The sequence below is a fragment of the Phascolarctos cinereus genome, unplaced genomic scaffold (genome assembly GCF_003287225.1).
Source record: "Phascolarctos cinereus isolate Bilbo 61053 unplaced genomic scaffold, phaCin_HiC Scaffold_5;HRSCAF=322, whole genome shotgun sequence".
NCBI lineage: Eukaryota > Metazoa > Chordata > Mammalia > Diprotodontia > Phascolarctidae > Phascolarctos > Phascolarctos cinereus.
The window spans coordinates 382,056,245-382,127,929 of record NW_027555958.1 but is presented as its reverse complement, the minus strand read 5'-3'; the positions used below and the strand labels follow the sequence as shown (position 1 = coordinate 382,127,929).

The 71,685-nt window shown below is 43.4% G+C and overlaps 2 protein-coding genes and 1 long non-coding RNA gene across 5 annotated transcripts in view; all 3 read right to left on the bottom strand.

Moving 5' to 3' along the window:
* Positions 1-19,909, bottom strand: part of LAD1 (ladinin 1) — a 32,135-nt gene extending 12,226 nt beyond the window's left edge. The window contains 6 exon segments of the mRNA XM_021002952.2: positions 548-652; positions 1,683-1,709; positions 1,711-2,348; positions 2,351-2,619; positions 3,887-4,024; positions 19,281-19,909. Coding sequence (XP_020858611.2) covers positions 548-652; positions 1,683-1,709; positions 1,711-2,348; positions 2,351-2,619; positions 3,887-4,024; positions 19,281-19,318 — 1,215 coding nt within the window. The 5' untranslated portion in view covers positions 19,319-19,909.
* A 12,246-nt stretch (positions 19,910-32,155) lies between these two features.
* TNNI1 (troponin I1, slow skeletal type) lies at positions 32,156-40,288 on the bottom strand. Of its 2 annotated transcripts, none has more exons than XM_021003195.2 (6): positions 40,079-40,288; positions 38,697-38,828; positions 37,761-37,850; positions 36,802-36,978; positions 35,929-36,039; positions 32,156-32,678 (listed from the first exon to the last, which is right to left on the bottom strand). In XM_021003195.2, the coding sequence occupies exons 2-5, from the start codon at positions 38,820-38,822 to the stop codon at positions 35,932-35,934; spliced, it is 501 nt and encodes a 166-aa protein (XP_020858854.1). In that variant the 5' UTR covers positions 38,823-38,828; positions 40,079-40,288; the 3' UTR covers positions 32,156-32,678; positions 35,929-35,931. The 2 variants fall into 2 exon arrangements, with proteins under 2 accessions (XP_020858854.1, XP_078012559.1); XM_078156433.1 differs by having other exon boundaries at positions 32,156-32,617; positions 40,079-40,163.
* A 4,084-nt stretch (positions 40,289-44,372) lies between these two features.
* On the bottom strand, positions 44,373-61,735 carry LOC144457815 (uncharacterized). Of its 2 annotated transcripts, none has more exons than XR_013487335.1 (3): positions 61,440-61,735; positions 48,335-48,440; positions 44,373-44,432 (listed from the first exon to the last, which is right to left on the bottom strand). It is a non-coding gene; the product is annotated as an uncharacterized LOC144457815 (long non-coding RNA). The 2 variants fall into 2 exon arrangements; XR_013487334.1 differs by lacking the exon at positions 61,440-61,735 and adding an exon at positions 50,693-50,797.
* Between the last annotated feature and the right edge of the window lie 9,950 nt (positions 61,736-71,685).

Sequence of the window (71,685 nt, the reverse complement as noted above, 5' to 3'; positions counted from 1 at the left end):
TGCCCATTCCACCAGACAAGTCTTCACATGACTATTGATTTAAAAGCCATTTAGTTCAACCCCCTCATTTTATAGATGAGCAACTGAAACCCAGTGGAAGATCTGTGAGGTGGGGAGTTGTGAGACAAAGAGGGGGAGGTGGGGGGGAGGTAGTTGTGTGATAAAGGATGTCAGCCTAGCCCCACATCAACCACCCCCAAACATGTGATCTGCCTAGCCGTTCTGGCCTTCCTCATCAGGTGTAGTTGCCTGTGTTAGAAAACCCTGTACTTATCATCCAAGCACCAAGTTGGTCAGTTAGGACCTCCAGGAGCAACTGATGGCTCATTTCTATTTATCTTATTTTTAAAGGATTCTAGCCCTTCCTGCAGTCATCCATCTATGTCTCAACTCTCTGCCCATCAGGAAGTTCTACTTTGACTCTAACCTAACTCCCTCATGCTATTAAAAGTACCCATTTTACCCAGCTTTATCTGCCATGCGCATGGAGACAAGCGGTCTAAAACTCTCTGGTACAGAGACCTTCCTCTTTCCCCCTGACTCTTACCCGAAAGGAGATGGTCCTGGCGCTGGAGCGTGTGAGGGAGCTGCTGTAGGTGATCTGGCTTGGAGAGGTCAATTCTGGTCCTGCTTCTTTGCTTGGGATCTTTACCTGGAGGAGAAAACAGGGGGTTTGCCTGGTCATGGAGCACTAGTGGGACCCTGTCCCAGCTCCTTGGAGCCTTATGTGTGTGCTAGAGTGGTCCCCTATAAGGACCCTAGAATTGAACTGAATCCCTATCTGGTGAGGAAAAGAAATCATTTGGCTTGAAACTGATTGATTTCCCAGTTACATGGTAAAAGGGAGGAAGTTCTTTACGGAGAATAATGCAGTGGAGGTGGGAGTCCTGTGGTTCAGGGTGCTCCCATTCTTTTTTTTTTGGGGGGGTGAGGCAATCAGGTTAAGTGACTTGCCTAGGGTCACACAGCTAGTAAGTATCATGTATCGAGGCCAGTTTTGAACTCAGGTCCTCCTGACTCTAGGGCCTGTACTCTATCCACTGCACCACCTAGCTGCTCCGGGCTTCCCACTCTCACCCCGAGCCCAATACTCCTCCAGAGGAGCAGTGAGCCACTGTGGGATGACCAGCCTCCAGGGCATGGAAAATTCCAATAGTATCAGGCCATTAGGAAGAACTTTAGGCGAAGGTGCCCTTAGGTCAGAGGGCAGGGAGTCAATGCAAGAAGTTCAAGAAGAGGAGAGGGCAGTAGCAAACTCTGAGGTAGGTCCCACTCTGCAACCAGGCCTCCTCTGAATTGTTCTTGGTCCATAATCATACTGACTTAGCTTAAAATGTAATGTAATCTATGTTTTATTGTATTTTTACTTATTTTATTTAATATTTCCCGATTTACATTTTAATCTAGTCCAAGAACTGAACTCGGTACATTTGATACCTCTGCTCTGAGAAACATGGAGGAGAGAGAGTTCTCTAAGAGCAGACCCAGTCAGTGATGTCTAACGGGCCTTTCAAGGATTCCCAAGGGGTCCGAGGGAGATTGAATGAATGAATGAAAAAGCAGTTACATAGCGCTTACTGTGTGCAAAGTATAGTGACACTGATTGAAGTGGGGGTAGGACAGGAAGCTGTGGGATGAAAGCGGGGGTGGAGAACAGAGGCAAGGACAGAGGCATTACCCACCTGGAGGGTGAAGGGCTGGAAGCGAGAACGCCACTGCCTGAGGCTCTGACTTCCTCTCCTCTCCAGGCCCCTCTGAAGAGGGGGATGTCTCTGAGGCCTCCCTTCTCTTTTGCTCTCTCTTTTCTGGTCTGTCTTTCTGAGAGTCCTTTTGCTCTTGACCCCGAACTGGGGGCTGCTCCAGACTCAGCTTTCTTGAGGCTGTTACTTTCTCCTGAACTGTCCCCTTCTCTGGCGTCAGCGTTTTCTCCTGAGTTGATGTCCTCTCAAACGCCAAGGCCCTCTCCCGAGTCGATAACTTCCTTGGGGTTAAGGATTCCTCAGACACTGATGTTTTTTCTGAAACTAATACCTTCTCCCGGCCTGATGTCTTCATTGAAGTCAATATCTTCTCCCCAGCTAACACCTTCTTTGGGGCCAATGCTTCCTCAGGGACCAACGTCTTTTCTGGGAATATTGCTTTCTCAGAAGCAGATAGCTTCTCTGAAGTTAATTTTTTCTCTGGGGCTGTCTGGTCCTGGGCTGGTGTCTTTTCTGAAGCTACTTTTTTCTCTGGAGCTATCTGGTCCTGGCCTGGTGTCCTTTCTGGGGCTGAGATAGTCATCTGGTCCAATGTCTTCACATCCTTTGTCTCTTCTCCCTCTGAACTCTTCTCATCTCTGGCCCAAGTCCCCTCTGCTTCTGGCTCAATCTTCGTCTGGGTGGAGGAAGCACATCCTTCTGGGGCACTGGGGGCTCTTGGGTGGCTGACCCTGCACTCTCACTATCTTTTTTCTTCTCTACCTCTGACTGCTCCTTGACGGTGGACTGGGAAGTCTCCAGGGCTTGCCGCCGGAGCCGCCGTTCCTGCCTCGTTCTTAGAACTGCCTGGAAATTCTCATCTTCATCTTTGATGGAGGAATGACTCTTGGGGGCCTCGGCTTCCTCCAGGCTTGGGAGCCTATAAGAGAGAAGGTGGGGATATTATAGACAACTGGGCCTACTTCTTGTTCCCTGTACATAAACTTCTATCTCTTGTCTATGTGCCCTGGTTACCTCTGCCTGAAAAGCTCATCCTCTACTTTTCTACTAACCTGGATCCTTCTCTGTATTCAAAGCACAGTTCAGGTGTTCCCTCTTATAGGGAGCCTTCCCTGATCACTCTGATTGTTAGTTTTCCTTTTACCACAACCACTCTGAATTACTTTGTATTGACTTGGTAGATATTTTGTATATTCTTATCTGTGCCCATGTTTCTTCCTAGCAGAATGTAAGACGCTTGAGGGTAGAACTGTTTTTTCCCCTTTGTATTTCAAGAGCCTTGTACAATGGTTGCTGCATAGTAGGCACTCAATAAATTGAATTTAATAAAGTGGTTTGGAATGAGACTTATGCAGGGTGGGAGTTATATGATTCCTATGGGAAACTGACAGTTATAGACCTATCACTGGGAGGGGCCCCAAAGAGCACCCAATTCCTGTTTTTATAGGTGAAATTGTAAAACTAAGGATAGACTGGTAAAGTGACTTGTCCAAAGTCCCTTAGTGACACAGCCAGGCCCAGAGTGCAGGGCTCCTGATCCTTATTCCTGTACTCTTTCCGCTACAGTGAGATTTTTGTTGTTGGATCATTTTTAGTTGTGTCCAACTCTTTGACCCCATTTAGAGTTTTCTTGGCAAAGACACTGGAGTGGTTTGCCATTTTCTTTTCCAGGAAACTGAGGCAAACAGGGTTAAGTGACTTGCCCAGGGTCACACAGCTAGTAAGTGTCTGAGGCTAGATTTGAACTCAGGAAGATAAAGACTTCAGGCCTGGCACTCTATCCACTGTGCCACCTGGCTGCCTCAACACTGAAATACCTTTTGGCTTTACTCTTACATTTCAGTTAAGGAAGAGAAAGCAGTTTGGGCTAGAATGAGTAGGGGGTCTGTGAAGAACCTTGGGGCACATTTTCGTCACATCAGCCTCACCCACTTGCTTCCTTCTCTCCTCCTTCGGCTGGATCATAGATTCTTAGCCTCATAGAGCTAGGGCTGGAGGGGACCTTAAGATGAAGAAATTGAGAAGCAGAGAGGTCAACTGCCTTAGATCACACAAGGCGGCAAATGTCGGAGAGGGGTTTGGACTCCAGAAGCAGTCACCCTTCCACTACCATTCAGAGGGAAACTGACTCCCTGCTTTCTTCTCCTCTCCCAACTCCATCCATGTGAACACAGACACATAGGTACCTCTCTAGTGCTGGCTGATCTCCATTGTGGGTGACCTTGGGGGCCTCATCATCTGTGGTTGAACTCAGATTTCGGTGCCGCCGCCGTCTTTCTCGCTCCTGCTCCTCCTCGTCCTCCAATGTCCTTTGCCTTGCCAAGCTGCAATTGGGAAGAGGGAATAGAGGGAGATGAAAGAGGCCTCAGACTACATGAGATGCTGGGACTGTACGTTTTCGGGGTAGCCCAGTGGGAGACCCAGTAATAAGTAGTCCACATATAGCAATTGAAGGTTTGCAAAAACACTTTAAGCATATTTTCTCTTTTCATCTGGAGCCAGAGGGGAACTTCTAGCCCAACCCCTAATTTGACAAAGCAGGAAACTGAGGCCCAGAAAGGTTAACGGTCTTACCAAGGTAAAAGACATAGTGGCAAAAGCAGAATTTGATCCCAGATTCTTTGACTCCAAAGCCAAGGATTTTTCTACTTGAGCATCCCAGTGATTCTAAAAGGCATTCCATTTTACATATGAGGAAATTGAGGATAGAGAGGTTACATGATGTGCCTGGGGTTGTATAGCTAGTAAGTGTCTAAGGGAGAAATCATATCAACATCTTCCTGGACCCCAAGTCCAGTACCAGGTCCACTGTCCCACCACCTTTCAAATAATCAGTGACTTTATTTTTTTGACTCTAGGGTGGTGAATAAAGATAAAATGTTCTCTAGGCTTCTGTAGGCATTTCTACCCATGAGAGATCAGGATTGTGGCTGCAGTAAAGGGACTTAGGTTAGACTTTACACAGAGAGAACATCATTGTTGAGCATGGTTAAGTAATTGACTTCTCTGCAAACCATGGAATCCCAGAATCCTAGAATGAGAAGAAGCCTAAGAGCTCATTTAGGCCAAACATTATGCAGAGTGGGGGAAGCCCCACATGAACAAGTCTAAAGAAATGATCCTCAAATCTCTGTCGGAAGCCTCCAACAATGAGGAAACCACTAACTCCCAAGATGGCAGTCCATTTGAATTGTGGACAGCTCTCACCATCAGGAGGGTTGTCTTGTATTCTCTCAAAGTCTTCTCTTCCCATAAATTGCATCAATTCTTCTGGATGTTGTGCGCTCCAGGGACAAGCCTAAGCCTTCTTCCTTATGATAATCTTTCAATCCTTATGAAGGCAGCTATCATGTCCCACCCTTACCCTTCCACCATAAGTCTTCTCTTCTCCAGCTTGATATCCCCAGATCCTTGTAAGTGATTAAGAATAATTCAGTAGGGTGTGTGTGTGTGTGTGTGTGTGTGTGTGTGTGTGTGTGTGTGTGTGCGTGTGTGTATGTGTGTGTGTGTGTGTGTGGTGGGGGAGAGGAGGTGGTATAAGAAATAATTTAACATAGTTTATACTCTCTAGTACTTTTCAGATTACAAAGCATTTTCCTTACAATAATGTGCAGCACCCCAAAAGAGTAGTGCAAGTATTATTATCCCCATTTTATAGATGAAGGAAGTAAGTTTCTGAGAAGTTAAATATTGTCCAGCATCACACAACTAGTAAGTAGCTGAGCTGGGGCTCAGCCTGTCAAGGAGCATTTAGTGTTGATCATGTGCCAGGCATTGTGCTAAGAACCAGAGATACAAAGAAAGGAAAGAACTTGGTCACTGCCCTCAAAGGTCTCATGTTATAACATGAGAGACAATTTTTGCTATTGAGTTGTTTCCAACTGTTTGTGACCTCATTTGTGGTTTTCTTGGCAAAGATACTGGAATGGTTTATCATTTCCTCCTCCAGCTTATTTTAAAAATGAGGAAACTGAGGCAAACAGGGTTAAGTGATTTGCCCAGAGTCACACAGCTACTAAGTGTCTCAGGCTGGATGTGAACTCATGAAGAAGAGTCTTCCTGATTCCAAGCCTGGTGTGCCACCTAGCTGCCCCAGGGGAGATAATATGCAAGGCACATACGTAGTTGATGAAAGGTAATCTGAGAGGAAAGGCACTAACAGTTTGTTCTACTGACTCTGACCCCAGGCTCGCTCTTTCTTTCTTTCTTTCTTTCTTTCTTTCTTTCTTTCTTTCTTTCTTTCTTTCTTTCTTTCCCCTTGGTACCTCTCCAATCAACTTTCTTTTTACTCTGTGAGTTTACAACAATCCTCTCTGATGTAGGAGATGATTGTGGGGATAAGTGGGCCTTGATGGTGCATTTGGGAGGAATTTCCTCAGGAGGAAAGCCTCCTCAAGGAGGAAGCTAACAAATTCCCCTGGGAGACTTTTCACTAGAATATTGTCTAGCATCCTGTATTTGTGAGTTTACTTTTTTCTTTTTAAATCAAAGTCTAGAACTTTATATTCATTCAGATTAAACTGAATCTTATTAGAATCACCCTATTGTTAGAGCTTGTCAAGATCTTTTTGTATCCTGACTTGGTCATTCAGCATGTTATCTTTTTGTCATCTAAAAATTGGACAAATGTGCCATCTATACCTTTATCCAAGTTACTGATAGAAAAGTCAAACAGCCCTGGGCCAAGGAAAGAGTCCTGCAACACTCCCCTGGATACTTCAAGCTGACATTGACCCACTGATGATTCCTTGTTGACTCCTGTCACCAAAGATTCACTACAGTTTAACCCAGAACACTACATCTTGTCCATCAGGACACCCTAAGAATTTTTATCAAAGGTTCTGCTGAAATCTAAGTACATTCAACTTAGAAAATTCCCCTCATTTAGCAGTCCAATAACTTGATCCCCAAAAAGGAGAAATTAGATTAGTCTGATGTGGCCTGCTCTTGACTAAATCTATCGGGTTTTAGTGACCACTATTTCCTCTTTCATTTTAAGAATTTTATTTTTATTCTGAACATAAATGCCAAATAAAATGGGCATTTCCAAGTACAAAGCAGAACAGAAAAAAGAGGATTGTATATGAAAACTATAGATGTCTCTTATATACAACTTGCTTTTCTTTTTAAATATCTAAGTTCACTCTCTAATTTTCAAAGCTATCCTTCTTGTCTGTGCTCCTCTTGGGCATTTCTTTTGTTCTCTTCTCTGTATATGTGTGTGTATGTGTGTTTATTTTTTTAAAGATGCCTCATCAACCTTTTTTATTTTTTTCTACCCCTTCCACCTTTTTTTTGCTATCCTTATTACTCCTCACCCTCCCACTCCATCCCACCCTCACTAGAAAAAGAAAAACAAAGTCTTCATAACAGTATGAATAGTCAAGCAAAACAAACCCCCAAATTGGCCCACCTGAAAATGTATATCATATTCTGTATCTTTCTTTAATTTTATTTTTTCTCAATTACATGTAAAAACAATTTTTAACATTTGTCTTTTAAAATTTTAAGTTCCAAATTCTCTCCCTCCCTCTTCTCTCCCCTCCTTGAGAAGGCAAGCAATTTGCTATAGATAATATATGTACAGTCATGCAAAACATATTTCCACATTAGCTATGTTGCAAAAGAAAACAGACCAAAAAAAAGAAAGAAAAATGAAGAATGTTTTTAAAGAGTATGCTTTGATCTGCCATTCAAACTTCGTTATTTTTTTTTCTCCCCTCTGGAGGTAGACAGCACTCTTCACTGTAAGTATTTCAGAACTGTCTTAGATCATTGTATTGCTGAGAATAGCTAAGTTATTCACAGCTGATCATCATACAATATTGCTATTACTGTGTACAATGTTCTCTTGGTTCTGCTCACTTTACATTGCATCATCTCATATGAGTCTCCCCAGCTTTTTTCTGAAAACATCCTGCTCATCATTTCTTATAGCTCAACAGTATTTCATCACAATCATACATCACAACTTGTTCTCATACTCTGTATCTTGAATCTATTATCTCTTGGTCAAGAGATAGGTTCTATCATCTCTGGAATAATAGCTGGTCATTGCAATAATCAGAGTTCTTAAGTCTTTGAAGTTGTTTGTCTTTATAATATTGGTATTATACAAATTCTTCTGATTCAGCTCACTTCACTCTGCATCTGTTGACACAAATTTTCACAGGTTTCTCTATACCTGTCCATTTGATCATTTTCTAAATCACAATAATATTCTATTGCATTCATGTAACAGCATTTTTTTAACCATTCCCCAAATGACAATAACTCCCTTAGTTTCCAGCTCTTTGATAGTACTAAACAAGCTGCTATGAATATTTTTGTACTTAGGGGACCTTTTCCTCTTTTGCTTCCCTGTTCTAAATGCTCACGAATGTCCTGAATTATATGTTCTCAGATTTTGCCAGGAATAAAAGACAAACTCATTGCTTGTACCTCCAGACATCATGGTATTGTAGATTGGACTTGGAGTCAGGAAGACCTGAGTTCAAATCCACTGTGGATATTTTCTAGCTGTATGACCCTGGAAAATGTTTAAATTTCTCCCCACTTCAGGTTTCTTATTCAGGAAATGAGAGAGTTGGATTTCATGGCTTTGAGGTCTCATCTAGCTCCACACATAAGTTATCCAAAGTTACACAAAGTTACATGACAAGTTAAGTGGCAGAAGCAGGACCTGAACTCAGGTCATCTGATTCCAAGTCAAATCAACATCTCTCATGTGCAAAACACTAGGCTAGGTACCCCAAAAGATACAAAATTTCTCCAAGATATGGTGCCTGCTTTCTAGGAACTTACAGCCTAAGAGAAGGAGGTGGGTGGGGAAGGGGGAAGAGGAAAAGGAGGAGGAAGAAGAGGAGGGGAAGGGGTGAGGAAGAAAAGGAAAAAGGAGAGAGAGGTAGGATATGTGACATTTGTACAGCACCTGAAGGTTTACAAAGCATTTTACCTGTATTATTTCATTTCATATGACAATCCTGAAAGGTAGGTACTACAATGCAATATAGTACCTAAGCTCCTGAGGACAGGGACCATTTTCTTTTTATCTTTGTATTCCCAATGCTCAAGACAGAGCCTGAGCAATAGTACATGATTAATAAACACTTATTGAATGAATGAACCACCATTTTTACAAATAAGACAGTGAGATTTAGAGAGGTTTAGTAACTTTTCCAAGGTTCTATAGCTACACACAATAATACCCATTAATTGCACCATAGAGTGACAAAAAAAAAAAAGAGCTATGGGGGTGGGGAGGTCATTACCAAACAGAGAGATAAAGAGTTTTCCTGAATAAGGTGGCCTTTGATTTGGGCTTTAAAGAAGATATAGGAGTTCAACTGGCATAGAGGTAAGGGAGGTCTTCCTAGCCATTGGAAAAAGCCTGAGTAAAGGCATGAAGGTGTATGAATGAAATATGTAATTTCATGGGGACAGAGTTGTCCAGTTTGGCTAGAATAGGATGCGAATTTAATTACATGGGATAACGTTAGAAAGAGAGGGTAGGGGTAGGTCATGAAGGGCTTTGAAAGTCAGGCAAAATAGTCTGAACTTTATTTGGGAATCAACTGAAAGCTACTTATAACATTTTTGAGCAGAAAAGCAACACGACCAGATTTTTTCACAAGAAAGATTATTCTGGCATTAGCAGGAAAAATGGATTGGGAAGAGGGATCAAAATGTATGGGGGGATGGGGAGAAAGATATTGCATTTATCCAGACGGGTAATATTAATGGATTGAACTGGAGGAGAGAGGCTAGAGAGGAGGGGGCAGATATTAAGAAATATTTCTAAGATAGAATTCACGAGACTTGGTATGTGAGGCTGCGTGTGAGAGGAGAGGAAAAGGAGAAGACACTGAAAACCTGAGTATATCCAGAAGAAGGTGACAAGGACACTAACAGGAGATTATGCCATATGATGATTAACTGAAGGAATAGGGAGTGTTAGCCTAGAAAATCCAAGATTTTGGGGTGAGGTGGGGAATGGGGCTTGATAACGATTGATAGCATTTGTTGACAGTTAAGTAGAGAAGTGAATAGAGCACTTGACCTAGAGTCCAGAAGATCTGAATTTAAAACTTTCCTCAGATACTTACCAGATGTGTGACTCTGGGCAAGTCTCCTAACTTCCATCTCCCTCAGTTTCTTTATCTATAAAATGGGAATAATAATAGTACCCACTTCTCAGAGCTGTTGTGAGGACAAAATGAGAAAATATTTGTAAAGTGGTTTGCAAACTTTCAACTGCTATATAAATGTGCTAGCCCAGGGTCACACAGCTATGAAGTGTCTAAGGCAAGATTTGAACCTAGTTCTTCCTGACTTCAAGTCCCACATTCTAGCCACTATACTCCATAACTACCATGGTGATTTATAGGTCTGTCAAATGATGGAAGCAGGATTGACTTTTTCTACTTGTCTCCAGAGGGCAGAACTGGGAACAAGGGCCAGAATTCCAGAGTCAGATTTTTATTTCTATTTAAGAAAAACCTTTCTAAGAATCAGAGTTGCCCAAAATCAAAATAGGCTGCTGCTTTGACAAAGTGGGTCCCACATCTCTTCATGCTATCCACAATGATAGCATTAAAGGCTAAGCCAAAAGTTTTGCTGAAATATAAGTATTTCATATCTATAAGCATTTCCCCAATTATCAACCTAATTCCTGTCCAAAAAAAAAAAAAAGGAAATAAGGTTATTCTAACATGACCAGTCCTTGGTAAAGACAGTTAGGGTCTTAATACTAATAGTTCCCCCTTTTAAATGTTCACAAACCATCCCTTTCATAAGGTACTCTGGAATTGACTTAATGACTACTTATTGGGAATAGGGTAGGAAGGATTCCTCTGCACATTGGCCTAGGTCACATCTGAAGGTCCTTCCAAGTCCAATATCCTGATTTAAGACAATCTAAAGTTTATAAACATGGGACAGTAGATGAAGTATACTCATGTGAATGAAAGCATAGGTTGGAATTGGGATTTCAAAGGAGGAGCAGCTTTGAGGGAGAAATAATAAGCTCATTTGGGGATATGTTGAGTTTGAGGAGCTGATGAGACATTCTAGTAGAGATGTCTTGTAGCCAGTTCAGGACATGGATCTGGAGTTCAGAAAAAGAGGTCAGGACTGGTCATTTAGATTTGGAAGTCATCTGTATTGGGGTTGGTAGTTGAAATTCTGGGAATGAATGACATTACCCAAGGAAGAAAGTAGGAATGGAGAATTGAAGAGGGACAAAGACATAGCTCGGAGAAGTAGAACAATATGATGTTTTTTAAACTGAGAGCAGTGATTACCCAGCAGGGATGGCCAACAGTGTTAAAAGTTGGAGAAAGTTAAGGAGGGTGTGGACCCAGGGTGGGGGGAGAGGCCATTGGAATCGGCAATTAGAAAGTAATTGGTGATTAAAAGAGAGCAGTTTTGGTAGAGAGCAGTAACCGTATTGCTAGGTGGCAGTAGGTAGTGAGATAAAAACAACAAAAGAAAACTTTTTCAAGAAGTGTAGGGAAGAAGGAGATAGAAACAGAACAATAGCTAGAAGGCCTAAAGTGAAGGCCTTTTTTTTTTTAAAGGGCTAGGAAGACCTGAACATGTTTGAAGACAGATAGGAAGGAATCAGTGCAAGGAAGACTTTAAAATACATGGAGGGAAAGGGCAAGATGATAGGAACAAGGTCCTAGAGGCACCAGGAGGGAATGGAATCAAGGAAACAGGCACAGGAATTAACTTGAATAAAAAGTAGTGATAGTTGTACCTTTGTGATTTGACTGAAAGAGGGGAGGACATAGTAATCCCAAGAACATTTAAGGAATGAAGGATCAGAGACTAGCAAACTTATAGGCAGATGGCATAAAACTTTTTTTTAGTTTTATTTTTTTATTATATACTCAACAATCTTCAACACATATGAACATTTCAGTATGCAAAGAACTAAAAAAAAAGTCACAATAACCTCTTTTTGTCTCAATTTTCTTATCTGTAAAATGGGGATAATAATAATAGCATCTACTTCCTAGGGTTATTGTAAGGATAAAATAAGATTATGTATGTAAAGAGTTTTGCAAACCTCAAAGTTCTATATAAATGCTAGCTATTATAATTATTGTAACTACAGTTACATCGGTTTTTTTAATGCACATTAAATTTAACACAATAATAACGAAATTACATTGCTTGTGCCACTTTGATTTTTTTTCTATGTATTTTAAAAATGCTTTCTTCCTTCCTTCTTTTTATTTTTTCTCTTCTCATTTTTATTTTCTCTCCCTTCCCTCTTTTCTTTCTTTTCTTTGTTTCTCTTTCTTTCTCTCTTCCCTCTCTCAATTCCCTCCCACCCTTCCCTACCCACTTTGTTCTTTCTTTTTCTTTTTCTTTCTCTTTCTTTCCTTTTGTTTCTTTCTGGCCTCAGTCTCAATGAAATAAAAGGTCAGGTCACAGGTGGCTGCGCAGTAGGGAGGGGGAGCAGTAAGAAGTGAGAAGAAAAGGTTTGGAAGAGCCCTGTGGGCCATGAGCTAAGGAACTGATAAGGGAATAGTAGAAGGCCTGGCCAGTACCTTCAAGGTCCCAGCTAAGATCATATGCCATGAATTTGTAGTGGGTGAAGGCCAGTGCTTTTCCACTCTCATGCAGCCTCTGATGTAGAGGAAGAGGAGAAAGCCAAGCACAAATAACATTATCTTGTGCTGTGCTCACTGCCAAGAAAGACTGCTGGAGTCCAGAGGAGCAAGAGGTCACTGAGGGCTGAGCAGGCTCAAGGGAGGTTTGGGGGCCATGGCATGGAAGGAGGGCCTGAATGAGGGATTGGACTTTAAGAAGCAGAGATGGGAGCATGGGAGTAAAGAGAGTACTCTTTACTCTCTTTCGGGCAAAGGTAAAGGGACAGGACTTTTCACGGCATATACACACCAGAGTAAGGCTTGCAGAGGTAATGGAGAGCTTTTCCCTGAGCCACTGACCTTAGCTCTCCCAACAACCTCACCCCAATGTGTCCTAAGCCCCTGACTTGGAAGAGGCGAGGAAGACTTTCTTTCCTTTCTGAGGAACCTTCAGTCTGGAGGGATTTGTTCTGTGAAGTTTGGATTCAGTCACAGAGCCGAATTTGAGGACCTAAAGGGCCACGTGTGGCCTCAAGGCCGAAGGTTCACCATCCTTGTGAAAGTATTTATCACCTATTCTATGCCTTACCTCAACCCATGCTCTATCCCATTTCTCTCATCTCCACTCTCCTTAGTTAAGACACCCACATTTCACTAGCCATGTTCCTGAAAAATCTGAGAATAAACCACACCTCTTTAAGCTGAATAACTTACAAAGTGCATTTGAGAAGCTTGTGATTTACTCTAGTGGGCCAGTGACAAAGCCTGCATCCCACCTCCTGGCAGAAGCGTACTCCAGCTGCAGTATGAGACCAACATTGTCAGTCGAGGTCGGTGTGTGGATTTATTTTGTTTGACTCTGCTTATTTGGTACAAGGGAGGGCTTTTTACAAATAAAATTCTAGGTTGGAATTGGTGAGAGAAACAAGTTAGAGATAGTGATACAAAAAAAAAAGAAGAAGAAAGAGTCATTGAAGTTCTGGGGGTTTTTTATTCATAGAAGAGAAAGACAAGCAGGACAGCTTTGAAATAATGTTGAATTTATTATATATTTAAAAACAAGCTCTACATAATAGAGATAGTTTCTTATACAGCCCTTTGTATATAGAAGAACTTACATTTATTGGTCATTTTCAAATTAGAAGAACAAAAATTAAAAACTGTAATACTGCAAAAAACATAAATAAAAGAACCCTGAAGGTGTGTCTTTTGTAAGGTATGGAATTTTTAAATTCAGGCTTCAGCTTGGGGTGGGGAGGGGAGAGAAAGAGAGAGACAGAGACAGGCAGAGAAACAGAGATAGACAGACAGAGACAGAGAAAAAGAGAGAGAGATGCACACCATCCTAGTAATAGAGTTCTAATAGGGGACTATCCCTAACTCACTTCGAGCAGGCAGTCACATTCCCTTTCTCTATCTGGAAGAAGAGAGTTGGACTAGGGGACCACTAAAGACCCTTCCTTAGAAGCAGCTGCATGACTCTGGGGATCAGAGAGCTAGACCTGGAGTCAGGAAGCTGAGTTCAAATCCCGTCTCAGTCACTTAACGTCTCACAGCCTGAGTTTCCTCATCTACAAAAATGAGGATAGTGATAGCACCTAGAAAAAATGAGGTAATGTTTTAAATCACTTTGCAAACTTTAAATTAAGTGCTAGCTATTAATAATAATAATAATAATAGCTTAAACAACTATATAAAGGCTAGCTATTAATAATACAGATGAGGAAACTGAGGCCGAGAAAGGTTAAGTGACTTTCCCAGGTTCCAAAGCTAAGTATCTGAGGCAGGATTTGAAACTCATCTTCCTGACTCCAGGTCCAGCTCTCTGACCAACTGTGCCACCCTGCTGCTGCCATCATCATCATCACCCCTATCATCATTGTCATCATCATCAGGTTCTTACATACTGTGATAAGAATGCTATGCTTTTCTGCAGCAAACATGGATTAAGTTTGCCAGGCGATGGAAGTACAAAGACAAAAATTAAATAGTCCTTGCTCTCCAGAAATTTACATTCTATCTGTACATTCTTTATAACTATAGACACCTCCCCACCATTGCTTGCCTAAGGCAAGGTATACCCAGATAGTAACTCCCTCTCAGCCTAAAATCTCTTCCTAAAAATTGAAAGCATCCAAAAGTGGTGGTAGGCAGTAATAGGTTTCTCATCACTGGAGGGGATTTCTAGTTGAATTTCACTAGGTCTAGATGGCCTCTAAGGTGCCTTTCAACTCAGATTCTGAGAAAAGACTTCCCCTCTAGAATAGAGCTAGCTACATCAATGGAAAACCATACCACTGTCCAGGAAGTCACCTTTCCCAAGACTGAGTTGGATTAGAATCTTCAAGGCTCCTAGGCCCTGAAAAGCCACACTTCCCACAAGCTCTCCTCCCTCATTGAAGTAACTTATTTATCCAGCCTCCCCTGGAGCCTTATATGGTATTAGCTTCTTGTTGATCAGAGCCTAAAAATGAATCACTCTGCCAGGATACTCCTAGTCATCCAGGCCCAGGACATCTGCAACTCCAATCCCCGTGTTCCTAGCCTTTGCTTTCATTGCCCAATACTGTTCTACTCTATAAGAATATGAGTGCCTTGACAAAAAAAGGGGGGGAGGGAGAAGAACCTACATGTACAAAAATATTTATAGCAGCTCTTTTTGTGGTGGTAAAAAGCTGGAAACTGAGGGAGGGAGAGGAGGGTGGGAGAAAAATTTGGAACTCAAAATTTTATAAAAATGAATGCTAAAAATTGTCTTTACAAATAATTGGAAAAATAAAATACTATTAAAATTAATTAATTAATTAGTTTAAAATTATGAGCACCTTGAGGGTAGGAATGGTCTTTGATCTTCTATTCATATTTCCAGCACATGGTAAGTACTTAACACGTAAGTGCTGTTGTCTTTGTTGTTTTTATTTATCTGTTCATCCCTCTTATGTCCAGCTCTGAAATTACTGGTTCCCTTCTTCTTCTCTCTCCTTCCTAGCAAGATGCCAACCCCAAGGAAAAGTATGATTCCAAGGATGTGAATAGCTATAGGTCTCTGAAAAAGAGAAAATGGCTAAAACTCTATGCCTCAGTTCCATCAAGTGGAGATATGGGGCCAGATGATCTCTAAGTTTTATGCATCTGGCTTAGTGGATAGAGTCCTGGGCCCGGAGACACCCTAAGACATAAGTTCAAGTCCCATCTCTGATATTTACTAGATCTGGGACTTTGAGCAAATCACTTAGCCTCCAACTGCCTCAGTTTCCTCACTGTAAAATGGGAATAATAATAGCACCCACGGCCCAGGTTTGTTTTAAGGATCAAATGAGATAATGTTTGTCAGGTGCCTTGCAAATCTTAAAGCACTACATAAATGCTATTGTCATTGTTTGTTATCATTATTATTATATAAGGTCACTTAAGGCTATAACATGCTGTCTATCTCTAATGAGGGTGAAGAAGCAGGAGACCAGATACAGCTGGCTGGCAAATTAAGAGGGCCAGGCAGGGCTCAGTCTGGGAAATAAATCATGGCAAGACTTGAGCTCCCATCACAATATTCAGGCAAATGATTAACTCAGGTCCTGGACTGCTCGTGCCAGCCTCTCTCCATTCTCTTTATTACCCCCCACGGCCCAGCCTTGGCTTCTCCTGCCAAGGTGAGAAAGGAAGGAGGAGCAGAAACAGAGCAATAGGGCAGTAGCCAGAGCAGCAAGCAGGAACAGGGAAAACATGTCCTCTCCATCCACAGCCAGGCCTTGATGGAACATGAGGCTGGGCTATCCTCCTAGGAGCCACTTTTCCAAGAACACTGGATGCTCTCCACCCCCTCCCAGTCCCTTCCTGCTCCATCCAGTTCCAAGGACTCTATCTTCTGAGACCATTCCCACAGGGTCCTGCTTAGGCTCCCCAGGAGCTGGCATAAGATAGTGATAAGACTATTGGGCTGGGTTTAAATCCTGGCTTGTCTACTTACTACCTATGCAAGCTTTGATAAGTCATTTAATATTTATGGGCATCAGTTTCCTCATCTGTAAAAAGAGGGGTCGATCTCTCTAATTCAACTTAAAAAGCATTTATTAAGGTCCCCTCTATCTTTAAACCCATGATCCTGTTAGCAATTAATATCTGAAGATGCAGCTAAGACTTTTGCCCAGCTCCAGGGTGGCTTCCTCCTTGTCTTCTTCCCAAATAGGCTTGGGCTGTGGCTACACCTGCCCCACCCTCAGCCCAGCCCCACCCAGCAAAGAGCTGGGGGCCCTGGAGAACAAGAGGCTCAGGTTACGGTGATGGGTGACTCACAGATGCTTCCCACTGTTTGTTTTTTAATACAAGAAGCTTCTCTCTGCTCTAAGTGTCTCATCAGGGTGACAATGCTCCACCAGCAACTGCCACTGCCCAGAGGGGGCTGGCTCCAGGAGGGGACCTAATTCCTTAGGGCAGGACAAGGCAGAGTCAAGCATAGGGACTGCTAAGCCTGTTATAAGGAAGGGATTCCTGAGTATTAGGCACATTCTGGGGCATGGAACTTTCATTGAAACAAATGGCAGTCTGAGAACAAACCTGAGTCTCACTCCCAACCTTTAAAAGTCTCCATAAGTACATATGCATGGTCTATGTGGTAATGGGAAAATATTGGACTCAAAGTCCAGGTACCCGGATTCTTGTCATGGTTCTGCTACTAACTATGACCTTGGGGCAAGTGACGTAACTTCTCTGGGCCTCAGTTTCCTCATCCATAAAAGTTATACTAAATAACTTTTAAGGCCACTTCCAGCTTCAAATACTAAAAATTAAAGTCATTTTACCTTCCAGATCATCAATTTCCTCAACTATAAAATGGGAGTAATATATACACTGCCTACCTTTGAGTTTTGTTGAGTAGAAAATGGTTTTTAAAAAACTTAAAATGTTATATAAATCAAAATCATTTAAATTCTCTATGCCTCAGGCTTCTCATTTGGAGAATGAAGAGTTTGCACTAAACGATCTCCAGGGACCCTTTCTGACTTCAACCTTCTAGCATTCCTTTTCTATATGTATGTACATTGGGTTACTCCTTTCACACATATAAACATATAGAGGCAGGTACACAGAGGGCCATATGCTGACATACATGCAGAGTCCAAGGCCATAGTTCCACTGGCCACACCCTGAGCACAGCCCTCTCCTGGGGCATCTCCACCAGCCTAGCAGGCAGGGCCCCTTCTCCAGAGAGCTGGCTTCCCTCCTTTTGGGCTCACTGCCAGGATTAGGCTGGGAACTCCTGCTCTCCTACTTTCTGAAGCCCATCAGGCAGCACCTTCTGCATTAGACTTTGGGAATTTCTGTCTGATAAGGTTAATGAGGGTTAGGGGTTGGAATCGACCTCCAGCCCCCTGAGATATTTGGTCACCTTTGAATTAGGGCCCTGAATCTAGTATTATCTATGTTATTTTGGGGGAAGGTCTTGACCCTTTCTGGGCTCAACCACTCCTTCCCTGAGACCTTCTGGTATGGGGATGGAGAGAAAAAGAAGGATGTGATGATAAATTTCTGGAAGAAATGAAAAAGTCAAACTTGACTGGAAAAGGGAGCTGGGAACCAGATAGAACCATCCTGTCATCTTCATTGACTGACCCGGACCTACACTGCCCCCCACACTCCCAACATACACATCAACTTCCATCAGTCTATCTCTGGCTGTAGTCTCAGGATCTGGAGTACCCCAGTTCCACCTCTGATCCTATATCACTGACCTTGGGCAAGTCATTTATGATATGTAGGTCTTAGGTTTCCCAGCCTTAAGTGGGAAAGAACATGTAGATTAGTGATATGACTGAACTGAAGATACTGTATACACCTCAGCAACAGGGTGGGGTATAGACCTAAAGAAGGTTAGGGAATCCATTGTCCATGCTCTTTCTGGTTGGAAATTCATCTGAGCTCACTCTGACCCTGGCATGACTTTCATAATCAAATGGTCAAGGTTCTGAGTCCTCTTGCCCTTTCCCCAGTTAGACTGAAGCCTAACCTGGAGCATGGATAAGCTTCCAATTATGTGCCAAAGCTACTGTCTCTTCAGGAGAGGTTGAGGGACAAAACATCTATCTCCTAATACACACACACACACACACACACACACACACACACACACACACACACGGTGGGTCTTTCCTTTTGGCCATCATGTGTTCTAAACAGTGGCCCTTATCTAGCTCCTGGATTTTTAATTTTCATAGCATCACTGTACTTTGCCCAGGAAATGTGAAAATGAATGGGGTTCCACTCCCTGTAATGAAGGATTACCCTGAAGCAATCCAAGGCTATGAAGTCTTAAGTATCAGGGACATGGCCCTCCAACCTCCCTTCACAGACATCCCCCTTGCTTGCATCCTTATTAGGAAACATTCAGACCACTAGGCAGGAGGATGGGGAGGTTGGCTTAGCCTCCTGCAGCCCCCAGCCCCTAGGACCATAACCATAACGGGAGAGGAGACAGGCTACTTGAAGAAAACCCACAGTGGGTACCACACAAGTATCGGGAGGACCTAAAGTTTAGGGGAATCCCAGTTCTGCTTTCCAGATGTGAGTCTGAAAAGCCTGGGAGAAGGAAGCTATAGGGATGTATTACAGTGCTATGTGTCTTAGGGCAAATTGCTTTACATTTCACCTCTATAAAATCCAATGAAATTGCATTAGATCTTTTAAGATCTTTCCAGCACTGACATGCTAGGATTTTTCTACTGATTGCCCAGGCAGGACAACACAGAGCCCCAGGGAGAAGAGACACCTGATCCAGTCTGCTGGATCCACTAAAGTGTAAGAGGGAATCTTTTGTCCAAATCCTAATTCCCCATCCTGAATTCTGGTCAAGAGAAAGCAGTAAATAAGAAGATATAAAGTGCTGGGGGCCTCTTCTACGCCTTTGAAACTTTTGCCTTTCAGGAAGGCAAGATTCCCTGCCCCAGTCCCCCTTAGATCTCTCCCTCTCCCCAGTTCCACTCACCTTGACAGTGCTGACCAGTTCTTCCTCTTAACAGACATTGTCCCTGGACAGCCGGGGAGCTTCGTCCCGCCACAGCACCCTCCTCCTCCTCCTCTTCCTCCTTCTATTTGGCTCCAACCACCTCCTACAGGTATCCACTCTATGCCTCGCCTCACCTGCCCTTGGGTCCCTCCTCCTTGCACCAGCCCAGTGCCCAGGTGAATCACATGGTCCCTTATCTCACCCCCCGCGCGCTTAGACACCCCCTCTCGCTGGCATTAAGGACTCCAGCCTCCAGGTCACACCTCCTGGGGAGTGGACTCCCCTACGCAGAGTAGCGCTGGGCTCCTTCGGACAGGGGGAGCTGTCCTGGGCCCTTGGCTCTAGTGTTGGGAGATTCCCAGCCCGGAACGGTGCAGATAGACGCAGGGGACCGAGCTGGGACTGGTTGGCTGCCCCGGGCGAGGGAGGGCGACTTCCTGCTCAGAACCAGTCCAACCAGCTGGGGTTCAGAGCTGCCTCCCCCTGCAGGTGGCGCGGGTTACTGGGGGGGTGGGGGTGCCAGAGGAGCCGGACTGGGGGACGAGTCACCTGAGGATCGGGGTCAAGCTGATCTCACCCGCTCAGCTCGGCTGCCGGTAAACCGACTTATCCCAGAGAAACCCAAGAGCAGGAAGCGAAGCGGAAAAGGTAGAGTGGGTACCGTAATGTCATGTCTAAAGCACGCAGCAGCACCCCCCTCCCCCGACACACCCTACTCCTTGGCTTTCGAACCCTTTCATTGAGCGGAGCATGCAAACGACTCCCATTGCCACCATCTAGCTGCAACGTTGGCTTACCAAAGTACAACGCATACAAGTCACACCCCAGGTAGAGAGCATAGGGTCCCCTAAAATCGTGGAAAATAGGAGTCGGTGGAAGGGTATGACGGGGCAAACACCTTTCTCCCCAAAGGAAGAGGTAACTGGACCAGATAATTAAAACAGGCACTTGAGGCTGGGGTCTCGGAGTAAGAATAGGATCACAGAATGAACGTTAGAGCTAAAAGAAATCTTAAGAGATTATCTTATTCCAACCTCTTCATTTTATAAATGAGGAGACTGAGGCCCAGATAATAGGGAGTGACTTTCCCAAGGCCAAAAACAAATAGCAGAGTAAACACTTGTACTCAGGGCTTCTGGCTCCAAATTCAGCTTTCTTTCTGAGCTATCTGGCCACCTTTATACAGGTTCTATTTGGCTTCTACATGCTTGTGATAGTATCCGGGCCTGGTGAGGTGTCAGCTACTTTCTGCTCCTGAGCAGCCTCAATGTAGGGTGAGGGAGGGCCTGGAGGCTGAGAACCAGGGAAGTCTTATCTTCCTCCAAAGACTCAGATCCAGAAAGAACTGAGAACTTCCTGCCCTCTCATCAAGGACAGAAGTAGCTAATTTAGAGGCAGCCCTGGATCAGTGAGACATTGCTTTCCCTCTCTGGGCCTCAGTTTCCTTATCTGTGGAAAGAGGAGTTGGAACAGATAATACATTCTAGTTTTAGTGTTCTGTGATTCTGTGAAAAATAGAATTGGGTTCCAAGATAAGAAGGTCAACAGGAAGTAGGGGTACCACCAATCAATCGATCAACAAGAATTAATTATGGATCTACTATGTGCCAGACACTCTGCTAGGGGCTAGCCCAGCTAAGAGCTAGAAACACAAATATAAAAGTGAAATAATCTCTGCCCACAAAAAGCTTACATTCCACTGGGGACTACACAGTATTACCCATTGGTTAGGTCCTTTGCACATCAGGTTACATCTAGAAACTCTTGTATAAGACAAAGACACTGACATGCATACAGATTGACTTCTAAATAAACACTGCACAAATGCAGTCTGCTCCACCACCTTCTTCTCCAGGGAGTATTCAAAATCCCAATTCCTTCAAGAAATCTTCCTTTAAAGCATACAAACTGATGCAAAGTGAAGTGAGCAGAACCAGGAGAACATTGTATACAGCAATAGCAATATTGTACGGTGATCAACTGAGTGACTTAACTATTCTTAGCAATACAACGATCCAAGACAATTCTGAAGGACTTATGATGAAAACTACTATCCACCTCCAGAGAAATTGAAGCATACTTTAAAAAAAAACTTTATTTTTCTTGTTATTTTTGGAGCGGGTCTGTGTTTTCTTTTGGAACATGGCTAATATGGAAATATGTTTTCCATGACTGCACAGGTATAATCTATATCAAATTGATTGCCTTCTCAAGGAGGGGAAGGGGAAAGAGGGAGAGAGAGAATTTGGAACTCAATTGAAAAAAACATGTCAAAAAATTTACTTGTAATTGAGAAAAAGAAAAAAAAAAGAAATCTTCCTGGTGCTTTTGGGAGTGACTCACTTCCTTTCTCTGGGCTTCTACTGCCTTTTTTGTCAAAGGGGAGGGTTGGATGAGGTCAGCAATTCCCAGCTTTTTTTTTTTTTAAAAAGAATGAAGTCTTTTTTCAATGGCAAAAAACTTCATAGCAACCCTTCCCATCATGACAGCAACTATTCTGTCTGCACCCATAGATTCAGATGGTACATGATGAGAAATAGCTATTGTGAGATTAGTTTCTGTATTTTATTCATCATATGAACCACTACATATGTTTGAAAAAATAGATATATAAAAGAGAAATTTTATTTATTTAGAGTAACATGCAGTAGGGCTGGGCAGGCTGATAGGAAACCAATTTTCTAGGTTGATTACACATTACTACTCTCCCTCAATCACACTGTTCCAACAAAACTGTCTTTCTTGCTGTTTCTTACACATGAGATTCCTTCTTGTCTCTTCCTTTGCACAAGCTGTCTGTTCCATGCATGGAATGCTCTTCCTTCCCCACCTCCATCTCTTAGGATCTCTAGCTTCATTCAAAGATAACCTCAAATGCTGACTCCTCCCTCAAGTCTTTCCTAACTCCCCCTTGCTGATGGTGCCTCCCCTGTTTAGTTCCTTAAAGTGAACGACTCTGATTTTTGTCTTCACATCACTAGCACCTGGGACAGTGCCAGAAACAGAGTAGATGATTAGTAAACACTTGTTGATTACTTAATTACCTAAAAGGAGGTTCATTTTGGCCCAAATGCCCTGGGGTCTCTGCATTCTTTTCCTCCTTCCTGGGCTAGAAAATTTGTGGAAGATTCAGAACTGGAAGGGAACTTAATGATTATTTTATCCAATCCACTTATTTTACAGAAAAGGAAACTGAGGCCTGGATTAAGTGATTTGCCCAAAGTCACACGGGGAAGAAATTCAATAAGCTACTACATTCCATACCCTGTGCTAGATTCTAGAGATACAAAGACAAATAAAACAGTCCCTACCCTCAAGGGGCTTACATTCTGTCATGGGGAGAGGACAAAAATTCCTATATACTTACTATGTATACAGCATGTAAATATGTAATATATAACTATATTATATATCAACTGTATGCTATATAAATAAATAATTTTAATAGACTAATTTAATAATATAAGTATCTATATAATAATTTTGGAAGGATAGGAACAACACAAACAAATAGAAGAAGCAGGAAAGTCCCGCTGAAAGGGGTGACCCTGGAGCTACCTTGAAGGGTAGTAGACAGTGGAGAAGGCAGAACCAGGGTTCCTCTCACCTATCACTCGTGAAGGTAATCGGAGTCAAGCTTTAGCTAACTACCATGCTAAAGTTGGGTTTACTTAGTGAATTAGTGTGGGGTAGAGGGAGCAGTAAGCAATGTGAGACAGCTCTGAAGGGTGTGTAAGTGCCTTCATGGATATGACCTTCAGGAGAATCTGAACTATTCAGTAGATTCTGAACTATTTTTGTCCTTTAAGGAGGGCCTGGGGTGCTGGGCCAGGGGCTGGACCCTCTCACTACTCTGTCCAAGGGAAATATGCTAGGAATGTGCCTTATCCCTACTCAGCAGATGATCCCATCCTGATTATAGGAGTCTAACTTGAGTGTAATAAATGAATTTATTCATTAATAATAATAACATATAATAATAATAAGAAGAATTCATTAATAATACTATTCATTGTTTGATTTGTTAAGTGCTTACTTTGTTCAAAGCCAAATGCTAAACGCTGGGTGGTGGTTGTGATTGTTGTCCTTCGTGATCAAAGAAAACCAAAATGATATCACTATATCATGTTCATCATACAGTGCATCTGACTACGGCTGATCAGACCAATGTGAGCTTGGAAGGCTCTACCACAGGTCAGGCACAAATAGTCTGTACGAACATTTGGAATGGAAAACCTAGGGGGAGGGGGAGAACCTGCAGCCTCAAGGCCACCTGGGGCCCTCTAGGTCCTCAAGTGTGGCCCTTTGACTGAGTCCAAGTTTTACAGAACAAATCCTTTTATTAAGGGGGTTTGTTCAGTGAAGTTTGGGGTCAGTCAAAGGGCTGCACCTGAGGACCTAGAGGGCCCCAGGTGGCCTTGAGGCTGTAGGTTCCTCACCTCTGGTTTAGAAATAGAGATTGGGAGACTCGACTGTAAATCAGACAGAAAGGCCTTAGCAGACAGCAACCAGGCAGATGACAGTGAATCTTCTTCAGCATCATTTCCATTGATAAATTCATACCCATTCATTTGACTGTGCTAAAAACCATCAAGGTGAGAACTTTATTTTCCAGGTCTTTAGTACCTGTGGCTGAGAGACATATAAGCATCTTGAGAATAGAGACTATACCTCATATTTCTGTATCTGTCAAAGGATCATCCTAAGGCCAGGCATATCTCAGGTACTCAGTAAATACTTGTGAATGATTGAAACTGAGAATGCAGAAAAGACAGAGTGAGACACACACCCCCCTTCCCAAAGTTGCTATCATTGTATTACTGAAAAGAGAGGAATCTGGGCCAGGGACAGGCCTAATTCACTCTCTTCCTCCCTCTACCTCTGCCTGAATCTGAAGGAATTAAATAATTTTTTAGCCCTAGCTCTTCTTTGGGCTACCTGATTTTCCTATAGACCTTGTCACAGCAGGAGCTCCCAGGCCACACATCACCTGGAGCCCAAGCCAAAGGGCACCCCAGCTGGGACTCAGTTCCTTCCTGCAAAAGAGGACCCCTGAGGTCCCATCCCTTTCACTGATCATTCTACTGGGTATGAGATCAGATGGGAAATTCCTACAAAGGGTCAAATGGAATGGCATTTTTAACTGGGGATTTCCAAGCCAAATCCAGGGACTTTTGAGATCTTCATGATAATCTGGGGTCATCTTCCCTTTGTGATCCATGTTTTAAAGAGTCACAGACAGTACATTTGTCCACAAGGAGGTACTGAGTCAGGCTTTAGGGGCCATATCTCCTCCATGCTGCTCCACTCAGGCCTTGCTCCCAACTTCTCCATTCTATCTCCTCCCACCAGAACTTTAGATAGTCTCTGGGGTGCTGAGCTCAGGGAGATGAGCTTTCACTTTATGTTGCCCAGAATGGTGACCTCCATGGCACTTGTCAACCATAGTCACATCATGTTGCTACCCCTCCTTTCCCAGTACCAATTTCTGTGTTGCTTCCCCTCATTAGAATGTAAGCTCCTTGAAGGTAGAGACTTGCTTGCTTATGTTTTAATTTCCACTGCTTTAATAAGTACCCAATGAAAGTTCTATCTATCAATCAATCATCTAGCTAGCTAGCTATTTGTTTCTCTGTCTGTTTATATTTGTCTGTCTATATCTAGATGTCTATAGTGATTGATTAATTTATCTCTATTGTGTATCTATCTTGCTGAGCTGAGATTCTGTTGCTCTATGAGATCCTGGGTTCTGGACTCCCTACCCCCACCTTCCCTGGAAAGGAGACAGTTCTCTTTTCTCCTAGGCCTGCCAGGAAATGAGCTAGAATGGAGAGCTAGGGAGATCCCACCTGATGTCATATCCAAACCAAACTAATTCACACACACATACACAGAGAGACATATATACATCTCTAAATTTGTCTACAGATACACTTAACAACTCATATGTGTGCAGATATATACATATAAGTGTACGTGTATATGTGTATGTATATATATTATAGTGTTTTATATGTGTGTGTAGTCACAAAACATAACAGGTGTGAATATATAATGCATAATCATTCACATTTAAATTCTCTATCATACAAACAGCCAGGCTTGGCTACAAAAACAAAGGATAGAAAGACTTTGTCAGAGAGAGAAGACAGCTCATGGGAGAAACAGTTCTTCCCTGTTGGACTGATAGTTACCTATACTCCCAAGCTCAAGCTGGCCTCAAATCAGTTTTCTCCCCCAAATCTTATGGATGTGGCCAACCCACATAAAAATATAGTATATGTAATATCTAATAAGCTGCATATAAATATGCACAAAGATGCATATAGATACCTTATTTGGTGGCCCTGTGCTAGAGGTCTGACCCAACATAGGTGAGGCCAGGGGGAAAGGACCTACAGGGTCCATGCTGTTTGGAACTGGCTGGTAAGGAAGACTAATTCATATCACTCATGCCAGGCAGAGATGCTGTATAAGGACTAGGGTTGGTGGGCTAGGGGTCTGGCTACCTGTACTCTTGGATGGGAGAACAGAGGTGAGCTCTCCAACCTATACCCCACTTTCCCTGTCAGAAGCCGTCAGTTAGTCATTGTAATGATGTAAAAAAGAACACTGGGCTGGCACTCAAGAGAACAAGGCTCCAGACTTCAGCTGTGCTATTAATTTAATTCACTGTGTGTCATTCATTGGTCAAATGACTTACATTCTCTGAGAACCAATTTCCTCATTTGTAAAATGAAGGGGGTTGGACCAGATGCTCTCTAATGTCCCTTACAGCTGTAAAATTTTATGAGTCTTAGAGTACTCCTTGCCATCCCCACCTCCCCAACGGGAGTCTTATGATTAAGGGTGCTTTGGAATCCTCTGTGGAAAAGTGCTCTGCTGGGGGTGGGAGGGGAAGCTGCTCCATGAACTGGTCCCCCGGCCTCTGCAGCCTGGTCACCCACCTGGAACAAGGTTGACCCTTAGGCTGACCTGAACAGAGCCATGCAGGGAATCTAGCTCTCTCCCTGGGGGGCCATCAGAGCTAATGTTTAACTCCCCACTCCCTCATCTGGCTCAGCACTTTAGCCCCAGTTTCCGGAGAACAGCCCTACCCAGCCCTGCCCTACGATATACTATACTACCTAGGGTGAGACTCCCCAAGATAACAGTAAAGTACGGACCTATACAGGAGGTTCTATACAGGAAGGAGAAGAGATAGCTGTCATCCAAACCCTAGACATTCTCCCCAAGGGCTTAGCTTCTGGGGTTATATATACCGGGTCTGCCCTAGGGTGACTGCTTTACAGAAGCTCTACAAGTATGCTCCACCCTCCAGCAAAGATGGCGCCCTGCCTGGTGAGCCATTGTCAACAAGAGAGCAAGTTCCCCAAGCAGCCTCCACCCATGCTCCACACCTTATAGTCCCCAGAGTAAAAACACAAGCTTGACTCGGTTACACATTGCTTGTATAGCCTCTGTAGGTTCTGCTTTTCTCTCAAGGTACAGAGCAGCTCCCTAGCCCTCATACCCCTCCTTCCTTTCCTCCTAACTCCCCAAGAAGTTCGTGGTGAAGTGGAAAAGGTGGTGCATTTGGTATCAACTCTTCCTTGGTCTGAATGCTGGTTCTACCACTTATCACCTGGGCACACTTGGGCAAGTCAACTCTCCCAGGGACTGAACTAAATTCTATCAAGTCCTTACCAACTCTAGATCTGTGGTTCTGCCATGCTTTGTCTAGAAAAGCTACTGATTGAAGTCTGGGTCCTGCCATTCATGCCCGGGTTTACTTAGTCCTGGTATGGTCAAAGATGTCTTGCCAGCTCTTTGCTTTTTAGATTTGATGCCTAAGTGGATGCTTAGTGACTCTATTAGTGAGAAACATATAAAAGAGAACAAATATGCACTCAGAGATCATCCAGTCCAGCCCCCTGTCTCCACTCCAGGTTCCATACAAATAATCCTATACATATCAATCCTACCCCTAAGGAACTCTTAGATAGCAATTCTATCCTTTCCCCCTCCTCTCTCATCATTTCCAGAACTTCATAAACTCTCTTTCAATAGAACGCAAGTTCTTTGAAGGCAGGGGATATTTTAATTTTGCCTTTGGATCTAGTGCCTAGCAGAGTTCCTGGTTCACTATAAACACTTCATAATTACCTATTGATTTATTGATTATCTAGCTCAGATTGCTGTTGATGGATCTAAACCCCATCTGATCATCTTCTATCTCCTTCCTCAGGACATTCAACAACATGTTCAATTTTACAAACATTTGTCAAATACCTATCACTAGCCATTGTGTTAAATGCTAGGGATACGGAGACAAAACAGGAAAAGCAATCTTCTGCCCTCAAGGAGCTTACATTCAACTGACAGATTTGATACAATCCCACTGGGAGACAGGAAGAGAGAGCAGATGACCTCAGGAATACCTTTCGGTGGGGCCCTGCTGGTTGAGATTCTCAGAGGGTTAGGCTGAGAGAGCTGTTTCCATCTGTCTGTTTGAGTTGGCTTCTCCTTCAGTCCCTCCCTGCCTCCCACAGCCCAGGGCCTGGGGCCCTGTGTTTACCAGGTGTTTGCCTTAACTCCAACCCACGGGTTGGCCTCACAGCCTTTGTATGGCAGAGTGGAGGCTGCAATCTGCCAGGGTCTCCCTATTAATGGGCTAGACTGGCAAGGCTGAGATTTGGCTTTTTTTGTTGGGGCTAGGCCCTATAAAAAAGGGCAGAACCTATGGGAAAAGCAAAGGTAGGGTAGGAGAGGGCTATTCCCTGGGCCTGGGCCAGCAGGGTGGGTCTAAGTGGGGAGGGGTGTGTTTCTGTGGCTAGTTGGGCATAGGGCCCAAACCCCATCCTCTGTAGGGTTTACCAAGCTCAACAGGTTTTCCAGCTTCCTCCTCTGTGTATTTATGTATATTTATGTGTGTGTGAGAGAGAGAGGCAAAAACAGAGAATGATGCAGAGAGATAGGCAGAGAGGATGGGGTGGGGGAAGAGAGAAAGAGAAAGAGAAAGGGGGGAAGAGAGAGAGAGAGAGAGAGAGAAAGAGAAGAGAGAGAGAAAGAGAAAGAGAAAGAGAAGAGAGAGACAGAGAGAGACAGAGAGACAGAGAGAGGGGAAAGAGAGAGAGAGAGAAAGAGAAAGAGAAGAGAGAGAGAGAGAGAGGGAGAGAGAATGCCAATACACACACATACATACATATATACACACATACATGTAGGTGTAGACACACACATATGCAGATACATCCCGTGGGCAGCCCAGTGACTTGCTTGTGTCATCTCACCAGTCTTAAGACAGTAAGATGACTTTCCTACGATAGAATAGGCCCATCCTCAGGGACCAGGTCATAGTGGAAAGCATCCTGGGACTTTGGTCTGCTGATCCCTCTACCACTGAATGAGGAAAGATTGTCCTCCAGGCCCTGGGGGTACATGCCCCACTGTCCCTCTCAGGGATCCTGGTCCTGTTCAGCCAGCAACCTTCACCTGAGTTCACAGACTCAGCTGTCTTGGTGGTAGGTTCTATCCTGAAGAGCCTGGGCCCTGCCCTTTATACCTTTATTCTCTCCTGGCACTAATAACTGATAATGCTCTAGGGAGAATAGAGGGCAGAGCTGGGGCCAGCACATTTTTAGTTTCAGGAGAGGGAGTGAGAAGTCAGGCCAGTTCAGGTGGTTTAGTCCATGGCCTCAAGGCCACATGTAGCCTTCTAGGTCCTCTGGTATGGCCTTTGATTGAGCCCAAGTTTTGCAGAACAATTGCTTTTATTAAAGGGATTTGTTCTGTGAAGTTTGGATTCAGTCAAAGGCCACATAGGAGGGCCACGTGTGGCCTAGAGGTTGCAGGTTCTCCACCCCTGGTCTATACCTACCTCAGACCTACCACTGTCTATGGAACCTGGGAATGACCAAGAAGCTTCAGAAAGCAGTCACAAATCAGGGAGTAAGCAGTTGCAGCTGGGGCCAATGTGAAGCGTCATCACATCCTAGCCAGACTTCATCTGGGGCCTGTGACCTTTGGTCCTCTCAATCAGGCATCCACTTTTGTCCACTTTCATGTCTCCTTGCCGATTCTCTTTCTGACATGGGGAAGAAGCCTCAGCTGACTAGTGAGCCTGGGTTACAGGGAGAAGAGGGGTTGTGCTTGGGTGGCATGGGGGTGGTGGAAGGGTCTTTGCCCGTTCATGGAACCTCCAAACTTCTCAGGTCTGGTGAGAATAGGGAGCAGGTGAAAATGATCAGGCCCTGGGATCTCAGGAGGTTAGAACAGGGAATAGAAGATGAAGGAGAAAGAGTGAGGACAAGGGAGGGGGTGCAGATGAGAACACTAGCTTAGGAGATCGAGGAAAGGTGGTTTCAAAAAGAAAAAAGCCCAATACTCAGAGTGGGAAATACACCTTGTACTGTTGTGCTTATGTCAGGTGCCACCTGGTGGCAATAATGAGAACTGCAATGTCTCCCCTTGGCTAGACAGGAGTCCCAAACACCAGTTTTACAGAATCAGAGTTGACCAGGACTTCATAGACAATCTAGTAAATTTATACCTGAATAGGAATCCCCTTCAAAATATACAATGACAAGTGGGCATCCAGCCACTGCTTGAATACGTACATTGATAAGGAGCCCACAGCCTATTGAGGTAGCTCATTAAACTTTGGGACAGCTTCCATTGTTCAGAGATTTTTCCACAGGTAGAGATTAAATCTCTCCCAGCGCCTGCTACCCATCATGATTTACAAGGGAATTCAATGGAAAGAGATTCGATTTACAGCTAGTGCTTCCGTAGCATACTGATTCCATAAAGAGAGGTATACCTGTATGAGCAGTCAAGCCCAAGCTGACCTGTGCTTTGATTCAGATTAGGTGGGAAGCAGTCAGGTCCAGTTACCTTCCCCGGAAGGACAGGGGAAGTGGCAGAAGGTTGGCACCAGGCAGGGGAAGGGCAGAAATGGAGCCTGATTGGGGTGTAAAGGGGAAACCATTACCCCCTCTCCACTTACGGAGAGTTCTAAATGTTAAGTAGCCAACTTAGCCAATGTCCGCCTCTCTGCAGCTACCACCCCTCGTTTCTGTTTCTGTGGTCCTGGGCCAAGGGGAGCAACTGGAGATCACCCAGAATGCAGTGGGAGACTTCAACCTTTTAAAGCGAAAGTTTTTCTGAGTTCTCACTTCGACTGAAGCAATGCCCATTCCATTATTAAGGCTGTCTAAGAAGTGAGCCAAGAGATGGCCCCTTCAATCAAAAAAAAAAATCGAACTGGGATGGGTTTCTGGCCAAAAGAGAAACAATTTCTATTTACATTCACTTTGATCCACCCAGGCCCAAACAATAACCATTGAGTGGTGCTTCGGTAAGGACGGTAATTGACCAATCAATGGGACAGGGGGGGAATGGGAGGGAGGCCTATGTACCACCAGTTCTGCAATATCACGTCTCTTCATAGTCTTAGCATATTTAGTCACTGGGCAGAGCTTCTGGGATCAGGAATACCATTAACAGTTTGATAATTTAGGGGAATATTCTGTGTGATGTCACTAGGGAGCCAAGTATGGTAGTAGGAGCTAAGTATGTAGTAGTACAGAGAATACCAGTTTTCAGGGCAGAAGTCCAAAGGCCTGGGTTCCAATGGCCCCTTGGATATTTGGTCACTTTATAACCTTAGGCAATTCACCACGCCACTCTTTGTTCCCTATCCACAAAATGAGGTTGATAATAGTCATCTTACCACATAGGATTATAGCGGGTGAACTGATTTGTAAACACACAAGTCAGTCAACCTCTATGGCACTCAGTTTTCTCATCTATAAAATGAGGGAGGGATAGGGGGTAGATGATCATACAAACACAGGGTTCAAAAGACCTGGGAGGCCGCAGCCCACACTTGAACCTTCATGCCCTCAACAACATCCCCAACGAAAAGTCCTTCAACCTTTTTGTGAAGGCCTCTAGTCAAGGTGAAACCATCCCTCCCATTCCGCTTCTGGACACTTCTAAATGCTAAGTGATTTTCCCTAACATTTATCCAAAATTGACTCTGCAATTGCCACCCTTTGTTTCTAGTCCTGTGGGCTTTGGTCAAGTGGAACAAGTCTAATCTTGTGGAAGAACCACAAGATATCCAGCCCCTCAAATAATTGAAGACAGCTATCACGTGCCATCTTCAGGTCAAATATTCCCAGCTCCTTCAACCAATCCACACATTCAAAGCCCCTCACCACCATGATTGTCATCCTCTGCTTATCAGTGTTCTTCCTAAAATGTGGCCCCCAGATCTGAACCCTGTACTCCAGATGTGGTATTTATGGTGTTATTGTTCCCATTTCACAGATGAGGAAACTGAAGCTTCAGGGGCCAGATAATTACCCAGAAGCAGAGATGAGACTAGAACCCTTGACTCCTAGCTCCAATCCTTTCCTTAGGAAAGGTCCCACACAGTTCCTTATCCAGTCCAGCAGGAAGCTTATAGGAAAACTGTCCCAGTGTAAGTTGCTGAGGAGTTAGGAATGTCAAAAAGACTTCTCCCATCCCAGGTTCCCAAGTCAATGTATCATAAATACCTTTTAACTGAAAAGCTCTCCATAGAGCCAAAGAGCTTTCCAGTCTGCATTCCTAGAAAATGTAATGTGATAACAGTGTTGATGATGAGGGAATGACCTCAGAAGTTAGTTACTGTTCAGTTCCTTCCCGGAAAGTGAAGATTCCCCTCCAGGCCATAAACCACCAGGCCCTCCACTCCCGGGAGGAAGGCAGAGAAAGGCAGAGAAAGGCAGCCCTAGGGCCACAGCCCCACCAAATGTCTCACCGCCCTCAGTTCAAAGATTACTACTCCCCACCGACACACACATGAACCATTGGAGTCCCCAAAATGACGAGGAAACTGTAACATTTAATGGACAGCACACAACTCACTCAGGCTACACCTCATATACATAAAAGAAGGGCAGGAGAAGACAGTGGGAAGGGTTATAGGATCCATATCAGCCCTTCTGAGGCAAGGTGAGTGCTCTGGGGCTTGAGGGCAGGTGAGAGTGAAGGACAAATGACTCAGGATGCCTCAGTGCCTAAAAATGAGCCAAGGAGATCCACTTAGGTGGGTGTGGTCTGAACCAATGGTTTTTACTTCCTTGTTCCTGGGATATTTCCATTTTTCTCCTCCCTTTGGTGTTAATTCAGTTCCCAGTTCTGGAGCAGGGCTGAGGCCAGGCCTGATGTGTTGAAGAGTTGGGAGTGATAGGGGTATGTATGACTAGGCTGTGGAGGTCCCCTGTCGCAGACTCAGGTGATAGCTCTGAAGATAGGCTGAGGGACTTGGACAGGGTTGGAGTGGGCTGCGGAAGGTGAAGGGAACAGAGGGTGAGATGGAGATCCTACAAAGCTTGTGAAAGCAACCTGGAAAGACAAGGAAATAGAATGTGGTCAGTTCCCCACTGTGAATTATCCCTAGTACACTTTTAATCATAGGTTGGCTTTCTCAGGCAGCGGTTTATACTCGGGGGAGGGCAAACTAATTTTCATAGAATCCTAAAATCTACAGTGGAATGGAACACAGAGGTCATCTCATCCAATAAGCCATCATTCAGCCTGTATTTGAAGACCTCCCATGATGAAGAACTCATTACCCCTCAAGGTGACTCACTGGGGGAGGGGGGAGGAAAAAGGCAGGTGTCATTGAAAAGAATGCTGGATTTGGAGTCAGGGGTCTAGGGTTCAAATCCCAGCTCTGCATGATTATTTAATCGCTTTGATTATTATCTGTGTGACCTTGGGCAAGTGATTTATCTGCCTTTGGGCCTCAGTTTCCTCATCTGGAAAAATGAAGAGATTGGACTAGATAAGACCCTTCCATCTCTAAATCTGTGATTCTAATTGTTCAAAGGTTATTTCTTACATCTGCCACCTTGTTGTTTGTCCTTTCTTCTTGAAGAGGACCATCACGTCAGCAAGATGATGCCATGATTTGCAAATGACTTGGCTTTAAGTGAGGGAGGGCTGTGCAAGGTTACCAGCCTCACTTTCTCTTCTGAGCCATCTGGGTCCAGTGGCCAGATATCAAGATGACCACGGGTGGCCCCTGGGCTTGGTGGCACATTGGATTGAGCACTGGATAGAGACTCATCTTCATGAGTTCAAAACCAGCTTACTAGCTGTATGACCCTGGACAAGTCACTTAACCCTGTTTGCCTCAGTTTCCTCATCTGTAAAATGACCAGGAGAAGGAAATGGCAAACCACTCCAGCATCTCTGCCACCCTGTGAGTTCTACATGAAGTGCAATGTTCCCTACGCTTACTGTAACATACCTTAAAATGCTGATGGCAATAATAACAATAACAATAGACATTCACAGAGTACTTTAAAGTTTGCAGATCACTTCTTATCCATATATTATCTCATTCACAGCTTCTGACCACCCACTTCACCTACCTTTCTGATCCCATCATTCGTTGCCCCCTGTACAGCCCTTGGGCTCCAACCAAGCCATCATGCTTGCTCTTATCTCAATTGGATTCCCAGCTCTCTGAGAACAGGAACTAGGCCTTATTCATCTCAGTGTCTGATGTGCAAAGTACAATGCACACAGTAGGCACTTAATAAATGTTTAAACAGAATTTGCCGCTTCCTGACTCTCTGCTTTTGTTGTCTCCCGAAAAACCCTTCTCTCTTCCCTCCCTAATTTCCTTCCTTCAAGTTGGCTTTAAATTCTCCTCTAAGAAGCTGTTCCTTGCTCATCCCACCCAAATGGTCCCTCCCTTACTGCATGTTCCTTCAGCACTCCCTCATGTACAGAATGTGTATAGCCTGACTGTTGGATGGGTAGATAAAATCTTTCCCCCTTGACCCAGAAGGCAGAACTAGAAAGAGCAGAAGTTACTAGGAAAATCACTTTAATAATTAGCTTCACTGAATCATAGAATTCATTTCTGGAAGGGGACTGCAAATCAGCTAGCTCATCCCCTGATTTTACAGAAGAAAAAATCGAGGTCCACTGAGCTGAAGAGACCTACCTTGAGTCCTACAGGTAGTCAGATGTAGCCAAAAATTGGAAAGACCTGAGTTCAAATCCAGCCTTAGTAGCTGTGTGATCCTGGGCAAGTCACTTAATCTCTGTTTGCTTCAGTTTCCTTGACTATAAAATGGGGATAATAATAGCATCTAACCCCCCCCCCCGATCAAATGACATAATACTTGTAAAGCACTTAGCACAATGCCTGGCACATAGTAGTAGCTTAATAAATGCTTGTTCCCTCCCTTCACTTCTGTGTGGAGCTGTCCAAAAAGGCAGCGGGCTGCCTCAGGAAGCAGGCTCTCCATCACCTGGCATCTTTAGGCACCACATGACTGTTGGGATATTGCAGAGGGGATTTGTTGTCCAGGTTTAGGCTGGACTAGATAACTCTGGAGTCCCTTCCAACTCAAAGTAGGTGACTCTATGATAGTTTCAATCCTGTACTCACTCACGCAGTGTTTTACACATTCATTTAGGGGCTTCTTGGGCATGGAGTTTATCTTCCCAGTTGGCCTCTAAGTCATTGGAGAGTACTGACTACATCATTCCACTTGCTGGGAATGGTGCCGGTAGCACAGAGGAATCTGTGGACAAATGAATCTTTGTCTAAGACAAGCAAAGGATATTGCCAAATTCTGGATTCACTGGATCGGATCATTCATATCCTGATGCTTCTCTAATAGCGGATTGTTGCTGTTCAGTCACATCCGACTCTCTGTAACCCCATGGACAATACCTTCCATGGAATTTTCTTCGCAAAGATACTGCAGTGTTTGACATTTCCTTTTTCAGTGGATTAAAGCAAACAAGGTTAAATGACTTGCCCAGGGTCATACAGCTAATAAGTGTCTGAGGCTGGATTTAAACTCAGGTCTTCGTGACTCCAGGTCCAGCACTCTTCCTACTGTGCCATCTAGCTGCCTACCAATAGGTGAGGAAACTGAGACAAGTGAAATGATGGGCCCACATCCTGTGAATAAGTCCAATCCCCATTCCCTGGCATTGCACTTTATCTATAGCTTTGTCTACTCCTCCTCTTCAACCTTCACTCCCCCAACATCATTAGGTGTGCCCATCTTCTGCCATACCCAGCTCTGGTCTCATATCTTCTTACTATTGGGTGAAATATTCAGGATGTTTGGTGCCATCACCAGAATTTCTGGTCCCCAGAAACCATGCCATTATATTCTTTCCTTGGACCCAACCAGAATGGAAAGCCCTAGGCCACCTTGGGTAGCCAGACTTCTCTTTGAGACTCAACCCCCTTCTCCACTATAATATAGAGTTGACATTGTTAGAATTGGAAGGAACTTAAGAGACCATATAGCCCAAGACTTTCATTTTACAGATAAAGCAACAAGAGAAATGATGTGCTTCCCGAGGTCACGTAGCTTAGACGCCAACATCCAGTCTCATGCCTTCTGCTTCCAAATCAAAAATTCTTTCTGCCATGCCAGACATCTTCCAAGTTGCCCTAAGCATTACCAGCTTATTCTGAACCTAACATTTCTCATGAGTTTCATCCAAGCCACAGACCTAGTCCCACTTCAGACTAAGAGAGATGAAGGATGAAGAGGAAGGTGCTAAAGAACTGGAGTGAAGGTAAGGTTAGGGCAACCAGGGTAGCCAGTACCTTTCACTGGGTGGTTGGAGACTTGGCTGCATCAAACATCTTCTTCCGGCCCTCCATGCCAGACATGGCCTCCACGTTCTTACGCCAGTCACCCACCTCCACAGGCCGCTCCTATAAGGCAGAGACATAGACCAGAGTAAGAGAAATGACAGCCCACGGAGTCAGCCTAGGCCTATCAACCATAAAGGAAAGTTGGCTAGAGGGAAAAATCAGCTCCTTCAAAAAATACAAAGTTCCCACTCCTGTTTCCCTTCTCTTTATCTCCAAGGCTGGGAAGGCTATTGTAAGGGAAATTGAAGAAATGCTGAGGTTCAAATGCTGAGGCACTGTTTAGAACCTACAGCAAGAAGAAAGCAGCAGCATGTGTTGGGGATGTTATCAACGGTTGTTTTGAGACAGCCCATTATGCCATCTGCCCTTGTTTCAGTCCCAAGGACACTATTTCAGATGTTAAGTGTCCCAGTGGCAGAGTGAGGTCTCAGTCCACTGCTTTTGTTCTAGGTCCAATCATTCATCCAGGCATACTTCAACGTTTTCTAGTTAACATCTTATTCTAATTTCTTCTGGGCAGGGACTATGTCTTTACCACTGAGCTCAAATGCGAAAACAACTTCCTCTCAATCCCAGCCCTAACCAAGCAAGTGTCACACGGCCCCTCAGGATAGTGGGGTTTGGTGATCACCTACACCCCAAACACCTAGCATACTGAAATACCTTCTCCTTTATAAAGACAGAAATAAATGACCAGACTCTAGTCTGAGCCAATTGGACAGTCCATCTGTCTAGCAGGAGATCTAGAATCGCTCCTATAGCTTCAAGGGGAAATAACAGTGGGTGGCTGAAGGGGTGGTATGAGGAGAGAAGAGGCCCCACCTTCTCTGTATCCTCCTTCTTCACAGACTTAAGGTTGGCCCTCAGGTCCATGGACACTTTGTGCTTTGAGCCCAGCAGTGCCCGGAGCATGGCATCTGCGGACACGCGGACCCGTCGCAGGGGTGGGCGTTTGAATTTTCCTCGAAGATCAAGCACTTTGAGCTTCAAGTCCTTGATCTGGCAGGAAGGATGGAGAGAGCAGCCCGTTAAGGGGGGGAACCCTCAGAAGGGCTCTCCTACCCATCGAGTGGACCCCAGAGCTTTGGGAGTAGGGTCGAAAGGACTGCTCCACAGGTCAGTGGAGTCGATAGATTCCTACAGTCAGAATTCGAAAAGATATCGCAGGTCATGTAAGCTTAACCACCACGTAAGTTGCACACAGACTCCCAATAGCACATCCTCTCTAAGGCGGAGCGTTGTGGACTTGGTTTTTTCCCCCTAGTTCCATTCAGATGCAGCCCTTGTTTCCTGCTTCAAATTATCTCCTAAGAACTACTCAGAGCAAGATCTGTCCGTGGCTGCAAAGATAGGAATTAGGCCTGCACTTCAAAACTGAGTCTTCTTACCCTAAGACCGATGCTGCAAAGGTGCTCTCCTATTCAAAAGGCAAACCCAGAAATCCCTCATTTCTGAATGGGACGCTAGGCAACTGAGGCATTTGGCCGTTGATGGTGATGCTCTAGACCAGGGGAAGGGAACGAGAATCAAGTTCTAGCTCTACCAGGTGCTGAGTGTGTGGGCCATGAATCACCTCTCTGAACTTCAGTGTCCTAATGCATAAAATGAATCCAAAAGAAAAAAATTTTTACTGTACGTGCTACCTCACTCCCAAGGATTCTTACAAAGAAAGCAGTTTTTAAACCTTAAAGTTTTCTAAATCATTAGGATGTATTCACAGTGTTGCAGCTTTCTTCCAAGCTTTCAGCCCAGAACTCTCCTCGGTCTAAGGAAATCCTTACCTCCCGGGTGTTATGGTTGCATTTGGCTTCAATGTCATACCTCTCCTCATCCACGACCTCTACCTTAGCATGTAGCTCCCTGCACAGGTCCTGGGAGAAATAAAGATTGAGAGAAATAATGAAATGAGCCAACAGGCCCTGAGAGGCAAAATTCACACCTAGGCCTTTTGTCTTATCCCCTTTTGCTTTCCCTCCCTCCTTCCCTTCCTTCCGGCCCATCAAATTATGTGTTCCAGAAAGAAGTTAACAGATTTATTCACACTAAGGTACACATGGCTAATGAGGCTTAAAGTCTGCTCCTTCCCCTGGGCATTTGGATCTTAACAAGGCCCTGAGTCTTAAGTCAAAGGGTTGAATTTTTATCAGTGGAATTTCAGGGAGGCTAGGTCAGAAGTTTTTTAGGGGACAGAAGGGACTTTCCTGGTACCTAGTATGAAATCACAACAGTGCAAGGTGGGTTCCAAATGGACCATCTTCTGAACAATAAAATTGTGTTCCCCTCGCCCATTTGCCCTCCACACAATTCTTACCCACTGACCACAAATTACATGACATTGCCCTCTCCTGCCTTCATTCCTATGCCTCGAATGCCCTCATTCTGATTTTTCACCTGTTAAATTTCTATCCATCCTTTGATGCTCACCTGCAGCAAAATGTCACCTCTTCCATGCCCTGCTGTTGGCAATATTTTTCTCCTCAGATCTCTTCTCATGCTTTGCTGTGTCCCCCCCTCCAATGATCTCACCATGTCATATTATATATCCTAATTATACAGATTGGAGTCTTCTCTGCCAGCCACTTTAAGCTCCATTGGGGTAAGGTCTTATCTAAACTCTGCCTCTTTCCAGATGCCTAGCACAGAGCTCTGCACACAATAAAGGCTTAATAAATGTTTATTATTGACAAATATCTCCATCCTCTTCTCCTTAAGCTCACCTGCAGGGCGCTAAGTGACAGGCCTCGGGTCTCGAGTGTAGGAATCCTTTCAGCCAGGTACCTGGCCTTCTCAGCTTCCTTCTCCTCATGCTCTTGCTCCCAGAACTCCTTGGCTTTGGCCAGCATCAAGCTCTAGAGGGGTACAGGGATGTCAAGGGAAGCCCAGGTCCTGGGGCCTTGGTCTCTTCCCAGAGCTGGCTGTAACCATAAGACCTGCTGGTATCTGAGTGGAAAGGGCACCTAACATGCTGCACCAGGCCACTTAGACAGAGCTAGTACTGTGTATGTATATCTGATCATGTCATACGGGCTCCCTGCATTTCCATACTCAAGACAGAATGGATGTAATTAATTTCAGGGGCTGTTATGAGTGAGAGGTCCTTCCATGGTACTTGTGCACACACACAGACAGATTGAGCAGGCCACAAGCAAGGGTGATCTATATGCCTAAGTCACTTTCCATGAAACCACCTCCTTCCCTACTTTTAACTGCCTCTTCCAGACTCACAGAGCTCTGGAGTAATGTACATCCTGCTTCTCACCATCATCGAGGCCTCCTCCATCCCAGAGACTAATCAAAACACCTCTCAGGCACCTATGATGAATTGTTTGCCCACCCTTTGTGCACCTGCGCATTATGACGGAGAGAGACAATAGGTTCTGAGTGAGCCCGCCTACTATCCATCCTTGGCACCCTGTGGCAGGGCATACAGACTTTAGCCAGACACGTTCACCTTCTCTACTGGTCCTGGCCTCCTGGGCTTCTAGGGCATCCCCTCAGCAGAGGGACTGAGTCTCCTCTATCAGACAGAGACCTTCTTGAGGGAAGAATGCTATTCTGTTCCTTTTAAACTAAGGGATCTTTAGGGGGAAGGACTACTTTCCCCCCATCAAACTGGAAGATCCTTATGAGCAGGGATTCTGTCTCCCCTGTAAGATGGGAAGTTCCCTGAAGGCAGGAACTACTTCTCCCCCATCTTGGAAGATTCAGGGCAGGGACTATTTTTCCTCCATCAGGCTGGAAGCTCACCAAAGGTAGGTACTGCTTCTTCCCCATCAGATTGGGAGCTCATTAGAGGTAAAGACCATACATCTCCTTCCTCTGGATTCTGTACACATGAGGATATCAGTTAGTGCTGTTAGCTGATGGACTAATTGACTGATTGTCTGATTAGGCTTCTGGGCTTGGAAATGACTATCTCAGACTAGCGGAGAAACTGCACAATGGCAGGATATGGGGACCGGAAGGAATAAGGGCTCTCGTAGCCCAGAATAATGGTGCTAAGTAAGTCATATGCCTTCTATTCATCCTCAAGAACTGAACTCCATCCTCACTTCTTCTTATTTGGAAGTACCCAGGGAAGCTTCAGGTTCAGACCCACCTTAAGCAGGAGTTTGCGGGAAGCAGTGATCTTGGATTTTCTCTGAGAGGGAAAAGGAAAAAAATGGGAGAGGCAGATGAGATAAATATAGGAGGCTTGGAATTCTGAAGCAAGAGGAGAGTTGGAGGGGAATTTGCCTATCAGTACCCAGGATCTTTCCTTAAAAACTCCTTTGTTGGTTTGATTTGAGAACCGTAAATTCAGGAAAAGAGATTATGATCAATGAACTTCAGTTAGAAGACAGTTAGAAGAGACCTGGGTTCTAGTCCAGATTGTATTGTCAATTTACCTATATGACTGTCAGCAAACCACTGCCGCTTATCTTCCTGGGCCTCAGTGTCCGCATTTATAACATGAAAATAATAATATCTTTCTCACCTATCTCACAGGGTTGTTGTAAAGACGAAACAAAATATTAAGTATGAAATGGCCTTGAAATGCATACAGAGTGATGGTGATACAAGTTATTATAATGATGAATAAATGATGAATGAATAATAACAGTCACACATCACTTGTCTAGTACAGTTTAGGAATGAAGTGAGCCCCACAAATTATTTTTCCATGTAACTGAAATTGTCCTTTTAAATGACACAAATTTAATTTTATTTTAACCATTTGGGATTAAAATCTAAAACAAAAGACCTACTCTCTTTGTTTCTTAAACAGAACTTTTAAACACACTTTTCATTTTCCTATCTTTATTAATATCAATGGCTATCCTAAGACCAGATACCCTTGGGGACCACTGAGGTGGGTGGGACTATTTGAGCCTATAGTAAACAGTCCTGGGCTTCTGTGTTTTTTTGAATTTTATTTCCTGCTTTTTATAATTTTCCTGTCTCCTCCCTCCATGTGAGTATGCCTGTTGTCACGTCTTGCTATTATCAGCATAACCCTGCTCTATTACTCTTATTGAAACTTCTAATTTGCTGTTGAGCAGGAAACCAGATAAAGAAACATGTTAGAATTCTATCTAAACTAAAAGTAAATACACTCTAAGTGAGGGGCTCTCCTTTGAGTAAAATAAATAAGCTTTAATGTATGGACTTGGTGACATAAAGAAAAATGGGGATGTTGTAGAAAGATCCCTGCCTGGATTCGATGTCAGAAGAAATGAGTTTGAATCCTGGCTTTGCTAGTTACAGTTTGACCTTGAGTAAGTCACTTTCCTACTCTGGGACTCAGTTTCCTCATCTGTGAAAAGGGGTGGGCTCTAGATGGCCTCTTCCAATTTTCAATTTTGTGATCTATTTTGGCAACTCAGAAGCCCATTTTGCTCACTTCTTGGCTCTCACATATACTCCAGACAGGTGAGTTTGCCAGGTAAGTTACTTGTTACTATTAAAAATAGCCATGGCTAAATTATCCCCAGTGAATTCTCCAAGAATGTATAATTTCAGATTGTGATACCACATGTGAAAACTTGGAAAGAGCAGAGGGGAACTAGATTGAAAGCCGTTTCTTTGCGTTAACCATTTTATTGCTTCAAAAAGATTTGCCTAAGCTGTGAACCTCTTATTTTCTCAGTTTATTTCTTCCCTGAATTATTGAGCAAAGTTTTATTTCAACTCATTTGTTTTCTGTTAAGCTAAGTTAGGGGAAGAAGGGATGGTGTTGCCTGAGTCTGAGGAACTGGAGAATGGCCAGAACTCCAAAAGTTCTTCACTTTCCCTCAAATGCCCACCCCATCTTCACCAGGCTGGAGATTCAACTGGGGCACCCCAGATATCTTACCTCCCTTCAAGCATCCATCCCAGGAAAGGCAAAGAGAGAAAAGATCAAAACACAGAGTGAATACAAAGCATAAATATATACTGTAACAAATGTGTGCAGACTCACTGCGGAAAACCACCTGAGAGAAATAATGGCTGACCTAAAAGAAATCTGGCAGTGGGGGCACTGGAGGATAGGGGAGGAAGGGAAGATGGTAGGAAGCAAATTAAAATGTAATAAAAACTGATACTTCCTTCCATAAACCATCACTCTCAGTCCTTGGGCTTCTCAGTGTAAAATGCCTCATTCCTTGTAGGAGATTTTTCTCATCCTTGATGCAAGACCTTGGTCAAGTCATTTCTGGCGTACTGTTTTCAGTTCTGAGAGTCACATTTTGGGAAAGAAGTCAAGAAACTCGAGAGGATCCAGGAGAGGGCAACCAGGTTGGGGAACTGTCTTTAGTTTATGCAAGATAAAGATCATTTCAAGGAATTGAGTATATTTCCCCTGAGCTAAAGAGAAAACTTGGAGGGGACATGGTAGCTGTCTTCAAGTATTTTGAAGGAATGTCAAGTGAAACAGTGAATAGATTTGTCCTACTCAGCCTCAGAGGCCAAAACTATTAGCAATGCACAGAAATTACAAATAAGCAAACTTGTGCTTGATGGAATCTGAGTCATGGCTGTCTACAAATGAAGCAGGGCACCTCAGAGGTTCCCTCTTCCCTCTTTCTATTGGAGGTCTCCAAGCAAAGGTTGGATGACTACTTATTGAGCGTATTTTAGAAGGCTTTTTTTTGGTTTGGATACAGGCTAGAAGATATGGTCTGTCTGCAAGGTTCTTGCCAACTCTGACATTCTTCATTCCTGGCAATTCGACAAACATTTACTTACTGTCTATTATGTACAAAGCACTATGCTCATGGCTCAGATTCTAGCATGCTGCAGGAGGAGGAACATTGAGTCATAAAGACCTAGGTTCAAATCCTGGTTGCCCCATTTAACAGCTGTGTGATCTTGAGCAAGTCTCCTAACTTTTCTGAGGCCTGTCTTCTCATACATGAAATGGGTATACTTGTATTTCCCATATCATAAGATCATTATGGAAAAAGGCATTCTATAAGCCTTAAAATGTGACATAAATATGAGTTATTACATCCAGCTCCATCAGTTACTAATGCCATGTCCCCTCAGTGAAAAATAAAGTATGGGGACTGAAATCCACTCAGTTTATTTAATTAATGCAAAGAGATGGGCCAGGTAATTCCAACTAAAGAATCCAACTTAGTTTAAAGTTCTTACATGACCTGGTAAGGTAATGGAAAGAACATTAATTTGGAAATAAAGAGGGTTCTAGGCTCTTTTTAATGTTGCAAGTCTGACCATATCACTGCCCACTTACCCCTCCACTCAAATTCCAGTGGCTCCCTATTAGCACCAAGATCAAATATAAAATCCTCCATTTGGTATTCTAAGCCCTTCATAACCTGCCCCCATTCCCCATCTTTCCAGTAACCTCCAACCCCTCACCTGGCACCCCACCCTTCTCTTTGATTCAGTGACGCCAACCTCCTTGCTATTCCTCAAAAAAGACCCTCCACTTCTTGGCTCTGTCCCCCAGGTATGGAATGCTCTCTCTCCTCATCTCTGCCTCAAGCTCCTTCAAGGCCTCCTTCAAGTCCCAGACAAAACCCTACCTTCTAGAGGAAGTCTTTCATAATTCCTCTTAATTCTAGTGGCTTCCCTCTCTTGATTATGTCTTATTTATCTTGTACATAGCTTATTTGTACATAGTTGTTTTCATGTTGTCTCCTAGATCAAATTACAAGCTCCTTGAGGGCAGGGACTGTCTTTTGCCTTTCTTTGCCTCTCCAGAGCTTAGCACAATGGCTGGCACATAGCAGGACCTTAATAAGTTTATCAATTGACTGCCTTCTTTTCTTCTAGCCATTTATATGACTTTAGATAAGTCATAATATAAGGTTATGAGACCTTTGATAAGACTTGACTTCCTCAATCAGTTCTTCAGCTGTTAAATGGAAACAGTAATAACTAATCTTCCTGCCACATAGAGTTGTGAGGATCAACTGCGGTCACATGGAGACCAGTGTGGAAAACGAGATCAGGGACTATTTTTTGTTGTTGTTCTTGCTTTCCTTTGTACTCTCAGAGCTCAGCATAGTGCCTGGCACATAGTAGGCGCATTGTAAGTATTTGTTGATTTGACTTATGCTCTGAAGATGACAAAAGTCCTTTGCAAATTTCAGGGCTCATTACTCAGGGAAGATGGTTTCTAATGGCAGCTGCACTGAGGAATTTGGAGCAGTCTTGGATTAAAGGGTTTGGTTTTCATAAAGTACTTGGAGCCCCTCCCAAGAAAGCTACTTGTCTTAAATGACAGATAGCCTGGGCTACACCTTCATCCAAGACTCCACCCCCTTAACCCATACACCCCTCATACATACACACATGCGCGTGCACACACACACACACACACACACACAACACACACACACACACACATACAACACACACACACACACACACACACACACACACACACACACACCTCATACACACTTTCTCTGGGGAGATCAGAATTACTTACGGTTCAGGCATGGTGGCAAGGAGAGTAGCACCTATAACCAACACAGACATAGGCTCATTAGCAAGGCAGAATCATAGATCTGGAGCTTTGGGGGTTGTGAGGACCTCAGAGGTCAACTAGCCCAACCCTCTCATTTTACGGATGAGAAAACTGAGGCCCAGAGAAGAAATAACTTGACCAAGGTCACATGAGTAAATGTCAGAGGTAGGATTTGAACCCAGGCCCTTAAGCTTTAGCATCAGTGGTATGTCCACTATTCACCTCCACCCTCCACCCCCAGCTCACTCCATCCCAGTGGCCTAGTTGGGCACCTACACAGAGTTAGCCTCTTCAGCTCAAGAACAAGAGGGAAACAGCAGGGACGGAGGAATTAGGACACAGCTGATGAGAACTGAGTGAAAGGGTACAAGCAGATTCTCAACTGAATTCAGTGGCCTGAACCAAATAGTGAGACTCTGAGAAGATGTCCCAGAGGAGGAAAGTTTTAGCTGTGATTGGCAAGAAGAAAGGACGACTCCATTTCTGGGTAGAGTGAGTAACTAGTCAAACAGCATGATAGGAGGAATTTCAGGAAGCTACTGGTCCATTCCTACCTCTTCTGAAATTTTCACTCCCGGATTCACTAATAAGTCCAATAACAGAGATGGGTGTAAAGTTGCCAGAAGGGCACAGTTTTCAAGCACATGTTCCCTGGAAACAGAGGAGAGGGGAGCCCTAGTCCTCTTTTATTGACACGTTAGCCCAGGCTTCTCAGGCCATCTCAATGATGCCATGGGCCTTGGGGTGAGATGAACAGGGGGAATATAGGGAAATCATGGTAAAAGCAAGCTCTGGGTGACAGAGGCCATGCGTGGTCATGGAGGGCAGTGACACCTTGACCATGTTGTCTGGAGCCTGAAGGGAGTGCATTTGTTGGGAGATGGGAAATGGCCTGTGCAAGGGAGGAAGTGTGTAAAATAAAGAGCATTGAGCTTCATTTTAGAAGGGCAGCCGGGGCCATTCTTTGACCTTGGACTTCACCTTTCAGATCCTCAGCTTTCTCATCTATAAAGTAAGGTGGTATGTTTGGCCTAAGAGATGTCTCAGATCTCTCCTGCTTCTAAAAGTGCTAGGATTCTGTGAAGGCTCAGAGGTGGGAGAAGATAATGTAAGTATGGGATGTGGGGCTGTGGGGAAATGGGGGTGCCTAGTTAGAATGGGAAATCTAGGGGCAGCTAGGTGGCACAGTGGATAGAGCTCCGACCTTGGAGTCAGGAGGACCTGAGTTCAAACCCGGCCTCAGACCAAACACTTGACACGTACTAGCTGTGTGACCCTGGGCAAGTCACTTAACCCCGATTGCCTCACCAATAAAGAAGAAAAAAAAAGGGAAATCTGAGTTATGCCTTGATAAAATGAGGTCTCAAGTAAGGGAAAGAGCCCTGGACTTGGAATCAGAGGGTCTGGGTTTGAATCATGACTCTGACCTTGAGGAAGAGCCCGTTTCCCATCTGCAAAATGAGGAGTGTGAGCTGTTGATCTCTGAGATCTCCTGCAGCTCTAGCATCCTGTGACCTGCCTGAGGTACCAAACATTCTGAAGGAGAGTCCTTGAAACTCAAGATTAAGAATTAGGACTTGCTCCAGGAAGCCATTTCTGAAGAGAGCAGTGTGATATTTTTTAACTCATTCTAGATTCCTTATTCCCCCATCCTCTCTCCCTACACCTCTTTCCTGCCCTCCTTCTGTCCTTCGTGAGGCATTTATTTACCTCTGATCCCCCAAGAGGAGGAGGTTTTAGTCTTCAATCTGCCTGACCTCAGTAACTCTCTCAGAAAGACCTTTAACTCTTCACCTTTGCCCCTGCTACCAAACCTAGTGGAAGGCTAAGGCTCTGACCCCACAGTCCCAGCTGTCTTCCCGTTACTCAGGGGGAGAGAGAGGCAGAGCCAGCCCCAGGACCCGGGAGACAGCTTATAAATTCCTGAAATGCTTGGCTGAAATTAGACCTTTTATGGCCGGCTACTTAATGTGCTATCATCATCCCAAGATTCTGGGCAAGTCCAGAGAGAAATAGGAGCTGGTAGGCTCCCACAAGATCCACTCCCCGGAGCAGCTTATCGATGTTTGTCAAGCTCTCCTAATCTCAGTCTCCAGAAGTCAGTTCTCAGATGGACAGTTTTTTATATCTACTTTCCTGAAATGGGCCAACACTTCAGTAGGCACATGCTAATGCCCACGTGTGAATACAGACCACCAAATGGTTACCTATACTACCATCTCTAGGGACCTTCCTGGCTGCTGCCCACATCTGTTACCAATATGAACCAGAGTTGAACTCCCCCTCACCCATTCTGGATGTGTCTCTATTCTTTACTATTGAGCTCTTGGGGCCCCTGCCCTCAAAGAAGCCACTGATAATGTCCTACAAAGGAAATCTGGGCCCAGGCACCCCCACTCTGCAGAAAGGGCCTCTCATTTGTCGACAGGTTTGGACTTGATGTGACTATGTGGTCCTGCCTTTTGAAAATGAGTGAGGGTTGATACTTGAAATAAAGAGGGTTGGGGAGGGTAGCATTGAGGCTTTACTGTGTCCAGGATCCCATATTCCCAACCTCAGGAAATGCATACCTGATTGGAGAGAAAGAGCTACAAAAACGAAAAGTCAGGGTCTCCACTTCACAAAAACCAGGGGGTTGGAGAAAGAGTTTTTAAAATGGAACATTGGGTTAAAAATTAGGCAGAGGAGTGTGTGTGTGTGTGTGTGTGTGTGTGTGTGTGTGTGTGTGTGTGTCCAAGAAAATATACTTCTCCTGAGTTTTAACAAACAGGGACATTAAATCGTATCTTAATTTTATTTCTACTTCTGTCCTCTCTCCTCTTACTCCACCTCCCCAAACCATGCAGCCCCCGGATACTGCATCCCCAGTTCAAGGCATTCTTCTCCTCCCTGATGGAATTAGGACAGTATTCCTGTGCTTATAGCTCCGGGTTCTGGGTCACTTCTCTTCTATAGCTGTCAATAAGAACTGCTTATCTTTTTCCCTCTCTGGAGTTGAACTGCCTGGATGTCACATTCCATCTCCATTTGTCATTCCAGTTTAAAAAGCCAGCCTCCATTGTTCCTAAAGGCCCTGGACACCTTCACCCACCTGCAGAGAAGCTCACACTCACAGTGCCTTGGATGCCTTGATTCATGCACCCCAACTCTCAGCAACATTGAGCAATGCTCACACTGCTCTCCATCCAGCTCCGTCCCTGCCCCTTTAGCCACTGCTATTCATCTCTTAGTGCCAACAATGGGGAATTTGGTAGGGAGCAGAAAAGTGTGAATTCCATGCCATTTTGGGGTGGCTCTCAGTCCCTAGCTCGTCCTATCAACTCCTTTCCCCAGGTGCACAGATGATAAAGATATGCCCTTGTCTTCCCTCCAGGACACAGAAAAAAAGGAGCAAGAAAAATTTCCTAGAGATGTCTTTGGGATTTCTCAGTTCCTCCTCCCATCCCAATTCCCAACCCTCTCAAATTCCATTCTCCACAAATTTCCCTATCTTCCTTCTCCATTTTTGATTCTTTTGTAATCAACATATGCTTTGGATTAGTCTGCAAGCAATGAAATACATATCTTTCCAGCCCAGGTGGAGGTAACCCAGCCTGAAAAAAAAAAAAAGACTCAACCAACTCTGTTTGGGAGATGCAACTTTCTCCTCTGACAATTGCTTTAGAGAAAATGATATCCCTTTGTCCAGGAGAAACTTTCTGGGAATTTTCTCAGGTAGTATGTTAGACTGCCAAACCCTAAATGGATGGGCACAAAATACTCACTTTTTCCTTCCTAGCCTTTCTGGGATCTAATCGTAACCTTCATCCCTTGTTCTTCTCTTACCTAGACTCAAACCCCAGCTGGTTTAGGATTTGCTTTCCCAAGATCAGGAGCCAGGCTTCAGACACTTACCTACAATGGTCCTAGCAGAGTTGAGATGGTCTGGGGCTGCTGGAGGACCACAGACTGCAAGGGACTGAAGATTGGTGGAGGCTATGAAATCTACGGTCCACAGCAACTGGCCAGTAAAAATAGAACAAGCTCTGTTACCCTTCGGAGCACCCCCACCTTCTCTCCACCCCCTACACTATAGGCACACACTATAGATACACACGAGTCTGGGCAAACACTCTTCATGCTGCCCATGCACACATAACTGCAGTACCTGCAGTTACAATCACTCACACACACACACACACACACACACACACACACACACACACACACATACACACACAAATATTTTGTGGACACAGTCCATAGACTAATGCAAGACCACCCTTGAGCAGAAGAAGAAGGTTGAAGGCCAAGGAGGAGGACAGGGAGAAGTGAGAGGCTGGGCAGGATCTGTACATGTGGACAGTGAGATGAGTGTGGAAAACATTAAAAGATCTGGAGATGTGGGGAATAGGAGATGGTGCTTATGAGTGTCTGTGTGCATGCACTGTAAGGCAGAGGACAGGTTTTCAGTGGGAAGCAGTGCATTGCTGCTAAGCTATGGATTTATTTCTCAGCTCTTCGTCCTTAAGAGCAGACACGAAAATAAGCTCCCAAAGCCCATGAGATCAGGGACTAAATGAAGTCAGGCAGAAGGCCTAAAAGGAATCGGGCTGAAATCCTCCAAGACATATGGGCAGTTCTGCCTCTCCTTAGTAAATTTCCCTGAGTCTGTTGTTTACAAGAGAGCCCTGAGTGTACCTGGGATGGGGGAGATGGTTGAGTTTTATGGGGATAATGACTGGAGCAGCAAAGAGGGTTGGAGCTGGGGATAGGGAACCACGCTGTCAGTCAACAAGCATTTAAGCACTTACTATATTCACTGGCAATAGGAGGCCAGTATGACCAATAGGGGTGGGTGTAAAATGGGTAAATCCTGCTTTCCTTGTCTGATGGGTCTAAAAGTCTAAAGATGCTGTGAAATCTTAGAAAGATGGGTTTCCAGGAACCTAGTTCACTGAATTCAGAACAAGCTACATATGAGGGTCTCCCTCACCTCTTTGTTTCTAGATGGACCACAGATGGGACTCTGACACGGCCTGAACCTCATGGACTGCACCTGTTCTTTGGATATTTTTAGGAGAGAGTTTTTGAACACATAATACCAGCCCTATAGTCAGGGAAAGACAATGCCTGCTATGTTAATCCCCAAGGTTATTATAGTTAAGTTGCTAGGCTCAGGCTGGACATGGGGCTGGAATCCCCAGGGTGGGGGCAGAGGGAGCTGTTGGTGATGGACAGGGAGACTGACCTCTTCATAGAGGAGCTAATGGAGGCAACCTTTATCACCCAATATCCCCTTACAAGTTTTTTTTTTTGTTGGCTTTCACTGTCTCTTTCCCCCACCTCCTCACAAGATGCTTGAGGGAGAGTAGGTATATATTCTAAGATAGGTATCAAATACAGCAGATTCACAACACAACGGAGTGCAGCCTGAATGAGAATAAAATGTCATTGGAAAATATTTAACAAAATAAATAAAAATACAATAAAACATAGATATTACATTTTAAAACTAAGTCAGCATGAAACCAATAGGGATCCTTAGGTATGGATTAGTGGCCTACTAATTCATGTTTGACACCACTGGGCTAGGAAAGAGAGATAAAAAATCGGTCATCAGTCAACATAAGCACTCATAGTAGGCCAAGGTTTATGACATTTAGAAGCCTGCCCCCGATTTTCAAGAGCTTAAATTCTTTGGAAACGTGACTGATTGCTCTCCCCCTACGTGAGAATTTCTTCTCCATTCTTAAGGAGCCCTCAGATTTACTGGTAGCACAAATTTCCTTGACTCAATCCAGGAGTCTTGCTGAAAGAGTAGTGGGGAGAGAGGTGGGCAGCGCCAAGGTAGAAGGGTTATCCAAGAAGGAAGGCTAGCATGGGGAATGAGGACAGGCAAGACTGAGAAGAGGAAACCTGGATCAACCGCAGGAGAAAGACTCCATTGATTTATCAGCAGACATGTATTGGGCACCTGCTATGAGCCAGGTAATGTGCTAAACCCTGGAGATACAAAGATGAAAATTAAGTAATCTCTGCCCTCAAAGAGCTTCCATTCTATGTAAGGAAGTCAGGTAGAGAAGGGATCTGAAGGGTATCCTCCCCAGAGATAGGAATGAAGCCTGCAAAATCCATGGGGGCTTAATCAGAATTCTGGTGTTCTCAAACCCCTGGTTCATTATTTACTTCAATAATCTTTTTCTGTGGTAGAAAAGCTGGTTGGTGGTTTGGTGACCCAGTGGAAGACAGTTCTCTCCCTAGCCTTCTTACCTTCTCTTCAAAGGTGATGATCAACACGCACTTACTAAGCACCTAATAATCAACAAGAGTTTATTAAGTGCCTAATATATGTGTTAGGCACTGAGACTACAAATCCAAAATGAGAATCCTGCCCTCAAGGAGTCCACATGCTTCCAGGAGATAAATGTTCACAGATAAGTACATACAGGAGATATACAAAAAATGCAGGGTAATCTGGGCAGTGCAGGACACATTGAGAGTGACACACAAGGCCTGTGGCAACCAGAAGTCCCCAGTCCTCCCTGTCACCCCTGAATCTATTGTGGACTAAGCATTGGGCATGGAGTTAAAGGACATGGCTTTGATTCCTAATTCTGATACAGTTGGATCCCAATTAGTGCAACAGACGAATCCTAGGATGTGGTCAAATTCACTATCAGATCCACACTGCATGATTTCTATTGGGCTGGAATAAAAGACCCTACTTTACATAATTATAACTCCAAATAGAGTGAATTTAAATAATGGAACCACTTCATGAGATTCATTATTGGGACGAATCAGGACCCAGCTGTGTGACCTTGGGAACTCGACTTCCTTTCCTTGGATCTCAGTCTCCTCCTCTGTAAAAGACAGGGATTTAGATGATCTCTAAAGTCCTATAAACGAAGAACCATGTTCACTCACCTCTTGTCTTTCTAGCTATTGCCACTCTTCTTTTGAAGCACGCCAATCTTAGCAACAGTATGTTTGGGGTGGGTGGCCTGTCCCTGTTCACCTCCCACCCCAACCCCCAAGTCCCTCTAGTTTTGCTTCTTTGCTGGGGGCAGCAGCACAGTCATCTGGCATGTGTCCAGAGGCTATCTTTCTGCAGTCTTCTCTTCTTGCAATTGCCTCAGCCCCATAAAGCTGTCATCCCCCTTCTGCACATACCCTGCTCCACGCTACAGTCACCTTTGTTTTCTGGCCCCAGGGCAGGAACCTCACTTTTTTAGAGCTGCGTATTCATGTCTGCTGTGTCAACAGGATTCTTTGTAACTGACCCATCTGCCTTTCCCTTTTCTCTTCAATCAGAAAGAAATGAATTCAATTCAACAAGCACTTTATTAGGAAATTATTATTTGCAAAGCACCTTACCAGATGCTGAGAAAAACAAAAAAAAATTGATAGGAAAAAACAAAAGCAAAAAAAAATGGCATAGTCCCTGCCCTCAGGGAGTTTACAGTCTGCTAAGGGGAATGAGGCAGCTAGGTGGCTCAGTAGATAGTCACTTAACCTCACTGGGACTCAATTTCCTTGTCTGTAAAATGAGGGAGAAGGACTAGTGGCTTTCAGTGTTCCTTCTAGCCCTAAATCAATGTCCTGTGACCCTCCCTTGGACTCTTTTAATACCAATTATGTAAGACTATGAAAGAACACTAAGATCACAGGATCATAGATTTAGAGTTTGAAGGGGCTTCAGAGACTAAGTGGGGCCCCACTTTATTTTATAGGTGAGGAACAGAGGCCCAGAGATGTTAAGTGACTTGCTCAGAATTACACAGCTAGAATACATCTGACGTGGGATTTGAACCCAAGTCTTCCTATGGTATCCTATCTATTCCTAGGCCTAATTCTAATCTAAACTCCAGGTTGAGCCAGAATAGACAGTTTCTGTTTGTCTCACTTTACTTTGCTTGTTTTTCTATCTATTTATTCATTCATACATCCACTTATTTAGTTTTATTTTTAATATTTTTTTGTATTTTGAATTCCAGATTCTCTCCCTCCCTCCAGCTTCATCCCAACCCACTGAGAAGTCAAAAAACATGATACCCATTATACATATGAAGTCAAGCAAAACATATTCCATATTAGTCATATTGCAAAAAAAAAGTAAGAAAAAGAAAGTGACCAAAAATATGCCTTAATCTGTACTCAAAGTTCATCATTTTTGATCTTTGGAGGTAGATAACATTTTTTCATCATGAGTCCTTTGGGATTGTGATGCATCATTGTTTTGATTTGAGTGGCTAAGTCTTTCACAGGTGATCATTGTTACAATATTGTTGTTACTGTGTATAATGTTTTCCTGGTTCTACACACTTATTTTGCATCATTTCATATAAATCCTTCCAGGTTTTTCTGAATCCATCACCTTCATAATTTCTTACAGCACAATAGGATTCCTTCACAATCATATATGATGAGTTGTTCGACTGTTCCCTAATTGATGGGTATCCCCTAAATTTCTAATTCTTTGTTGGGTTAAATTGGTAATTACACTCCCAGGATGGGCAGGGCTGGTGATGAGAGGCAATGAGTTACTCAAGGTCGTATAGCTAGGATGTGCCAGAGGATGGGACTTGAATCCATGTCTTCCTGACTCTAGGGTCAACTCTCCATCCATTACCCAACACTGTCTCTTATGTGCCTCATACTGTAGGGAACTGGCTATTACTGTCAAGTATAATGAGGGCAACAACTGAAGGAACATCAGAAGAAATTAGAAAGTATGGGACTGGCCACACATGGCTAGGCATAAAATGGACACCCAGACCCCAACTGAATAAAGGAAATTGAGGTACTTCTTGGTCTAGTTCAACATCCTTACAGGCCATACTGAACCCTGGACCTAGCTTGATGCTCTCCCTGTCCTGGACCTTGTTATGGTCTCTCGTCTTTACCCTGCCCTTGCTTCAGAAACATCCTCCTCCTCTGGCCCTTTTAGCTCTGCACTTGGTCTTCAGGGTTTTTCATGCTTCCTTACTGTAAGAAATCAGTAAGAGAATGAGGAGTCAGTGGGACAGAGAAGGGGCTGTTAGAGAGATAGAAGGAGAACCCAAGGAATGTAGTACCTCTGGAAAGAGAGAGAGAGAGAGAGAGAGAGAGAGAGAGAGAGAGAGAGAGACAAGGAAGGGATGGTTGACAATCCATCAAGAGGTATAACTGAACATGTCCACTGACTCCTCATTCTCTTACTGATTTCTTAAAGACAGCTCTCCAGGGTTCTGTCCTAAGCTCTCCTCCCTTTTCTCTCCACTCTCTTCCCCTTTTTCAATTTCATTTATTCCCATGGACTCAAATATCACATTCATGCAGATGACTCTCACACTTCTATCTCAACTTAATTCAATTCAGCAAGCATATATTAAGCACCTGCTATTTACCAGGCATTGTGCTAGGTCCAAGGGATACCTTGAGGAGCTTACCTGGGGGAAACAACAAGTATTCAGGCTAAATGTATCAAAGTAAATGCAAAGTAATTTGGAATGGAGCACAACAACAGATAATGTAGCTATTATTATCTCCATTTTACAGACAAGAAAACTGAAAGCTCAGAGAAGTTATGTGTCTCCAATATCTGAGCTTTAGTTCTGCATTTCTACCTTAATGTTTCATAAAGTATCCCCCAAAATCTCAAAAAATTGAGATCTTTCCCTCTAAACCTCCTTCTACTTCTTACTATTTCTGTCACCTAATTTCCATGTTAAAAAAATTTTAGTGTTACATTTGACTATATTATTGTTGTTTAGTTGTTTTTCAGTCATAGCCAACTTTTTGTGACCCCATTTGGAGTTTTCTTGGCAATAATACTGGAATGGTTTGCCATTTCCTTCTCCAAATCATTTTACAGATGAGCAAATGGAGGTAAACAGGATTAAGTGACTTGCCCAGGGTCACACAATTAGTAAGTATCAAAGGCTGGATTTGAACTCAGGTGCTCCTATCTCCAAGACTGGAGCTTTATCCACTGTGCTACCTAGCTGCCCCTCATTCATCTTTTAAAGCTACATCGAATGCTACCTCTTCCAGAAAGTCTTCCCTGATGCTGCTTGTCTTTAGCAACCTTTTCCCATAGTATTTTATTTTGTACTTCTGTGTTACACTTATCTGGTCAGCTAGGTGGTACAGTGGCAAGAGTGCTGGACCTGGAGTCAGGAAGACTTGAGTTCAAATCTGGATGCTGACACTTACTAGCTCTGTGACCCTGGGCAAGTCACTTAACCCTATTTGCCTCAGTTTCTTCATCTGCAAAATAAGCTGGAGGAGGAAATGACAAACCACTCCAGTACCTTTGCCAAAAAAAAAAAACCCAACCCTAAATGGGGTCAAGATGAGTCAGACACAGCTGATCAACAACAAATCTTGGGAGTACTTTGTTTAAGAATTATCAGTGTATGTGTGTGACTATATTTTGTAGCTTCCCCAATAATAATAGGTACAGAGTGCTTTTAAGATTTGCAAAACACTATATTCATTATCTCATCTAATCTTTACAACAATGTGAGATATTCCCTCATTTTACAGTTAAGGAAACTGAGTGTCAGAGAGGTTAAATCATTTGCACTTAATAAATCAATCAAATTAAAAGAATGTATTTGGCTCCCTCTACTTAGCCAAGCACTTTGCTAGGCACTGGGGACACAAATTCAGAGAGAAGATAACTTCTGCCCTCAAGGAGAGTACGTTCTATTGGGGGAGACAAATGTAAATGAACGTGAAGGGCTACTGGCCAATGGAGGTCTAGTCCTCAAAGCATGAACAAGGGGCTCTGCCTGCATTATTGTTGGTTTGACTGTAGAAATATATACATCCCGTATACTAAGAATAAGATAATTTTGGAAGGGAGGGCACTAAGAGATGAGGGGGTGATTGGAGATCAGGAAGGAGTCATGTAAAAGGCAGTATTAGAAAGAAAGAAGGGATTCTAAGACTCGCTGATGAAGAGAGAGGACTTCACAATTGATTGATTGTATTCTAGGCGTGGGGTGGGGACAACCTGTGCAAAGACACAGAAGTGGGAGATGGAGAGTTGAGCATGAAAAGTAGAGGAAAAAATGGTCAGTTTGGCTAGACCATAGGGTAGTGATGTATAAAGCTAGAAAAGCACATTGGGGCCAGGTTGTAAAAAGCTGTAATAACTATTTGTTAACTTGAAGTGCCCAGTGGTATGACTACGACTTAACCTTCCCTGCAATCATGGAACTAGACATGTTGACCCCTTCCAGCTCTGGGCTCCTGCATTCTATAGACTACAGAGAGAGAAAGAAAGAGGCAGAGAGAAAGACAGAAAGAAATGAGTATACTATATACATTTATAGATGTAGATATATGTGTGGGCATGTATGTATATGTGTCCCTATACACACATGCATGTGTATGTTTATATGTGTATACATGTGTGTGTTTTATATGTATACATATATGCATGCACATACACAAAGAGACCCTAGAACTGGATCATTACATCTGGAAGGAACATTAAAGGCTATCTAATCCAACCCCTTCATTTTACAGATGAGAAAACTGAGGCATAGAAAGAGGAAATTTTTTTGCCCAAGGTCACACCAGTAGGAATTGGCCCATCCAGGGTTCAAACCAAGGCTTCCTGCCTCCAGGTCCAATATGGGAGTCTTCCTTTTCTCCATTTTCTAGAGCTAGCACAAATTAATAATGGATCTGGAAGAATCAAGGGAAGAAAACAGTAAAAGAGGAAAAAGGGGAAAGGTCATAGTGAGTGGGCAAAAGGAGGTGAGCAGAAGAAAAGAGGACATGGGGACTGAAGGATTTCCAGCCTCTGGTTTTCCTGGTTTCAGCCGACACCTTTGTCCCCTCCCCACAGCTTTCATGAGGCCAGACGGATGGGAGGAGGGAAGTCTTTAAACAGATGCAGTTAAACCTTTATAAGGCCAGGGCCCAGGGGACTCAGGGCCCCAAGCATCTGGCCTGCTGACAGCTGTCAGCCTGTGCCTCCTCCGGGATTGTTTTTGGAGCACAGAGGATCCAAAATTAGCGGGTGACAACTCCGGGCTGTGGTCACCTTCCCCAACATTCTCCAGCCCCCATTGCTACCCAACCCCCCACCCAGGGGATGTAACAGCAAGCAGACAAAAGGCTCGGCTTCTCCAAGCTGCGTCAGTTGTTCTAGGGTCAGGCTTCCTCCCCTGCTGACTTTCTGAGCTGGGGGTGAGGGGTCGGAACACGGCTAGGGGCTTGGGGAGAGGGAAAGAGGAGGGGAGGGCTCAGTGGAAGAAAAGGAACAAAGAAAGAAAAGATCATCTGCTCAGTAACTTCTATACCATTGTTAACTCTGATGTGTCTGATGACATTTCCTGATTCTCGATTAGATTCTCCTGATTCCCCTCTAGCCAAAATAGATGAATGAATGAAAATTGTCATTTATTCATCATATATATGTATGTATATACACACAAATACATATATATATAACATTTCTACATGTACATATACACACATAAACTCATATATATGTATGTACATCTAAGTATATTTGTATGTGTGTACATATGCTCTGAAGTTCTGTTACATGTAGAACTCACAATAACTGAAAAACTAATTGAGATTAAAGAACAGTTAAGGAAGCTGACATTCTCCCTTAAAGCAGAAAAGTGGGAACCTCCTAGGACAGAAAGTTGTATATATTATCAGTGGTCACTCTCAGGTGTTTTTGCATAATTATTTTTCTTTGTCAAAAAGGAAATGTCATTCTGGGAATGGGGAGTATGAAATGACTAATTGTAGAGATAAAAGGAATCAAGAAAACACATGTATTTTTTTTTCTTTTAAAAGAGCACCTTTATTATTTGTTTGAACAGGAGAGGTCGTTAGAACTCTCAGTGTAGAAACTTCTTTCACTGATACAGATTGGCAACTTGTCTATAACTCATAGTTTTAGATAGCTGGGGGTGGGGGGCTGAGAAGTTGAGCTGATTCAGCAGGGTCACACTGCTACAATGTGTCAGAGATGGGTCTTGAACTCAAATCTTCTTAATGCCAATGCTGTTGCTTTATTCCCTACACTGTCCTTTTAATTTTCAAATGTATTTTAAAATTTCAAATTAAATTAAAAATTTAAATTTTAAAGTTAAAATTTTCAATTACATTTAAATTTTTAATTTTAAAATTAAAATTTTAAATTAAATAAATTAGAATTTTAAAATTAAATTTTTAAATTTTAAATTTATTTTTAAAATGTGCCAGGACAAATATGCTATTCATGTCCCTAGTACCTAAACATTGTACATACCAACAGGCAAGGTGACAGTCCAGATTATGTTAAGCTAAATTTACAAGCCTCAATTAACGAAAAGATGATATGCAGGTGATCTCTAAGACAAATCCTATAAATGACTATTTAAAGACATCAAAAGGATTGTTACTTCACCAGTGGCTACTTTTTCTACTATTAACAGGTCACTTTCCTGAGTTGTATTACTTCCTAATTCTCCCCACCCTGAAATCTGATGACGACCTTTCTGAACTAAGCCAGACCCATCCTTGGACAATTAACATACAGTCCATGACCCGGCCATATCACCTGCCAGTGTTTTTAGTTTCCTAGAATAGCCCTCAAAAAGCCACAGCTTCTTCTGCTTACACAGTGAAGCAAATGGAGTAGTACTTTAATGGAGGAACCATTTAAAGTATCAGTTATACTTACCCTGTAGAATGTAAGCCCTTTGAGGGCAGGGAGACTGTTTCAATGTCATTTCTGTTTCCTCAACACCTAGCACAGTAGGTGCTCAATGAATGCTTGCTTGATTAAATTGAGATTTTTCAGATGCTCAGCAAAAAGACAATGGCAATCACCTTCCATTTGATATTGATTGAGGGGGCTCATAATGTTTGAGGAGCTGTTGGGTGCATTGACTGATGGGAAGGGAGAATCTGACCCTCTTTTTTTTTTTTACCCATAAGTATCTGGTGGAGGAGATAAGACAAGGACACAAAAATTACATTCCAAAGTAGGACGTGACAGTGTCCAGGATTCTGATCTGTAGAGGGTCCTGCTGACTCCTTCAGCCACTCCCTGGGGACCTCAAGGGCTGCTACAACATCTTGAAGAGAAGGGAGGAGGGCTCTGAACCAGAGTGCTTCCACCTGGAAATTTATCTGTCAGATCTATGGATAAGGGAAGAATTTAGGACCAAAGAAGATACAGAGAGCTTTACAAAATATAAAGTAGAAAATTTTGATTATATAAAATTAAAAAATTTTTTTGCACAAACAAAACAAATTCAACCAAAATTATAAGGAAAGCAGGAAACTGGGAGAAAAATTTTTGCAACAAGTATCTCTGATAAAGGCCTTATTTCTCAAGTATATAGAGAACTGAGTCAAATTTATAAAAAAAAATACAAGTTATTTCCCAGTTCATAAATGGTCAAAGGATATGAACAGGCAGTTTTCAGACAAAGAAATCAAAGCTATCTATAGTCATATGAAAAAATGCTCTAAATCACTATTGATTAGAGAAATGGAAATTAAAATAACTCTGAGGTACCACCTCACACCTATTTAATTGGCTAATATCACAAAAAAGGAAAATGTTGGATGTTGGAGGGGATGAGGGAAAACTGGGACACTAATGCACTGTTGGTGGAGTTTTGAACTGATCTAACCATTCTGGAGAGCAATTTGGAACTATGCCTAAAGGGCTATAAAACTGTGCATACCCTTTGATCCAGCAATACCACTCTTAGGTCTATATCCCAAAGATGTAAAAAAAATGGAAAAGCACCTATCTGTAGAAAAATATTTATAGCAGCTCTTTTTGTGGTGGCTAAGAATTGGAAATCAAAGGGATATCCATCAATTAGGGAATGGTTAAACAAGCTGTGGCATATGCTTGTGATGGTATATTATCATGTCATAGGAAATGCCAAGCAGGATGATTTCAGAAAAACCAGGAAAGATTTACATGAACTGATGCATAGTGAAGTAAACAGAACCAGCAGAATGTTATACAGAGTAACAGCAACATTGTATGATGAACTGTGAATAACTTAACTATTCTCATCAACACAATGACCCAAGACACTCTCAAAGGACTAATGATAAAGCATACTATGCACCTCCAGAAAAAGAACTGATATTGATTAAAAAAAGACTGAAGAATGCTATTTTTCACTTTCTTTCATTTTTTTATTTCATTCAAATCTTCTTGTACAAAATGACTAATATGGAAATGTTTCACTTAATTGCACACGTATAACCTATATCTAATTGCTTACCATAGCGGGAGGGGAGAGAGGGTGGAATAGAATCTGGAACTCAGAACTTTAAATAAAAATGTTTAAAAATGGGGGGGGTTGCTAAAATCATACGGTTTAAGCCTCCCCAGGACACGATGTTCCCTGTCATCTTCTTCCCTGCCATAGGGAGGACCTTCAGCTTGGTTATTCTTGGTGGAGGTGGGGTACAGGGGAAGGTAACATGCTCATCATTCCAGGAAGCAAAGCGTCTAACTAATTTTAGAGGTACAGAAGAGGAGAATGCATTGTGAATTAACTCTCCCCTTCCTAGCACACACTGCTATAATAGCTTTAATCCATTTTAACTCCACAAACATTTAATTAGCACCTACCATGTGGAAGGAAGTACACTGGGTTCTGAGCTGGTTCACAAAGCATTTTTCCTACAATACTACTAGTTGGGTAGTGCAAGCATTATTAAGCCCATTTCACAGCTAAGAGACTGAGGAACAGAAAAGTGCTGTAACTTGCCTATAGTCACAGAGCTAGAGAGTGGCAGAGTCAGGTTTTGAGCCCAGGGTTTTGGTTTTTTTGTTTTTTGTTTATTTGTTTGTTTGTTTGTTTATACTAAGCCTAACATCTTTTCCCCTATGTCAGCTGGCTCCCAACATCTAAGGCAGTCTTAAGAGGGGAAAAATAAATCACAAGATCTTAAGGTGTGGGGCTAGACAGGTCCTTAGAAAATATCTAGTGACTAGAATTATTCTAGCCCCACTGCTTCATTTTTCAGACAGGGAAATTAAGGCTCAGTTGCACAGGTAATTATTAGCATAGCCTGATTTGAACCCTAGTCTTATGAACTGAAATCCAGTGATCCTACCACAGACCACACTGTCCCAAGGGGACCATAAAACAGAGGAAGTCAGGAGTGGAAAGCAGAAAAAGGAGCCCAATCTGCTTTACCTTGGAGAGGGCAGAGGGAGCAAGAAATTCATGGTCTAACAGTATCCACAGGGGCCTTGTGTCTTTTCTAGAAGCAACTGGCAGAACTGAGTCACTGCTAAGTAGAACCACCTCCCTGTTCCACCCTAAAGTGCTTCTGCAAGATGCCCCGATTGGCTCCCTAGGAGTGGTTCTGGGGAGCACTAGGGTGTGGGGTTACTTGATAGGATATCTTCTGAAACAGTCTCCTGGAATGCTCAATGGAAAAAACTTTTTTTTCCCCCAGTGGCCCCAAGGGTGGGGCTAAGTATTAAGAGTATGGGTCTACTTGGTCTAGTCTTAGACATTGCCTTGCCAGGACCCTTAGGGAAATCAGACTCTGGGTAAATAAATAGCTAACAAAATCCCACACCTCCCTTGGGGGTGGGAGCAGAGATGAGCCATCCTTCAAGGTCCAGTGGACATAGCTCAAGGTGGGTTCTATGATTCATTGTGGATGAGCGTGCCTGAGGCAGGTAGGGCAAGGTGAAGCCTGACAGGCAGTGTTGCTGATTATCTCCTCCTGCTTCGCCTTTTCTGAGGAGCTGGCTACCCCTTTGACCTACAGCATCAGATTTGAGCTTTCCTTGCTCTGGCCTCTACCTCTTCCCATCTTAAGCTTCAGATTTCCTCCCCTCCTCTCTCCCTCCTGCTGGCCCTACCCAAACCTGTAACTTCACCTCTCCCTTGGCTTCCCCTTCTCCCCCATCCTGTCCCAAGGCTGCTCCTCCTACCACACTAGGCCAGAAGGCTTAGCCTGGCCTGACTCTCCTCAAACCTTCATCTCCCAGGTGCATCTCCTCCCCCCACCCACTTACTATGGTGAAGCCTTCTGGCTGGGGGTGGGGAGGCTGGGACCTCTTTGCGGCTTTCTGCTGCTGCTGGGTTGGCAGCTCGTTCCTCTCAGATGGTGAGCCAAGGGTCTAGGGACCGTGTCTTGGCATGTTCCCTGCTGCACGGGCCTTTCAACAAACGCAGGTAATAAGCAGGTGATGTTTGGGGCCGACCCCATGGGACTTGGGAGTGTGTGGGCTGGGGCGTGGATTAGGAGAGGAGTAACAAGTCAGGAAGTGGACCCCACCCTTGAAACCAAAGTTCTCACAAATAGACTTCATGTGTGCAGACATTCATTGGTGGGAATTGGGATAGTAGGTCATGGGAGATCTATTTCAATAAAGAGGGCTGCTGGCTGGCCCCCTCATTTATGCACTGGACCTACCCTCTGCCCCAAATGCCTTTCATTTGACCTTCCCAGACTTATTTCCCATTACTGCTCTATATGATCTCCTTACTGCCCCCCAAAATCTCACTTCACCTCCCTGGGCCTCAGTTTCCCTGTTTGTAAATGAAGGAGTTGGACTAGATGACCTCTAATCTAAGGTCCCTTGCAACTTGAAAATCTATGGTTCTATGAATCCTTCTGATGGCCCATCTTCTGGTCATTTCTCATTCTGTTTCTCCTATTTAGATGTCTTCCCCCACTTTTCTCTCTTTACCTGAATTGTATTCATTGTTCTAGGCCCAGCCTAGGACCCTCCTCCCTCCATGGAGCCTTCCTTGAACATGTTCTAGACCACAGAGATCTCTCCATCCCCTGAACCTCTATAGCAGTCTATGCTTGTAGAGATATTACAGTAGAAAATAATACCACATTTGGGGTCTGCGTACCTGCTTTCAAATCATGATCCTGTGAGCATTGACAAGTCACAACTTTTTAGGGCCTCAATTTTCTGATTTATAAAATGAGGGGTCCAGACTATATTCCAGTAGCATTTGAAGGTTCACAAAGAGCTATAGGTACATTATCTCATTTGACCCTCATAGCAACCCTGGAAGGTAAGTACTACAGGCTTTATTATCTCTATTTACCAGATGAGGAAGCTCAGAAAAGTTAAATAAATCTAAAGCTGGGTTTCCCAGTGGTTAGAGCACTGGGCCTCAGTTTCTTTTTCTGCAAAAGGAGGGGGTTCTTCAAGATGGCCTCCTAGGTCCTTTTGTGCTCTTCATCAATGATCACTACAAGCTTTTGATTTTCATTGTGCCTAGCAGAGGCACTATGGTGTGGGAAAAGCAAGGGGACATAGAGTCAGAAAACATGGGTTCCTTCCCTCAGCTCTGCAATTTACAGCTGTATGTCTTCCCAAAACACGTATCTGAGGTGCACCTCCCAAGACCAGTCAAAACAGATGAATATGACTGCTAATGCACTTCTGATGAATCATGCAGACTCAAATGATACCGCCAGAAGGAACTTATTGCCAAGGTATTGCTAATGGTTGCAAGGCTTTGGGCAAAAAGCTGAAGATTGTAAGGGCTTCAGTTCCATTTTCCTCACTGCCACCCACTGGACACAGGGATGCCAAAAAGAAAATTTTTGGGTCAGTAAACAGTTGGCTAAAAAAGTGATGTCTCAGAAAGGGATTTGGATTTCTGGATCATGACTTCAAATATGTGTAACAATGGTGGTGGCTGGATGCTAAGCTGGGCTGTCAATCACCCTTACTGTTTCCTTTACCCACCTCTGGACCTTTGTGGACCAAGCTTCTCTTCCCCTTCGGGTGTGACTCTCTAGTTTTTCTCTCTGCCTTCTCCCCTCTGGAGAAGTATTTTTCCTTTCAATGTCAGCCAAGCCAGTTAATTGCGACTGTTACTAACTTATTTGCCCAAAGACCCCCATGAATGTATTCTCTCTGGCTTGGGAAATTACAAAAATGAATCTTTTTTTCTCAGCTTTGAGCCCCCAGCCAGAAATCTCACTCTAGAAAAAAAAATAACACTTTTAAATCTATCTTTCTACCCTTCTAGGGCATTTCCAATCAATCCCACTCAATACTTCAATTCATCAATCAATAGATTTACCACATTCAAAAATTTAAGAAGCAAAAGTAGTAGTTTAAACACTCCCAATATCTCAGGGCTATCCCCAGGACCCTGATAGGAGATGTAGCAGCTGCTTTCTGAGGACCTAACAGGTCAGTGACAGCCGGGTGTTGAGAGAGTAGCTCCAGACCACTATACCTACGTACACAGACTATATACACATACACATATATACATATACAAATATATATTATGTATACACAGAGAGTGAGCTTTGCAAATGCTAACGTGCTATATATGTTAGTTATTGTAATAATCCTATGGACTACAATTTTAGGGAGGGTCAATTCTCAGGGATGATCCAGAATAAAATTCTGAAGATACAAAGGGAACAATCATAATGAGTAAAAACAATAGTGGTCTGAAGAGACTAAATTAGATCCACAATGAATTTAACAACCAACCTAGATCTATAATAATGAACTGAAGGCCAGTGGGTTTGACTTCAATTCCTGGGGAAATCATAGAACAGATCATTCAAAAAATGATTAATGAACAACTAAAGAAGGAAGAAGTTATTACAAAGCCAGCCTGGCCTAATCAAGAACAAGCCATGACAGCAGAACATTATTTCCTTTTTTGACAATTCTATTAACCTAGTAGGTTGTGAGACTATAAATACATCTAACCTGGATTTTCGCAAAGTTTTTTTTTTTAATGAAGTATCTATTCTCATTAAAAAGATGGAGAGATATAGGCAAGACAATAACATGGGTGGATTTGGAACTGGTTGAATAGCTAGCTCAAAGACTAGTCATTATAATGGTTAAGTTTCAATTTGACAGCTAAGCCTGAGTGGCTTAACATAATTACCAGTAACTTGGAAAAAAGAAAGAGATGGCATGGACATCACATGTGCAGATAACACCAACTTGGGAGGGGTAGTTAACACATGGGATGATAGGATCCAAAAAAATCCAAAAAGATTTTGACAAGGTAGAACATTGTGCTGAAATCTAATAGGAAACCCAGTACAGATAAATGTAAAATCTTAAACTTGGGTTCAAAAAATCAACTTCACACGTAAAAAATATGGAAGGCATTAATTAGGTATCAGTTTATCTGAGAAAGATCTGGAGGAGTTTAGTGGACTTCAAGCTCAATATGAGTCAAGAATGTGATGGAGAGACCCCAAAAGCTGGAGTGTTCTTAGGTTGCATTGAGAGGCATAATTCCAGAGATAAAGAAGTGCTAGAAATGGTGTACTCTGCCCTGGGAAGACTATAGTTAGATTATCACGTTCGGTTCTTGTTGCTACATCTTAAGAACATTGATATGATGATGAAGACCTTGACTCCATGTCATAGGAAGATAAATTGAGGGCACTGGGCATACCTAGCCTGGAGAAGAGAAGACTTGAGGATGGGAATGGAAATGACAGTTCTGTTCAAGTATGTGAAGTGCTTTCTTATGAAAATGGGATTATCATTGCTTTGTTTGATCCCAGAGAACAGAACCAAGAGCAATGGGATAGAAGTTGTAAGGAGGTAAATTTAAAATCGAAGTGAAAAAACATTAAATTAGAAATGTCCTAAAGTGTTAAAAAAAAAAAAACTGAGTCAGGAGGTTGTCGATTTCCCCCTCGTGGAGGTCTTCAAGCAGAGGGTGAATGCATGGCTATTTTATATGTTTTAGTGGGAATTCCTTTCAGGTATGGGTTGGGCTAGAATCTAGCTGAGATCTTTTCCAGTTCAAAAATTCTATCATTTTATGATCTTGGGTAAATCACATCCCTTCATGGAGCCTCAGTGTTTTCATCTGTAAAATGGTGCTAATAATGCTTTCACCCTCTCTTGGGGGGAGTCGAGAAGAAAGTGTTCGTCAACTGTAAAGCTGATATAAATCTGAGCTGTTATTATCTGGCTTATCCTCAAGTCCTCTTCTGATACCTCATCACAACAAAAGGGTGAGCCTGGATTCCTGAAACCTCTTCCAATGAAGCACAAGCTCTGGCAGGTCTGATCAAGCTGGGAAGGGTATTTGTTCCCTGTCTGGGGTACCCTGTGTGTCTGTCACACAAGCACCAGGCTGGCTAAGCTCAGAGATATGCATTCATTATGGGGCAAGGTGGGGGGGCGGTGTTGGCCACAACAGGATAAATAGGATTATGGCCAAGGAAACTCATGAAGATCTAGCTTCAAAGGCACAGAGAGCAGAAAGGACTGGGACAGGCATGGAGGGATGAAGACAGGCTCTGCATAGGATGAGATCCCAGATTTTTAAATTTTTATTTATTTTTAACATTCATTAAAAAAAAAAAGCTTTAGCTCTAAATTCTCTCCCTCCATCTCACTCCTAGCCTACCCATCAAGAAGGCAAGTAATATGATGCCAATTATAGATGTGAAATCATGCATAACATATTTCCATATTAGCCGTGTTGAAAAAAGCTATAAAGAAAGTGAAAAAAGCATGTTTCACTCTGCACTTAGAGTTCTCTCTCTGGAGGTGGATGGCATTTTTCCTCATAGGTCCTTTGGAATTGTCTTGGATCATTGTCTTGATCAGAGTAGCCAAGTCTTTCAAGGCTGATTATCATTACAATATCGCTGTTACTAGGTATGATGTTTTCCTGGTTCTGCTCATTTCATTTTTCATTAGTTCATATAAGTCTTTCCAGGTTTTTCTGAAACCATCCTGTTCATCATTTATTATAGCACACTCATCACAATCATATGCCACAACTTGTTCAGTCATTCCCCAGCTGATGGGCATCTCCTCAATTTCCAATTCTTTGCCCACACAAAAAAGAGCTGCTATAAATATTTTCTATACATATAGATCCTTTTCCTTTTCCTTTAATCTCTTTGGGATACAGACCCAGTAGTAGCATTACTGGGTCAAAGGGTGTGCGCAGTTTTATAGCCCTTTGGGGATAGTTCCAGATTGTTCTCCAGAATGATTGGACCAGTTCACAACTCCACCAACAGTGCATTAGTGTCTCTATTTTTCCATATCCCCTCTAGCATTTATCATTTTCCTTTTTCTGTCATTTTAGCCAATTGATCACAGATATTTTTGAAGTACTCTTATGTGCAGGGAAGGGCATTTCTAGTGTGGATATCATGCTCAGACTGAGTCCTCTTCAATTTGTCAAGTGGTAGCTAGGGTTAAATGAGGGGGGAGGAGGGGACAATAAGGAAATAAGAAATATAGAAATACTCTAGAGAAACAGATTGGTCCTGATTAGGGCAAATAAAAAATCCCATGAAGTGGTCATATATATTAAAATTCACAGCATTAGAAGTTATAATTGTACGTATTTCCCAAACTATTTTATGTTTTACCACTTTGTATATAGTTGCATTTATTAACTTCATGTTTATATATTCTACATTTTTATGTATACTTATCTTTCCCATGGGACAGCTAGGCAGTGCTATTGCAGTTAGGAAGAGCTAAGTTCAAATCCATTGTCAAACACTTATTAACTGTATGACCCTGGGCAAGTCACTTAACTGCTCTCAGCCTCAGTTTCCTCCTCTGTAAAATGGATTTAATAACTCCTATCTCACAGCATTGTTATGAGGATCAAATCTGATGATCTATGACAGCAAAGTGCTTTGTAAACCTTAAAGCACCACAGAAATGCAAGCTATTATTATTATTATTGTTATGTAAATTCCTTGTGGGTGGTGATTATTTCATTCTTTGGGTTTGTATCCCAGAGCCTAGCATGGTGCCTAGCACACAGCTGGTATTTAATAAATGCTTCTTGATTTATTGATTGATTGCTTCTCCGTCTGTGGGGAGGTCTAATGCCCTCCAGAGATCCCTTGCCAACAGGTTACAGGAGAAGCCATCTGTCTGATGAAGCTCCTGGGGTCAATGTGGGCCCTTGGGAGCTATTAGCAGTCTTTCCATCCTAGCAGCAAGTTGTCATTGTTTCCCTCTTCCCCTCATTGACCTTGAAATAGGTGATGTTTCTCCCTCCCCCACTTCCTCCCTTCCAACAAAAGCCACTGGAGACAGACATAGAAACAACAGCTGAGCTTTTGTTAGTTTTAAACATAGCCCCTCAGAGGTCACCCCTGAAATATGCCTGCATCTCACTCCACCCCCAGCCCCTGCCCAATCTGGGGGCCATGAAAAGTTAGTAGAGAGCACAATGCCAACTCAGACAAAGGCTGCTGGGGCCTCTTGTCTGGTGGGGAGGCTGAAAGCCAAACTCGCTCTCCCTTCCCCTGCAAGGCTCTGCCTGGCCCCTTTTCTAGCCCTGTTCACGGGGTCATAGGATCCTCCCTGCTCCTGCTCTCTCCTTATATGGTTCCTCTACCTTCCAAACCGTTCATCTCCCCCCTGCCAGCTCTCTTTTTTCCTCTTTCTTCCTCTTTTCCACCTCTAACCTATCCCAGACTCATGAAGCAAAATACTTCATAGGAAGCCTGGGAAAGACTTCCCTCCTCTCACCCCACCTTCGTACTGGGCTTCGTCAACAACCCATTACAAAGTCATTTTGAGGGTTGAAAAGATTTTCTGATGCTCTACCCCAGAGCCTACCACTGTGGGAATAAGGTCTGTCCTGGGAGGGTCAAAGAATTAAGGATTTCAAACTGGAGAATGAGAAGATGATAGATTTAAAGTTGAAAGGGACCTCGAAGTCCATTTATTCCAAGTTTTCATTTGAGAGGTAGCTAGGTAGCCTAATGGATAGAGTGCTAAAACTAAAATCAGGAAGACTTGAATTCAAATCCAGATACTTAATAGCTGTGCGACCCTGGGCAAGTCACTCATCCTCTGTCTATCTTAGTTTCCTCAGCTATGTTCAGTTATTTTCAGTCATGTCCAACTCTTCATGACCCCATTTTGGGTTTTCTTGGCAAAGATACTGGAGTGGTTTGCCATTTCCTTCTCCAACTCATTTTACAGATGAGGAAACTGAGGCAAACAGGGTTAAGTGGCTTGCCCAGGGTCACACAGCTAGTCTGAGGCCAGATTTGAATTCAGGAAGATGAATCTTCCTGCCTATAGGCCGGGCACTCTATCTACCTAGCTGCCCCTTAACTATGTAATGTGCCCTCAACTATAATATAGGTATAATAGTAGCACCTACCTTCAGGGTTGTTGTGAGGATCAAGTGAGATAATATTTGTAAATCTCTCTGTAAACATTAAAAGCACTACTACATAAATGCCAGTTATTAGTACTTTTACAGATGAGGAAAGGGAGGCCCCAAGAGGCTAAATCATTTGTTCAAGGTCACATAGGTAGTAAGTTGCAGGGGTGACGTTTGCTCTCTGCATTATAATCCAACTGACTCCAAATTTCTTCCTCTCCCATCTCTATCATAGGTGGGCCTATGCCCTTGACTCTCTCCTTGACTCTATCCCAGCTCTCCTTCACTTCTCAATTCCCTTTCTCAGAAGATTATTTTAAGATCTATTCCTCATAGCCATAATGGGACAAGCTTCTCCCACCTGGCTGGGCAAATTCTCAGGCTGGGCAGAACTTCAGGAGGGCAGGGTTCTGATATCACAAGAAGTGTCAGTGAGGGAGAGGCCGCCACTGCTCTGCTCCAGCACATCGGAAGATGGGAGGATTTGAGGGGAGAGATATGGTACAACAGAAAGATTATTGGCTCTGGAGTGAGAGGATCTTGGGTACAAATCCCTTTCTGTCATTTATTCATGTGGCATCAAGCAAATCAGTTTATATCTCTGGGCCTTAGTTTCTTCATCTGTAAAATGAGTTACACTAGATGGCCTCTGTTGTCCTTTCCAGTGATCAGTATCTGATTGTGTGATCCTTCCCCCTCTGCCATCATGTGCACCCCAACATTCTTTTGTCCTGACAGTCCCAGCCAGAATCTGTCCCCCCTCCCTAATGGGTCCCTTTCCTCTGCTGGGTCCTCATTCTCTGTCTCCTCCATGTTTGATTTCTTCTTTCCTTTCTTACTCCCCCCTGTCCCTTTCCTTCCCGTTCCTGAGGAGGCCAGGGCATTTACATGGAGCCCGACTTGTATCTTCTCCTGGAAAAGTCCTGAAGCTACCCTTTAGAACAAGCCACTTTATTTTATTTAGAACACTGCATTATCTGGGATTTGGGGACCAAGAGCTAGCAGGGACCATAGCTTCTGGGAGGCAGCCAGGTGGTGCAGTGGGTACAGATGATAGAGCTCACCTCAGGAGGACCTGGGTTCAAGTGGTAATTCTGCCCCTCCCTGGTGGTGTGACTTTGGGCTGGACTGCTCTTGATGTCATTGAGTTGTTCCAGTTACGTCCAACTCTCCATGACCCCATTTGGGGTTTTCTTGGCAAAAATACTGGAGTGATTTGCCATTTCTTTCTTCAGATCATTTTACAGATGAGGAAACTGAGGCAAACAGGGTTACATGGCTAGCCCAGAGTCACACAGGTAGTCACTGTTTGAAGCCAGATTTGAATTCAGATCTTCCTGATTCCAGGCCTGGCACTCTATCCACTGCATCACCTAGCTGTCCCCTTTGAACTGCTCTGGGTATCAGGAAATGGAGATCTATTTGCTAAAGAGTCAATGCACACTTCTTAAGCTCTGCCAGTGCACTGGGGAGGAGTATCATGGCCTACCTCAGTGTTATTATAAGGATTTAGTAAGTTAAAATATGGGGAAATCATCTGGTTACTACAAAATGCTATATGAATGACAACCATCATTAATCGATTCTAATTCAACAGGCCTTTATAGAGCACCCACCATGGGCAAATTAACATGCTGGGCTCAAGGAGAAATACAAAGTCATTAAGTGAATTAACGTTTTTAAAATGTCTGCTATGGGCCAGGTACTGTGCTATGTGATGGAGTTACAAAGAAAGACAAAAGACTCCCCCAACGAATCACAGTGTAATGAGGGAGACATTATGCAAATAACTAGGAGGAAGAAATGTTTCGAAGGTAAAGTCAACAGGCTTTGACAACAGATTGGATGTGGAGATTGAGAAGTGACCAATGACACCTAGGTTGTGAGCCTGGATGATTGGAAGGATGGTGGTACCCTCAAAAATATCAGCACATCGGAAGATGGGAGGATTTGAGGGGAGAGATAATAAGTTTCATTTTGGACACGTTGAGTTCTATCTAGGTAGACATATAGGTGATAGACATAGACATCTAGCTTGAGATGCCTAATAAACACAGATGTGAGTCTGGAGGTGAGGAGAGTGATTAGGGCTGGATAAGTAGATTTAAAAATCATCTGCATGGGGCAGTTAGGTGGCACAGCAGCCCTGAAGTCAGGAGGACCTGAGTTCAAATCCAGCCTCAGACCAAACACTTGAAACTTACTGGCTGTGTGACCCTGGGCACTTGCTCTTAACCGCAATTGCCAAAAAAAAAAAATCATCTGCATAGAGATGTTAATGAATCCATGAATCCAAACTGATGAAATCACCAAGTGAAATAGCATAGAGGGAAAAGAAATAAGGGCCCGGGAGAGAGCCCCGTGGGACACCCATGGTCAATGGATATGATCTGCACTAGGCCTACATTCCCAAGAGACTAAAGAAAGAGGGAAGTGTCCTAAATATATTTAGTCCAGTTCTTTTTGTGGTGGCAAAGAACTAGAAATTAAAGACGTATTCATCATCTGAGGAGTGGCTGAAGAAATTATGATATATAAACTCAATAGAATACTATGGTGTCAAAATGGTGAAGGGTATGCTTTCAGAGACGCATTGTTTAAATTGATGACCAGGGCAGTTAGGTGGTACAGTGGATAGAGCATGGACCCTGGAATCAGGAAGATCTGAGTTCAAATCCAGACTCAGATGCCTACTGGCTGTGAGACCCTGGGCAAGTCACAACTTTGTTTGCTTCAGTTTCCTAGCCTGTAAAAATGAGCTGGAGAAGGAAATGACAAACCACTCCAGTATCTTTGCCAAGAAAACCCCAAATAGGGTCATGAAGAGTTGGACACAGCTGAACAACAATAATAAAATAAATTGGCAGAGTGAGATGAGTAGAACATAACAATGTAAACAATAAGAACAATATTAAAGAAAAAACAACTTTGAAAGGCTTTCTTCTAAGATTATCTCCAATTTATCCCATATCTATTCTTTGTTCATGATTTGTTTGGTTTTTTTTTTTTGCATATTGTCTTCCCTGTTAGATTATAAGTTTCTTGAGATCAGGGAATATTTCTTGCTTTTACGTGTATCCCCAGATCTTAGCACAGTGCCTGACCCACAGTAGGCACTTACTAAGTATT

Coding starts and splice junctions, on each gene's coding strand:
- TNNI1 (XM_021003195.2), bottom strand. CDS start 38,822: ATGCTGGCCAAAGCCAAGGAGTTCTGGGAGCAAGAGCATGAGGAGAAG. Junction 36,979..37,760: donor GCAACCATAACACCCGGGAG/GTAAGGATTTCC, acceptor CCTTCCTGCCAG/ATCAAGGACTTGAAGCTCAA. Junction 36,040..36,801: donor AGAAGGAGGATACAGAGAAG/GTGGGGCCTCTT, acceptor TCTGCCTTATAG/GAGCGGCCTGTGGAGGTGGG.